The 67,265-nt window shown below is 39.2% G+C and overlaps 1 protein-coding gene across 1 annotated transcript; it reads right to left on the reverse strand.

Moving 5' to 3' along the window:
- Positions 1 to 9,636: 9,636 nt before the first annotated feature.
- On the reverse strand, positions 9,637 to 60,033 carry GPR50 (G protein-coupled receptor 50). The gene is made up of 3 exons (XM_044057278.1): positions 59,949 to 60,033; positions 58,730 to 58,804; positions 9,637 to 10,631 (listed from the first exon to the last, which is right to left on the reverse strand). The coding sequence occupies exons 1-3, from the start codon at positions 60,031 to 60,033 to the stop codon at positions 9,766 to 9,768; spliced, it is 1,026 nt and encodes a 341-aa protein (XP_043913213.1). The 3' UTR covers positions 9,637 to 9,765.
- Between the last annotated feature and the right edge of the window lie 7,232 nt (positions 60,034 to 67,265).

The raw sequence follows: 67,265 nt of genomic DNA on the forward strand, positions 1-67,265 counted from the left end.
GACCCTTTATAGTGCACCCCATTAGTACATATCCTGTTTAGAGCCCCCAGTTATACCACACACCTCCATTTCATCCCCACTGTGAAAACAGGATATAATCTATCATTATGGATGGTCAGTTTCCCTCTATTTCTCTTACCATCCTGATTGACATGGGTATCCTAAAGCAGTGTAACAACTGCCTCATGTACACTGACAACTCTATACTTCTAAATCACCCAAGTACAATTCATGAGAGATGCGTCTACACTAAGAATCTGGAATCCTTGCTCTCTAACACACAGAACAGTAACACTGAGCAGGTTGTCAGCTTCTACACAAACCAGGCTTTCAACACATAACATATCATACACAGAGGTACTCACCAGAAACCTACCTAAACACCAGAGCCCTTCCAAACACAAACATGCTATACTTAATACAGCACCTACAGCATTCAATATACACAAAAACACAAGCGCCAGTGTCTCACCAAATAAGTCCCTAAGGCAAAGCATATCTAAACCAAATGTTTTAGTCATACGTGACTCCATTGTGAGACACACAGATGTCCCACTCACCAGGCTAGTAAGGGAGAAGGTTACAGTCAGCTGTCTTTCGGGTGCCAGGATCCATCAGATCACACATGCACTCAAGTCTCTCAACAACAAGTACCATTATGACTCCATCACAGTTTGTGTGGTATGAATGACTTGAGATGTACCTCACTGGACTATATGAAGAGAGACATAATTGAGCTCTATGAATGTGTGTCCCAGGCAGGTATGTCCCTAGCCTTGAACAGCATTCTACCCTCACCTAGGATGAAACCACAATATAAACAAAAAATGATTGACTACAACAATTGGCGTAGTTTCTGGTGTCATTCTAAGGGGATCCAGTTCCTGCCAGCCTGGGATGCCTTGGTTGATAGACCACCTTGCTTTGCCAGAGATGGTCTTCACCTGTCATCTCTAGGCTTTCGGTTACTGGCTAAGGCACTTGCCACCCCCACAGTGCCGTTTTTAGGCAAGGTCTCACAAACATAATTTTTGACATGAAAATATCAGTCACAAATAAATTAAAGGTTATGCTGCTAAATGCTAGGAGTTTAAATCAGAAACTGCACTCTCTGGAAGCACTCCTCTGCCTGGAGGATGTTGACATCTGTGCATTCACAGAATCTTGGTTCAGGGCCACAGAGAGTACCCCAGTCTTCCAAGGCTACTTTTTCAGATCGTAAAATGAATGTGTGAGTACCAAAGGGGCTGGAGTATCTATCTTCATCAAAGATGAATACACTTCTAGAATGGTTAGACAGGAAGACTCCAAGGAGCTACTCCAAGTTCAACTAACTGTAGGTAAGACCCCACTTCAAGTCATCATTAGCGATAGGCCCCCTTCAAAGAACCAAGATACCCATGCTGCTTATTTGGACCTACCTGACTCAATCAAATTACAATCAAACACTCTAGTAATGGGCGATTTTAACTATTCCTGCATTGACTGGGAAATTTATACATGTACCGACATGCTCACAGAAAGGTTCCTGACTTTAACATTAATGCACTGGAATAAATAGTATGCAACCCCACAAGGGGCTCAAATATTCTTGGCCTGTTCCTCACCAACATGGATGACCTTTGCACCAACACAAGTACAGGACACTCACTGGTTAAATCTGATCACAAATCAGTCACATTTAAAGTAGCTATAACACCTGAACCCCTCTTAGGTGAAATCAGACTAAAATATTTCAGCAAAACTAATTATACTCTCCTAAGGGATTGCATAAAGAATTTCTAAGCTCCTGTTCTCACAGATGGCATTGACAACTGTACTAGGGTATCACAAATGCCCTCTACAAACATTTACACACATGTATTGACACAGCTGTACCTGATAGAATCAAAACAAGATCCTCAAGAAAAAACAAGCCTCCCTGGTGGTCATCTAGCATTAATAAGTTATACAACAAGAGGAAGAAGCTGCTGTCTAAGAATAAAAAAGAGAGAGGTCTCAGCACTGGAAGAACACCCTCCTCTGCTTTAACCAACAAATAAAACAACTTTTAAAATCCTCTAAGGGCAACTTCGAAAAAAAATTAGCAACCATAGCTAAGGATAACCATAAGACATTCTTTAGCTATATCCATAACCTAAAAGGTGGGACCAAGACATGTGCTGAACTAGCTGTGAATGGCATCACATACACTGATTTTGTGAAAATAGCTAACCTATTAGCTGACAGGTTTGGAGAAAATTTCACACTACATCCCCTCCTAACATTCCACAACGCATTCCCTTTACATCTGTCCCACCTTGCATCTCCAAAGGGAAAGTCATTAATTCTCTCTCCAAGGTCAAATCCACAGCCTCTATGGGACTGGATGGCATCCCAGGTTGCATTTTAAATGGTCTAAAACAAGAGTTAGCAATTCCATTAGGTACTCTCTTCAACCACAGTCTGAGTGCTGGTTTTGTCCCTGCTGAATGGAAAACAGCAGCCATTGTCCCTGGTACAGCAACAGACCCTGGGAACTACAGACCCATAAGCATAATCAACCTTATCTGTAAGGCTACAGAATGAATCAACATGTACCTTATAAATAAGAATATAGGTGATCTCCAAACCTTGATCAAACACATTTTGGTTTTGTCAGAGGCAGGTCATACCTGTTAAACCTGGTGGACTTCTTCAAAAATGTCACCAGAGGCACAGACAAAGGCAAATTTGTGCATACAATCTACCTTGACTTAGCCAAGGCCTTCGGCACAATCCCATATCTGGGTATCATTGATAAACTCTCCCAGTTAAATATCAACCCTTATGTCATCAGGTGGGTTGCTAACAGGCTCACCGACAAATCACACTCAATCAAAGTTAGGGACTTTACCTCAACCAGCAGACCTGTCACCAGTGAGGTTCCAAAGGGGTCAGTGATGGACCTCATATTGTTTGGAATACACTTCTCTGACATTTAGGCCAACACAGAGGGGCTGTGGCTGACTAAGTTTGCTAATGACTGCAAATTATGTGCAATCATTGAATCCCCAAATTATATTAATATACTTCAAGCGGGACTTATACAAGCCAATGATTGGTGCCAAAGCCATGGACACAAACTCAATGCTAAAAAATGCATTATCATCCTCTTCAGTAAAAACGATAGCCCTGCAGACTATCATATAAATAATCATATCATAAGTAACAACTCAGTAGTGACAGACTTGGGAATGCAAGTTGACTGTAGCCTAAACTTTGACCACCATGTGTCTACTGTGGTAAGTAAGGCATTATATGTCGCACAACTCATTAGCAAAGGCATTGCCTCAAGAGCGAAACAGGTCATAACACCCCTGTACTTGACATTCATCAAGCCATTAACTGAGTGCAATGCTCCCTTTGGTATGTACCTTATCAGGTACCTGTAGCAACTTAAGAGACCTCAGAGATTTCTAACCAAGAAAATTTAGGGTCTCCAGCAAATGTCATACATTGACAGACTGAAGTCACTGTCACTGCACTCAATAGCGTATAGACTACTTAGAAGAGACTTGTGCCTGGCCTACAGAGCAATCTCAGATCCAAACCTAATGGAAATGCTGCACATCCACAAATCAAATGGGACAAGGATCATCTGCTTCAGGTACCTTAACCTGGCCTTTGACATAAATAGGACCTGCTGGAGAGACAGATATGTCTCTCAGAGGTTGCCACTTCTCTGGAATAGGCTACCAATTTATGTCAAACAAAAAGCCCCTGTATGACCCTATTTAAGCATTGCCTGGATAAATGCATGGGAAACCATAAATTCCTGCCAGGTATTTTACCTATGACCCTCCTAGATATGGGCTTTCATTACCAACTAAGATCTTGAGTTTAGGCAAGATCCTTTATATAGGTTTTCTCTAGTATTATATTGAGCAGAAATGGCTAGGCTTATAAAGACCTTTGGGTCAATATCCCAGTAACCACCTATAAACCTAAATAAATAAAATATATAAAGTGTATGGTTTCCTCAATTGGTTATTAAATCATATTAAGATATTAGGATCGTCACCATTTCAAATGTCCAAAGTGGGACATTTATTTATAGAAATGTGAAATTTTGCAGGACAATGCAAAGGACAGAACGTCTCTTTTTTTCCAAAAAAGCAGCTTCATGCAGTATTTGAGTTGTTTATGTTATTTATTATAACATTTAGGTACTTCAGATACAAAATAACCATTTTATGTAACTATTAAAGAAAACATTAGGAAATATTTTTGTCCTAAAATCTCAGGACATTTGACATTTTTTATTTTTTTTTCACAGGACACAACTACCCAACGAGGGACTGTCCCTCGCAAAGAGGGACAGGTGATAACCCTATAAGATGTCTATAAAATGTGATTGTTCTCTTTTTTGTTTCCTTCTGTAAGTGTGAGGATGTTTGTTTTAGAGCAGATGTTTACCAATAGTTTGCAAAGGTTACATGTATGTTCTCAGTGCTTCACACCATGCCCATTATCATTAAACATGGTGGACAGGTATGTAGCATTGTCTTCTAACATTCAGCATTAACTGCTTCTGTGCATATGCTTTGGTACCTTGAATATGGTGATATTTCCTTGAATTTACTGGTTTACTATACTTTAAATCATTTATTTTATTCCATCAGTTTTTTTTATGGCATGCTTCCCTTGGACTTCCCCCAACTTCTTATATTTAACCATTTAGGAAACTGCATAGTGTGCTTCGTTTACTGTTTCTCATGCATAAAAATATGATGTCCTCTCAGATCTCAGCCCTTAGTCTGTGGTCTTATTTATGAAAATAACAAAAGGAACTGAGGTACAACATGTTCTAAACCATTGTTTAATTACTTACTGCAGAAGAAGTGGCCAGGCAGTAGTGAACATATATTCTAGAAACAGAAAACTGCTAAATGCTACACAGCTTTATACTCTGCAGTTCATGCTACAGAAATGACAGGGGGGTTAGGAGTTAGGAATAGTTTGTAAATTCTAAAATTTAACTTAGATATGATGTTGCTTCTAATATATTATTAGTGTTATTTAAGGACATTGTAGAACATTTCCTGAGATTATGAATGTACAATATTTTTTCATACTGCCAGCAGAACTGCAGTTGTGTTCACTTAAATGTTTTGACATTTTTCTTTCATGAATAGTAATTATCCCATGATTTAAAACCTGCAAAATGTCAAAGTAGATGTTTCAGTGGCAGAAAATCATTTTCAGATGGTCTTCTGTTTTTTTCACCCTGTCATAGACCCAGGAATACTATGAAGACACAAAACAAACTTGGAAAATAACAAAAAAAATATGAACATGACCTGGATACACTCCAAAAAAAATTATTTATTCACAAATAAAGTAAGCTCTTTCGTATAGGGTAGTACCTGCACTTCTTCAGACAAGACAATACTGAATGCAACACCTTATATACACTCTCCCAGAATGTAAATCTAATGAGCTCTATCGCATGGTCAATTAAACATTAATTACACTAAATAAAAGACCTAGCTTGGAATAATATAAGAAAATCATTAGAAAATACATTAAAAAATACATTTCAAAATACCTCAGTAGTGTATATTAGAAGTATATTGGAAAATAAACCACTAACACCTGGTAAAAATGTTAAATAACACTTATAAGACTGGAAAATGAATAAATAATAATAAATTAGATAAGAAATAGATAAAAAATGGATAAAATGATTGTTAAAAACATTCTTATGCACCGTAAAGATGTTAAAATTCATCTATTTGAATATAAATACCTTGTAAAAATGGTAACATTGATGGATGTCTTGCATTCAGTATTGTCTTGTCTGAAGAAGTGCAGGTACTATCCTGTACGAAAGAGCTTACTTTATTTGTGAATAAATAACTCCTTTTGGAGTGTATCCAGGTCATATCCATACTTTTTTGTTATAGTCCCAGGAATATTTACAATTGTATTACTCCTTTGTAGATAGTCTTTCCAACTTCCTACTGTATCAAATCTGGAATGGATGGATGGAAGTGATTTGGTAAAAATCCTTATATGTGCTTTTGCAAAGTCTAGGTTAATTTACTGAATACATCACAAAATGCAACTCCAAGTCTATATAAAGAAAATGTAGCAACGTTAAAATGTGATTAATCAGAAACACCCTCAAGTAAAACACACACACACACACACACACACACACACACACACACACACACACACACACACACACACACACACAGACACACACACACACACACACACACACACACACACACACACACACACACACACACACACACACACACACACACACACACACACACACACACACACACACACACACACACACTGTAACAAAAATTGCATTAACAAATGCTACAACATAGTCACATGGAGGGCACAATATTGCCATGAATCAATCGTAAAGGTAACCTTATACCTAACACTAACTGTAAACCTAACTTTAACCCAATCCCTAACCCAACTCATAAATCTATCCCAAAGCTTAAAGTACAGTAAAAGTTAAGCTTAACTTTAATCCTACAGACAGTAATACACTCATTCAATTGTCAGTCAAAATTATATTTATGAAAACCTAAATATGACTAAATGACCTTGATATATCAACTTTTGATTAAAATGCCTTCGTTCAACTGTTCTGCATCAGCTTATCTTAGAGAAAGCAACCATAATGCAAAAAGAACTAGCTTCAGTTATCCAAGCCATTGTGTGGTAGTAAAAATTATGATCCAGGCCAGAGGAGGGATAGTGCCATGACTTCAAAACAGGCAACTGAATTCATTCAAGTATTGGTTGGAGCATCTGTTAGAGCTGAAGTGGGGGAGCAGAGAATGACCAAGTTTAGCTGGCTTGTCTCTCCTACGGGGTGGGGATGGGGTGTGTGTGACATACTCAAAGGCAAACTGCACAGTGGAATCCGTAGGGTAGAACACATGGTGTTTGTCTACAAGAGGTGCAGGGCCAGTTTATCATTTTGCATGTAGGTGTGATGTGTATTCCAAAGCAACCATTGTATGGGAACCTACTGGATGCTAATGAGATGCACAAGGAGTTAGGCCTTAAAGTAAAAACCCTGATTGTCCATGTGAATGACAGTGCCATTCCACATAAATCCAATCCTCTCTGCAAGTGAATACATAAGCCATATGATTTTTACCTAGGGGAACAAACTGGTTGGTGCTGCTAGGATCCTGATGGTCAAAAAAGAGAAATGGAAAAAAATTATCATCCATGATAGACAAAATTTTGCAGCTTGCAAAACATTTTCTGTGTCAGATTCCTATGCCCTATGTAAAGCAGAATCAGAAGAAAACATAAAAAGCAACTTACATGCCCCAAGGGTTATAAACATTATGCCAATTATGAACATACAGCATAAATTCCAGTGAACGAGAAACTTAGAAAATACAGATATTGTCTGCTTTGTGTTTATTTTACAGTGAAATTGGTCTAGTACTTATGCATCATAAAACTCTCAGAGAAAAGTAAGTTCCATTGCTGTGGTACTACTATTCATCAAGCAAGATTTCGGCAAAATAGTTTGTTGATCAGCATGGAACAAGAAGGCATTTTAATGAAAAACCCAAATCACAAAATCAAGTGAGCTAGGCTCCATCTGGAGGAATGACATTCACAGATTCTCATTTAGGGGGAGAACTACTTCAGCATTATTGGTTACAAGTGACTACATTGTTCATGCATTTCAGAGAAATATAACTCAAGTGAGGCATTGATTCTGGAATACTATTATTTAATGGTTTGTACTTAAAGAATATTTATTTAAGGAATGCAGTCTTATTTAGTGGTAGAGCTAGGACTTTTCATCCTTAAGATTTAATGCTGACTCTACTATATGCCCATATGATTATGCTTTAAATTTTGCAGCCTGACTGTAAATAGTTGTCCCTTGAGATAAAAAGTACATAACATTCAGGACCTATAACAAGCCAAATGACTCTTGATCTGAATTAGAGAATTCTGTACTGAGCCACAAAACTGGTACTGGTGTACCATATGACGGACTGGCTTATTAACTGAGCAAACTCCTGCTTGTTGACTATCAAAAACTTGTTACTCAATTCAAGCTGGTTGCGCAAAGTGACCTAGGTACCCTGTCATCACACTTCAAAAACAAAAAAGAAGGAAAAATCGGGAACACTGAGCCACATAAATGGTTCAGCACTGAATCCTGAGATTCCTGGTACACTATTTCATTTATGCACACACAGAGCACAGAACATCATATTAAAGAGTTCCTGTGACTGCTATAATATCACAGACATATCAAGTATGTGCTTTTAATAATGAAAGCACTTACTTGGCTGTTTACTAAACTACTCAGTCCATTGTCCAAGCGTGACCTCACCCCAATATTAGTTCACCCAATATTAAGTTGCTAGGGGTAGTGGCATGTAGAACAAGAGAAGGTTATGTCAGTTCATATAACCATTATTTGCTAATAATATTATCTAAGTCTGACATGTAGAGCAGTATGCTGAACTCACTCTTAATGATTCTTTATGTCAGCATTTGGAATCAATAGTTATAAGTAATGGAACCTGGCAACATGCATGCAGTGAACTTCATAACTGTCTGAGATACTGTCTTGCAGTTAGTAATTTCTGTTCAGAGGTACTATGCCTTATAACACTTATAAAATTCAAGTACATTTTAAATTTGTACAACTCTGTTATTAAACACAGTTTTGCAGCATTTAAAAAACATCATGTTATCCCATTTAAATATTTTCTTAATTTGGGGTAAAAAAATGGAGACTGGGATTTTGAGATGAAATTAAAAACAGAAAATATTTTCTGGAAATAGTAAATCAAATACAAGGACCAAAATAGGTTAGTTAGAAGGATGGACACCCTGGGATTACAAACATGAAGTCTTGCAAAGTTATATCAGTATGTTGCACATTTACTTCATGCAAACATGAGCAGGTGTGTTTATAGACATCGACACACACACACACACACACACACACACACACACACACACACACATACACACACACATATAATTTTAGCACCTATAGGATGTCCATGAATATTTTATTAATTGTTTAAAAATGTGTTCTTTGTTGCTTTCAGATAAGTGCTATAAAAGTACAGTAATGTAAGAAAATAAATATTCTGAGTTCTTTATGCTTACATTTATCAAGTAAGTTTCTTTTACCTTTCTAGCAGTTTGGCACAATAATATTTAAGTTCTAGTGCTGACAGAAAAAAAAATATGTTTCTTGACAAAAAGTACTAATGGGAGCAGTTCATTGTCAATGGTTAGAAATGTACACTTGTCTACACACAGTCCTGCCCATGACCTTAAGTTAGTAGTAGTTTAAGAGTCATTTTGTTGTGTTATTTCAGTGTTTTGGACAACCTCTTTACCACATTTATTATGCAGTTAGTTTAATATAACTTTTATATGTACAGAAAAATGCATTACCACTAGGTTCATCATTCATAAATATCAAATAAAATTAAAGTAATCCATTCAGCTTTCTGACAGTGCATCAATTTAACAGTGAGTGGAATGTTAGTTTTCTGTTTCTGCTTTGAAAATTACTGATGTTGATAAAATGATAACTGCTAAATGCAGCTGTCAAAACAGTTAAATAGTTTGGTTTATCCATTGTCTTTTTCAGTAAAAAAATAATCATAAGGCAAGCAGGTGTAATAGCAATAATTCAAGATGTACTATAGGTTTTAGTGGTTCTGAATTGTAGTTCCTAGGAAATATTTAGTGAGTTCAGTTTTATAGGTAAACTTCGGCATGATTGTCGTTTGTCCCTGCAGGAGATTGTTTGCCTCTTGTGCCATCTGTCCCTCCTTTTGTACTGTCTGTGAATAAGAGTTTTGGTGTCCATAAGAGCTTAAGAATTCTTTTATACTCCTTTCGAAAATTTTGATTGAGAAGTCCATAAATAACAGCATTGAGACAGCTATTGAAGTAAGCCATAAAATAGCTCAGGATAAAGAGCCATTCTGGTACGTTTGGTGCCACTGCAACAGGGTTTATAGCTACTGCGAGACCAATAAAATTTAGTGGTGCCCAGCAGACTGCAAAAAGTACAAAAACTACAAACATAGTCAGAAAATTCTTGAAGTCAGTTGGTTTCTGCTTTTGCTTAAATTCTTGTCTTATGCGACTCTTAACTTGAATGACCAAAACCCATATCCTTAAATAACAAAATGACACTATACATAGTGGTACTATGAAGTGCACAACCACCACCACAATTGTGTAGGTTGAACTCACATCTTGTGTAAAAGTACACGAATACACACGGGGATCATACTGCAGTGAACCAACAAATACGTTTGGCACAATGGCAAGCACAGTCAATGTCCATGTAAGACAAAGGTAAAAGCAGGTTTTCTTTTGATTGTAGAGCCTGTCGTATTTTAGGCTATGGCAAATGTAGCAGTATCGGTTGATTGCAATTGCTGTGATGTTAAACACGGACCCAATGACACTTAGACCCATGAAAAACCCACTGACCTGGCAATGAATATATCCAAGCGTCCATTCATTGTTGAAAATAGCAACAAGGATTAGAGGATATGGATAGACTGCCACCACAAGGTCAGCAACAGACAAGCTGACAACAAAAATGTTACCTACAAGAGAAAGAAACAATCATGTTGTTTCTAATGACATGTCCAGAAAATTAAATGATAACTGAAATATAAGTTCAGCTGCATCAAAGTAACACATTTTCTTGGGCTACATTGAAATGCTTAGCTTTCATTCTAATAAGAAACTGTACACAAACCAACACTTTTATTAAGCATTATTTGACCATACTTTACATGTATGGGAATATGAGTTTTTCAACCTAAAATTACTGCTAACACAAAAAAGTAGAAGAAAAGAAGAGACAAAACGTATTAATACTGTACATTTTATGTTACTTATAATGTTTCTACGATCACTTGCTTCAGCAAATCAAGATTGAAAAACTGTTGGACAATTAAACCACGCCAAGGTAGCTGAATTGGAAGTGTGGATTTTATAAAATGTATGATTTGATTCCTGTGGTATGTTTCTATTTTAATAGTATATTCTTATCAGGCTTAAGGAAATGTGTATTACAAGTATGAAGCATTACTACTGAGGAAAACTGGCAAACAAATCAAACAAAGATGAGAAAGAGAGTGAGTGAAAGAGAGCAAAACAAGAAATATGGGTAGGCTGAAAACTATTTGGACTTGGGTGGGTCATTTCACAGATTGTGTGTAGCCTGCAGATTGTAATGACTGAGTATGTAAAACATCAGGACAGAAAAAGAATCCCTTCTATACATGCATAATTATTAAAGGTTTTCAAAATGGAACATTTTGTCAAGCAGTGGATAGGTATTAAGCAGTAGACTGCATGCTTATAGGGATAGAACCTTCATCAGTTATGTTAGGAACCACAGAAATAGCCAACAACTTTGTACTGAACTTACCTCTAATGGTACCTCCGCCTTTGACCACAAGGATATTAATACTGTTGCATACAAAGTTTGCCTCATCTTCATTCCAACCACCCTTCCATCTGTCCCCATTACCCAGCATACCTCCCATCCCAAAATAACTTTGGGACAAGTCCTCATAGCACTTTCCAAAATTAAAAAAAAAAGAAAAGAAAAATATCAGTCCCACATGACATGAGAGTATCCCTGGATATCTGCTGAGAATTACTACGTCTCATCTAGCAATACTTCCCTATCTACTCTTCAGCTTAACTCTGCCTCTACTAGCTTCATCCCCAAGACATGAAGAACAGCTGCATCTGCACCCAGATATAAAGATAGCCCTTCTACTGACCTTGGAAATTGCAGTCCTATTAGTCTCAGTATTATTTGAAATGCTACAGAATGTATTACAGCTGAACTAATAAACACTGATATGGGTCACCTTTTATCCTTGGAGCCATACTAGTTTGGCTTTTAACAGGCAGATCTTGTCTTCTCATCTTGGTTGAATCGGAAGGGTTACAGAGCCTACTGATAAGGATCATACAGTTCATGCTGTCTACCTATACCTTGCCAAGGTCTATAATACTATCCTATATTCTGGGATTGTTGACAAATTCTCCCAATTTAGCATTAACCTATGCTTAGTATGCTGTTAGATAACTGGCTTCCTGAAAAAAAACCCATGCCATTAAGGCCAGGGATATTTTCTGTAGACAGAAAGCCATTGTGAGTGGTGTCATACAGGGCTCCTTCCTTGGTCCCCTCCTTTTTGTTATACACTTTGGAAATAAAGTTGATATTATAGGACTATGATGTAATAAGCTTACCGATGACTGCAGACTGGGAACAGTTATCAAATCCCATTCTGATACATAAATGTATAAGCCAATTTATCCCCCCTTCCTAATTAGGTCCATCATTGAATACAATGCCCCTTCAACATGTACCTCACTAACCACATAAACCAACTCAAAAGAGTTCAATTTTTTTCCTCATCAAAAGGATCTCGTCTTGGTATCCTTAAACTACTCAGAGAGACTGAAATCCTTGCCCCTCTCCACTGCCTCACATAGACTCATGAGAAGTAATCTGTTATTAGCCTCCTGTACTATGACTGACTCAGCACTCTTTGGTCTCTTTCATATAAATAGGGCTGATGGTAAATCAACCCTTACTCTAGAGACTTAACCGTAGACTACCATATCAACAGCACCAGATCACATGACAGGTGCCTAATCCACTCTAGAGACTTAAACTTAGACTACCATATCAACAACACCAGATGACATGACAGGTGCCTAATCCACTCTAGAGACTTAAACGTAGACTACCATGTCAACAGCACCAGATGACATGACAGGTGCCTAATCCACTCTAGAGAATTAAACTTAGACTACCATATCAACAGCACCACGTGACATGACAGGTGCCTAATCCACTCTAGAGACTTAAACTTAGACTACCATATCAACAGCACCAGATGACATGACAGGTGCCTAATCCACTCTAGAGACTTAAACGTAGACTACCATATAAAAAGCACCAGATGACATGACAAGTGCCTAATCCACTCTAGAGACTTAAATGTAGACTACCATATCAACAGCACCAGATGACATGACAGGTGCCTAATCCACTCTAGAGACTTAAACTTAGACTACCATATCAACAGCACCAGATGACATGACAGGTGCCTAATCCACTCTAGAGACTTAAACTTAGACTACCATATCAACAGCACCAGATCACATGACAGGTGCCTAATCCACTCTAGAGACTTAAACTTAGACTACCATATCAACAGCACCAGATCACATGACAGGTGCCTAATCCACTCTAGAGACTTAAACTTAGACTACCATATCAACAGCACCAGATCACATGACAGGTGCCTAATCCACTCTAGAGACTTAAACTTAGACTACCATATCAACAGCACCAGATCACATGACAGGTGCCTAATCCACTCTAGAGACTTAAATGTAGACTACCATATCAACAGCACCAGGTGACATGACAGGTGCCTAATCCACTCTAGAGACTTAAACTTAGACTACCATATCAACAGCACCAGATCACATGACAGGTGCCTAATCCACTCTAGAGACTTAAACGTAGACTACCATATCAACAGCACCAGGTGACATGACAGGTGCCTAATCCACTCTAGAGACTTAAACTTAGACTACCATATCAACAGCACCAGATGGCATGACAGGTGCCTAATCCACTCTAGAGACTTAAACTTAGACTACCATATCAACAGCACCAGATCACATGACAGGTGCCTAATCCACTCTTGAGACTTAAACGTAGACTACCATATCAACAGCACCAGATGACATGACAGGTGCCTAATCCACTCTAGAGACTTAAACTTAGACTACCATATCAACAGCACCAGATGACACGACAGGTGCCTAATCCACTCTAGAGACTTAAACGTAGACTACCATATCAACAGCACCAGACGACATGACAGGTGCCTAATCCACTCTAGAGACTTAAACTTAGACTACCATATCAACAGCACCAGATGACATGGCAGGTGCCTAATCCACTCTAGAGACTTAAACTTAGACTACCATATCAACAGCACCAGATGACACGACAGGTGCCTAATCCACTCTAGAGACTTAAACGTAGACTACCATATCAACAGCACCAGATGACATGACAGGTGCCTAATCCACTCTAGAGACCTAAACGTAGACTACCATATCAACAGCACCAGATGACACGACAGGTGCCTAATCCACTCTAGAGACTTAAACTTAGACTACCATATCAACAGCACCAGATGACATGACAGGTGCCTAATCCACTCTAGAGACTTAAACGTAGACTACCATATCAACAGCACCAGATGACACGACAGGTGCCTAATCCACTCTAGAGACTTAAACGTAGACTACCATATCAACAGCACCAGATGACATGACAGGTGCCTAATCCACTCTAGAGACTTAAACGTAGACTACCATATCAACAGCACCAGATGACATGACAGGTGCCTAATCCACTCTAGAGACTTAAACGTAGACTACCATATCAACAGCACCAGATGACATGACAGGTGCCTAATCCACTCTAGAGACTTAAACTTAGACTACCATATCAACAGCACTAGATGACATGACAGGTGCCTAATCCAACATAGTCACCGTTTTTAGAAAAAGCTGCTCTAACATATTAAAAACAGCACTTCCAGGCAACCTCTAACTAGTCAGATGGACAGGATGGGTGAATGCAAACTTTCATCAGGGATATGTGGATAAAATCTGGTTCATAGGTGTCTCCCACCAGAACTGGGTGATGTGGCTGAGCTTCTTAATAGTCTCCTTGGCTGTCAGCTTAGTAAGAACATATGAAACTGTGATTCTAAATCACATGAAGTGACCAATTAGTGAAACTGACTGAAAATGTTCAGAAGGGTAGTATGGGGTTCAAATTCAGTTAAAAGAGCTACAGACAGATCACATGCAATGCAATTTAATTTAGAGAAAAAGAAAGAAAGAAATACAGATGAGACAGAAGGATCATTTAAAAGTTGTTAGCTAAATTGTTTGACTGTGAATCAGTGCCTAAAGAAAATAGTTCTATTTTCTTGACTAGAAAGATGATGCTAGATTTCCAGAGCAAACAGTATCCTTAATTAAATGTAATTTTGGTTTAGATGGATTAGAAAATCACAGTATTAACAGAGACAGATGGTATTCAAAGGAAACTAAGATTTGGACTGTAAAACACCCTTACACATCTATTCTGTAGCAGTCAAGCTTGTGAAATAAGAATGAAGGACTTGTTTTTCAATTGAGATTATAACAAGGGGAATTCACTGGAAGGTAGAAAGACAAATGTCTTTCACAAATTCTCAAAATAAAATATTAAGACAAGAACATTTTTTTCAAATTTTGATTATATTCTGTTGAAAAACAGCATTGCTTCTTAGTTCTTTCTTAATATGATTTATAATGTGTATACATTACTCTTGTTAGCTGTGTGCTCACAAAATACTTACAGGAATACAACAGTGGATCATTTTGAATAAAGTTTTTTTTTACTTTTCTTTTTACGTGCTAAATATGTAAGATCAAAGGTCAGTTTTATGTTGGCATCCTGTGTGTTGTTATTTAAAAAAAAACATTTTTAATTTCAGTGGATTCGATTTTAATAAACTGCAAAATTTAAATGTATTTCATGTACATGAAATGTATTGCATAAAAAAATCTACACATTTAGAAAGAATTACATGTGACAAGGAATTGTGTCACAATTTGTTTAAATTGTTAATCAGAAGAAAATATGCTGTATTAATAGCATTGATAAAAACAACTATTAGGAATTAAATATTGACATAAACTAATAAATTAATATAAAGTAATAAACAGTAAAGTACTGATATTACATTATCAATCCTTATAATGAATGTCAGAAATGCAAATTACAGGGACATTGTATGTACTGTCTATAAAATGTATAGATTTTACTGATGGAGATTAAAGCAAGGATAAAAATGCATATTATGTCTGGCTGGGGACATGGTGTGGATATACTTTTCAGATTCTTAGGGCAAGAATGCTAGACAAAGCCAAAATAATGGGGGGTCAAAAGCCCCCAAACAGGGAACATTTTTAAATATCTCTTTATAGACATTGAAAGTTGATATGTTAACAGGTTTTGCATTCATGTGAATTTTCTGAAGGGTATGAAGTCTGAAACTCAAATATATGACATTATTTAGTGACTCCAGTCCCAACTGATTTGCCAAAAAACTGCACATTTTATGAGGAACAGACCAAAAATAAGAGAGCAAAATCTGGATGTTCTTAAAAAAGCTGGAGAGGTGAGAGCTATGAATATGGATCAATTAAAGAATACAAAAGGAAAACAAGAGCCAGCAAAACAAGACCCAGAGAAATACTATTTATTTTATAATACATAAGGACAGCAAAGAAATTGCACAGACCGGTTTCGGCTGGTAATCTATACACAACCTTCTTCAGTGTAAAATAAGCATGCTCAAAGCTGTCATTTAAATAGGCTGCAAACAAATCTGATTGGTTCAAACTAAAACTTATCATTCAACCCGGGTGGAAAAAGACCACCCAACTTAACAATCCATTTTTTCTCTTTTGAATATAATAATGCATGCCAACCCGTTTTGTTAGATTTTTTACCCCGAATGATATCAATAATGGTTAACATAAAAGAAGCTGAAGGATGTGATAATTGATGTTTAAATAAAGCATTGTTAATTCTACCTTTTTTGATGTTGCTAATATGTTCCGAAATTCTCAATCTGAGTGGCCTTGAAGTTTGACCTATATAAAAGGCTCCACATGAACATGTAGCTAAGTAAATAAGCCAATCTGAACTACAATTGGCAAAAAAATTTTATCTCATATACAGTGGAAGAATTTCTGCTGGTGAATTCTTTGGTTTTAGATATTTTATTACAATTGATGCAATGTCCACAGGGATGACAACCCGTAAGAATGGATCCTGTTAAGGTGGTTTGGATTGGTTCAGGATTATCTGTATCATGTCCATGTTTGTAATGACTGAATGTGCTACCTAGATTTCTACCTTTCCGAAATTAAAAAAGACATCGATTGGGGATAATGGTAGATATGTCAGTGTCATATAATAACAAATTCCAGTGTCTTTGGATACTCTGAATAAGGTTGTCTGAATTTCTGCCATATGTAGTAGTAAACCTGAGGGGTTGATTGGGAGAACTGTGATCGGTCCTGTAAGTTAATAAGTTTTCCCTATCCATATGACCCACTTGGTGTATGGCATCGAAGACATGGCCCATCTTGTAATCCCTATTCCTGAATCGGTTGATGAGGTCTTTGTTTTGTTCCCTATAGGATGTATTATCAGAACAAATATGTTTTAGTCTGATAAATTGAGATTTGGGAATGTTTTTGCAGATGTGTGGAGGATGAAAACTCGACGCATGTAATATAGTGTTATATTCAGGGTGTTTCCTGAATACTTGAGTCCCTAGGGTATGATCAAATAATCTATTGATAGATACATCTAAAAACATGATGTTATTGTGATCATAATGTAAAGTAAAATGTATACCCCATCGATTGTTATTGAGATATGCTAAAAATTCAAATAGTCCTTCAAGATCGCCCTTCCATACTGCACAGCAATCATCAAGGTATCGTCGCCAAATATCAAGATGTTCAAGATATATGTTGTTACTGCTGTTGTATATCAAATCCTTCTCCAAATAAGCCATAAATAGATTGGCATAGATGGGCGCAAAGGAGGAGCCCATGGCGGTACCCTTGGTTTGCCAGTAGCAGACATCTTGGTAGAAAAAAACATTATTAGTCAGGACATAGGAGGCCATATCTAATAAAAATTCATTGAATTCACATGTATATAAACCTGAAATCTCCAACCTATATGATAAAGCTTCTAATCCACTGGAATGAGGAATGTTCTGGCAAACCAAGGGTACCGCCATGGGCTCCTCCTTTGCACCCATCTATGCCGATCTATTTATGGCTTATTTGGAGAAGGATTTGATATACAACAGCAGTAACAACATATATCTTGAACATCTTGATATTTGGCGACGATACCTTGATGATTGCTGGGCAGTATGGAAGGGCGATCTTGAAGGACTATTTGAATTTTTAGCATATCTCAATAACAATCGATGGGGTATACATTTTACTTTACATTATGATCACAATAACATCACGTTTTTAGATGTATCTATCAATAGATTATCTGATCATACCCTAGGGACTCAAGTATTCAGGAAACACCCTGAATATAACACTATATTACATGCCTCGAGTTTTCATCCTCCACACATCTGCAAAAACATTCCCAAATCTCAATTTATCAGACTAAAACGTATTTGTTCTGATAATACATCCTATAGGGAACAAAGCAAAGACCTCATCAACCGATTCAGGAATAGGGATTACAAGATGGGCCATGTCTTCGATGCCATACACCAAGTGGGTCATATGGATAGGGAAAACTTATTAACTTACAGGACCGATCACAGTTCTCCCAATCAACCCCTCAGGTTTACTACTACATATGGCAGAAATTCAGACAACCTTATTCAGAGTATCCAAAGACACTGGAATTTGTTATTATATGACACTGACATATCTACCATTATCCCCAATCGATGTCTTTTTTAATTTCGGAAAGGTAGAAATCTAGGTAGCACATTCAGTCATTACAAACATGGACATGATACAGATAATCCTGAACCAATCCAAACCACCTTAAAAGGATCCATTCTTACGGGTTGTCATCCCTGTGGACATTGCATCAATTGTAATAAAATATCTAAAACCAAAGAATTCACCAGCAGAAATTCTTCCACTGTATATGAGATAAAAGTTTTTGCCAATTGTAGTTCAGATTGGCTTATTTACTTAGCTACATGTTCATGTGGAGCCTTTTATATAGGTCAAACTTCAAGGCCACTCAGATTGAGAATTTCGGAACATATTAGCAACACCAAAAAAGGTAGAATTAACAATGCTCTATTTAAACATCAATTATCACATCCTTCAGCTTCTTTTATGTTTACCATTATTGATATAATTCGGGGTAAAAAATCTAACAAAACGGGTTGGCATGCATTATTAAATTCAAAAGAGAAAAAATGGATTGTTAAGTTGGGTGGTCTTTTTCCACCCGGGTTGAATGATAAGTTTTAGTTTGAACCAATCAGATTTGTTTGCAGCCTATTTAAATGACAGCCTTGAGCATGCTTATTTTACACTGAAGAAGGCTGTGTATAGATTACCAGCCGAAACCGGTCTGTGCAATTTCTTTGCTGTCCTTATGTATTATAAAATAAATAGTATTTCTCTGGGTCTTGTTTTGCTGGCTCTTGTTTTCCTTTTGTATCGTTGTTCCTTTGAGCCGTGCAATTGCTTCCGTGCAAACATTGTTTTGTATTGTTTCAATTAAAGAATAACAACTAGGTAAAATGTAATTACTTTGTAAACAATATTGACAGTGTAATTAATAACTGTTACATGAATATGTCTTACATTATTATATAACTATATCTCTTAAAAATATCTCAGATATCATTGAGATTTTAAGACAAAGTTATTTTCTGAAAGTTATTAAATAATTGATAGCATATATATATTTATTTTAATAGAGAACCTGTATTATGATAAGGAGTACAATTTTTCTCTACTTATGATTAAGGAAGTATATACAATAACTTTTTGGACTCCAATGAAGCCTGTTAGAAAATTCAGTTTATTTAGTTTATATTCATATAAACTTCTTGCAGAACACAAAAGAAAAAGATCTAGTAACTTATATAAAAATGGATGTCTCTAAATATACATATTAGTATATCAAACATAGTCAATTGATTCATAATCTTATAAAGATGTGATTTAAATCTATAAAAAAAATCTAGAGGACAGATACCTTATATTATCAAAACTAGAATTTTCTCAAAGCATGAATTTTACATGAATCTGTGAAATTTCTATTAAAGGTGCAAGGAGATACAAAAATTGCAAGCATAACTGAAAGAGAAAGCTGTTATGTGTAAAAAGTGTCAAGAAAAAATGACTGAAGCACCTTTGTTCAGTATTATAAAGGATTGTATTAAAGCAAATTGTGTAATTCAGAGATGGCTGACGAAATAAAACTGTATGCCCTTTAACTTAAGTGTTTATGTAAGAAACAATTTGCATTAAAGTGAAATCACAAAAATGTCCCTTATATAATCTGTGACATATGCAAATGTGTGTCAATACATCTGATGAACATATTAATTTGGGACAACACAAGAGTCCATGTTCTGTTACTTGTACAAAATACATTACAAAGAAATGGATGGGAAAACTACCCTAACTATAGAAATCATATTACTGTTTAAACTTAATTTCTAATTATGTGAATACAATTTTTACATAAAAACACAATCTTCGTTAATAGATGCCAATAATGCTAATTAATTGAAGCTACACATCCTGTTTTATTAGTCACATTAAAGCTTAAGTGACAATAATAAATACTAGAGAGGATTATTAATAATGCAACTAATCAATGTCAAACAAACTAAAAGTTAACTTTTTAGATACGTTACAAGTTAGACAAAAGTGACGGATATCTTCACCATTGCTCACATTTACAATGTAAACCTTGGTGTATTGTATAAAAAGAAATAACCTAGGTGTTAAATACATATAAAGGGACTAAGTTAATTAGTTATTCAGTAATTTGTTTAAATAAAATGGCATAAAAACAAAGCTTCTCTCATATTCTTTATTTTTTGTGAGCAACCACAGCAAACTATACCTAGTAGTTGCTTAACTCTACCTCCTATCACAGGGAAAACTGCCATACAGAAGACAATGCTGCTACCACAGTTGTAATATGGACTCCTAAATGTTGCTTCTGTCTGAAAATAGAATCTTACCTAATCTTATGCTACTTCAAACAATGTATGCAGATTTATAATATATTCTCCAAAGCTAAAATATCAGTGTACCACCCTAATAAAAGTCAAATGGCTACCCAGTCAATAATAAGCTATCTACTTAGTTGAGACCCTCCTATTTAAACTCATTCAGGAGACACCATAACTTTGTTAACATACTTATAATTAACACACTGCCATATTACAGGTAAAGGTCACTTTCAGGATCTACTCCAAGCCTGTATTGTTCACTACCCAATCTGAATTACACCAGTCATGCCTTTTAAATCCTTAAGCCCAAATTTTGAGATATCATCATTGGACAAATAAAATCCATACTCACAAAATTCTACCTTAAACTAAAATACATATATATATATATATATATATATATATATATATATATATATATAGATACACATACATATATCCTTAAATAGAATGTAAATGCTACCCAAGTAATGTAATTACATAAAAAATTGCACCCAACATACTTTATTAATCCTATTTCTAGTCACTCTCTTAATATCATCAGAGTGACTTACTCCTATAATAATTTGTCCTCTGTACTTAGTTCTTTCATTCACCTCACATATCTAATAAATACCCTCTTTACTCATTCCTATATACCTACTCTCCTCTTTCCCTGTTCTGTTATATCTTTCAATTTTCTCCCTTAAAATCTTTATGCAGCTACTTTTAACTGTTCTACAAGATAGCTGCCAGCCTCTAATAACAGCAGTCACATGTTGATAAGTAACTTCCTTTATATTTCTGTATCATTCCCTGCATTCTCATGTGATGTGCAATGTACATAAAGTGAAATGATGCTGTAAATACTGATATGTTACTTTAGTAGTTTAGGTTGTGTTGTGTTTTTGTGTTACTCAATATTTAATATTTTCTTTTGGTACTGAGTTATTAGTTTTTATTTTGTTTATGTATTATTTATTCATTAGTTATGGTGGGGTTTAGTAACATGGTAGAACATGCTGCTTCTTCCAGGGTTCCCATTGTTTGCAAGCCATGAACAATTCCACCTTAACTCTGGAGAAATTAATGTTTTAAGTGCTGCTTAATCATAGTTGCATGCCATGGCTTAATTTGGGTTCTGAACTGATATCCTTTAGAGGATTTCTGACTCAACACCAGCTTTATGGAACAGGATGGCACTTTCTCATGGATAGATGGGTATTTTTACTTTAGATTAGGTTAGAATAATTATAGTGTGGTACATTCTGAAATCTGGGGGAGGCATGGTAAGGTTATGGGAGGTTATGTTAGGTAAGCCTCTCCTTTCTCATGGATGCCATCGCAGGGTCCATGATTTACTGTACTGCCTGAGTATGGAATTGTTTAAAATTTTCATTGAACTGACTGTTTTTTCTCTCCATTACCAAGAGGAGGTACACCACTGCTATAATGTGTAACAAATGGGTAAAGGTGGTACACTTGCTAATGCATTTTACTTTGTCTCTGTGGAGATGGTTATGTGGTGATGGGCATTCCAGTCACTTTGGCGTTACCCAGCGAGGTCCCAGATGATGAAAGTAAGATGGTAGCGGATGTCTGAATCACTACGGTGATGAGCAATGAGGTCATACCTGTGAGAACACTAACTGGGCAACAGCTAATGGCTTGAAGGAAGTGGATTCTAAGGTAATGGATTCTGTTTGGGGAAGCTCTGGTTGGTGTAGTGGTGCACAATGGGGCTACAGGTAATTTCTATTTATTTATTGCTTTTTAAGGCATGTCAGTGCTGGTGGGGAGTTGGGTAGGTTGGGTGGAGTCACAACAATTACGGTACCAAATGGTAGTGGGTTCTGTGTTTGGTTGTCTAGTTGGTTGGTAATCACCCCAGTGCTATTACAAAGTTTTATGGTATGGTAATTGAGTAAATGAGTTTGGGTATGCTAGGTTATGAGTTTAGGGTTGTTACTTTATCATTGGAGAGGGATCATTGGTTTGCTTTTAGCCGTTTAGGTAACAGATTAATTTTGTCATTTATGTGATGGGGATTTGAGAGGTGATGGCTTGGATACAGTTTGGTTAGGCATGATTGGGTACATTAAATAGTACCAAAGTTAACATTGCATTCATTGGGTGGTAAATAGGGTTCAATGTGCCTTGATGGTATGCAATTGCCTCTATGTGGTCTTTAGTGGCAGTGGGCTAAGGTTTGGTTGGCCAGTTGGCTGGTAATGCCCTTGGAATCTTTGTGAGGCTTTCATTGGTTGTAAGGTAAGGATTTAGTTCATGGGCATTTGGTTATGCTAGGTTATGACGGTATGGTTACTACCTTAGCATAGGAGAAGTATTAGAGGTTTGTTTTTAGCTGTTTAGGTATCTGGCTATTTTTGGTGTTATGTGATGGGGTTTTAGGAGGTGATAACTCAGATCCAGCTTGGTTGGAAAGGAGAGGGTATAGCAAATGATATTTGGCGTAATGCTTTAATGGTGGTTATATTGATGGAAATTTGTCAGAGAGATGAGGAACAGCCTGGTCAGGCTGGTGAGTGGAAAAGAGGGGCAGGGTTGCCCTCTTCTGTTCCCCTCTGGTGTTGGTTCAAGTCAATTATTTGGGAAGGAAAGTGAATGGTTCCACTGCCTGATAAGCAAATAAGCAAGCAGAGATGCTTATTTGGTTGGAAGTGTGATGCAATAAATTAAAGGTGAGCAGTGTAACGCTGCCTTGTAAGTGTGAGGATAAGTGAACAAGTGGGAGATGCTGCTTATCAAGAGTGAATGGTTACGCTGCCCTTATGGTTATTTGTTTTATGTTTTCTCTCCATGGTTATTATCACCTGTGTCATGTTTTTGGTGAAATTAATAACTATTTGTTAACAATCATGTTTGTGGAAGTTTAATAAAGGTCATCAAATGTCATTCGCTGGGATGTGTTTATTGAAGTGGACCAGGACAAATGAGGTGTGGAACAGACCGTTTTGTCCTGGGACAGCTTCAAGCGGGGTTAGATAAATAGAGTAGCAGGAATTAAGAGGATAAGGGGGGGATAGGTTTAAATAGGATTTCGGGATGTTTGGGAGAAAATAAGGTAAGAGTAGGGAGGGGCTTAAAGGGTTTTATGCAAGTGTAACTGGGATAGTAGTCACATTTTAGCATGAACTTACTAGTCTGCCTCCCTTCCCTTTTTATTAGTGGGGATTTTGGTTATTTCAGTTGGGTAGGGCGGAGAAGAGGGACAGGCTTGCCCTCTTCTGTTCCTCCTCTGGTGTTGGTTCAAGTCAATTATTTGGGAAGGAAAGTGAATGGTTCCACTGCTTGCTAAGTAAATAAGCAAGCAGAGCTGCTTATTTGGTTGGAGGTGTGATGCAATAATTGAAGGTGAGCAGTGTAACGCTGCCTTGTAAGTGTGAGGATTAGTGAGCAAGTGGGGGACACTGCTTATCATGGGTGAGTGGTTATGCTGCCCTTATGGTTATTTGTTTTATGTTTTCTCTCCATGGTTATTATCACCTGTGTCATGTTTTGGTGAAATTAATAACTATTGGTTAACAATTATGTTTGTGGAAGTTGTGTGATGTGTTTATTGAAGGGGACCAGGACAAGTATTTTACTGGCCAGTTGTAATATTTCAGCTTAAGCAAGAGGTGGGGTACCAAACTGTTCAGTGTGCAATTCATGCCATAACAGTAATTTAACAGAAGAAGATTTTATTTTTATTTTATTTCATTCCAACACCAGTTAACTCACTAAGCATACTGGTCCAAGGACTCTTTTTAGGTACAGCTGGGGCCAAAAGGCATGCAATTAATGTCATACTCAAGACTGTATGCAATAACATATGATGAGTTACATTAGATGAATAAGGAATATACATATCAGTAGATAGTTTATCACAGTAAATACAACAGAAACAGGAGGTGTACATTTCTTTTAATTGTAAGTATAGTTCAACAATATTCACACAATATATCAAGCCTCACACAATATGATATGAATGTAATTGCTAAGTATTCAAGAATAGGGGCATAGGTAAGGCCATGGTGAGTAGAGAGTGGGGAGGTTAGTTGCTAATGAATTGAAAGTAAACTGATGTAGCTGGGTTAGGAAAGTAGGAGAAAGTTACTGAATACATTGTTATTATAAAAATATACAAGAATATTTATACTGTATTTAAGATTTGCATCAGCTTGAAGGATTCATGTTGACTCACCAAAGGTAGTTTTGGGGAATGTAAAAAATCGAAAAATATTTGCAAAACTGCCTTCAGAGAACATTGCAAAGTTTTGTTTTTGCTGGGGGGAAGTGCCACTGTACCCCATACCCAGCCAAACTTAGATATACCCACTCTAAGGCTGCACAATAGAGGAGAGAATTAGGTAAACTCCACTGCTGATGAATAAAATTTCAGCGAACTTATTTCGACCATTTTATGTTTAACAAAACTATCTATGGCAACCTAATATGCTCCCAACTTAAATTAGTTTATGAGTTGTTTACACTGCATGGAGTAAGAGAGGAAATGTACTACATACTTAGAGTGTGACATAACGCATATATACTTTTTATAGATATTTGTGGCACCTCTAGCCTGTGTTAGAGCTGAGAATATGCACTGCACTGCATAGTCTGAGATCCCTATATCACTGTGCACTCTGAACTATGTGTTTACCAAACTGGCCACATGCAACTGATAAGCATCTTGCTATTTAATTCATCTTGAATATACACTATACATGTACACAGTTTAAAAACTAAGCTAAAATAATAGCAAATGAAAAAAAACCCACAAACTAGAGTTAGTGATTTTTAATTTCACTTTTGAACAACAAAGTCCTAAATAGGAAATATACTGGATGGATTAGAGTTGGATTTTTATCAGCTTTGTGTTATTGTACACACTTTTGCGATTCTTTTGTTATTCTCACAGCTTGGACAGACAAGGTTTATTAGTATGGATGGAAACAGTTACCAGTTTTGAATAATAACAGGTTCCGTAAAAGGCATTTGTCATGCTCTTCATAATGTGCTCATCCCAAAGATCTGAAAACAGCCACGGTTGTGCTTCATTTGCACAGGTGGTTCATAGTGTGAATATGAGGTGTTAACTGTTCTTCAAGTGCAAGCAGATCCTGTCATGTGTTTTTATGCATATGAAGTACTGAAGTCGTTTAGTATGTAGACTGAAAATGCTCCCTGAAGGGGGGGTTAGAAGATGCAACTGACAATAACAATAGCATGATTGAATTGTAAGGCTCAGTTTGAACATCACCTGTGGCTAGACAATTACCAGTGCTCAGAATTATTTTAGGGTAGATATTGTCCCAATGTAGCAAACAAAGAGAAGATTACAAGTATTAGTACTAAGATAAAATGACACACGTATAAGCCACCAGTGCGACTTACAAAATCATATAAAAAGGAATTTGAGTTCCTTTTTGTACTGCAGTATTGTGGATATATCAAAGACAGAAAATCACTAAAGCTGTTTTAAAATATTAATATTTTCATATAGTGATTCTATCTGAAATAAGGAAGTGAAAGTTCATTAACTGATAGAAAAAATGCCATTTAGAATGATCCTGTTCACGTATGAGTTAATCATTGTCTATACATTATCCTGAGGATTCAGAAAGAACCCTAACTCTCACATTAAAGACTGCAAGTAAAGAGGCCCTGTTTCCATGATGTGGTACTACTGTATTAAAGACATATTAGTCTCAATGAGGAAAGTCCTCATTATTGACTAATTTGCATGTCTCTGAATTGCCAATAAATACCACAAGTGTTGATCAGCATTTCCTGTGGTAGTTAACACTAGCAACGAATTCATCTTGCTAGCCCAGACACTATCCCTCTTTCCCTGTCCTACACACATACACCACATACCTGCCCCTGTGTTGTCAGAACATCAAGACGTCACCTTTTTTCCTGCCTTGGTAAATGATAGAGGATTATAGTCATTTATTAAAGGCAGACATTGGAGTTTCACACTTTTTATCTTTCAGTAAAATGTATTCCAGTGCAAAAGCTATTATTCTACTGACGTTATAAGTTTGTAAGAGGAATAATTAAAATCCATCTCTGATTATATGTCTTTGTATCACTATTAGTTCTGTCTTTCTATAGATTTCTTGCACTACGAAGTTGAGAGAAATGTTTTATGTTCCCTGTCCCTCTCCCAAGTAACTCACAAACTCTTGTAAGCATTGGATAATGCCTGTGATCCCAATTATATGTTAAAACCACTTGTTATATTAACGTATCAGTTAGCATAGTTGGCTAATGCAGATGTTTCTTGCTGCAAAGGTACAGAGTGTGAAGTTGTCCCCCCCACTTTTGTAATTTATTTCCCCATTATATACAGTATATCCCTGGTCTCTACTGGCACTACACAGTACTAATATTCTCTGAGGGAAGTGGAAAGTTACAGGGTTGAAATTCTTCTTAGTGCCTTTTAGGCATGCTTTTTATAGTACCCTTGGTGTCTAGTGTGCCCGCAACTCACAATATGTTTAAGTGCCATTAAGTCATGAGTTGAAAATGCAATCTTGGGTAGGTAGTTGTCCCCCCATCACGAGTCTTCAGAGTGCTAAATGCTAAAGATTCTGTTTCTGTTTAGGTTTTCATTTTTGCAAAATGGTTTGTTCATGCGCTGACACAAATTTTTATGAACTTTAAATATATCTATTTGGTGTTAGATATAATATTCAGATACCTAACATTGAATACATTGTTGAAATAAAACAATTAAGCTCATTATACAAAACAGCATTAATTTACTAGGGCAGCCATGGTGGTGAAGTGGTTAACATTGTTGCCTCACAGCAAGAAGTCCTCTGGTTTGATCCTTGGCTGGGGTGCCTTCTGTGTGGAGTCTGCATGTCCTCCCTGTGATCGCATAGGTTTCCTCCGGGTGCTCCAGTTTCCTCCCATATCCCAAAGACATGCTGTAGGTGGATTGGACACTCTAAATTGGCCCTAGGCATGAGTGCGTGCATGTGTGTGCATTCAGTGGAAGCTTGGAAGCTGGGCTGGCAACTCAACACTGTAAAACTCTACTGCCAATCATGAGCAGACAGGTGATCGCTGTGGCGACCCCTAACTGGGAAAAGCTGAAAGAAGAAGATACAAAAAAACATTAATTTAATGGAGAGAGTCAATGTAATATATTGATCTAAATCTTAATAAAGGTTAATAACAAACTATTTTGAAGATTAAGTAAAGATACAAAACTTTTTGAAATTACAATAATAATCCTGCAGTTTAAGTTAAGTTTCTATGTGTATGGGTGTGTACATGTGTCTGTGTGTGTTTTTGGGGTTCATATTATAAGCTCAAAGGTCCTGTTCAGCGAATAAGAAAAGAGCAACACATATTTACCGAACTGTAAATACACCGAACACCATAAACCGCAAATTTTAAAATCACGAATCATCATACTCAGCCAACCCCACCACCCACGATATACTACCTACCCAAACAAAATAAATAAACCACATACATACACTATATCTAGTCACTTACCTTAACCTGCACCCTAACCCTAAGGTCTGTAACTATTGCACACTTACCCTACAGAGATATACCCAAACAAAATAAATAATCCACACACATACACTTAACAAACCCTTACTTCTAACCCTACATTAAACCTCATATAAATTACCTATCTATGCACTTACCTTCACCCGCACCCTAACCCTAAGGTCCGTAACTATTGCACACTTACCTTACAGAGCTATACCGCAGATGGGCCAACTATGACGAATCGACATTTCGAATTTTCCCATTTTGAACGTTCGCTGTTTTTGTTGTTGGCGCAATACATGTCGCTCTTTTCTTATTCACTGAGCAGGACCTTCGAGCTCCTAATATGAACCAGTGTTTTGGTATATATGTGTGTGTGTGTGTGTGTGTGTGTGTGTGTGTGTGTGTGTGTGTGTGTGTGTGTGTGTGTGTGTGTGTGTGTGTGTGTGTGTGTGTGTGTGTGTGTGTGTGTGTGTGTGTGTGTGTGTGTGTGTGTGTGTGTGTGTGTGTGTGTGTGTGTGTGTGTGTATATAATATATATAATATATAAATGTATATATATATATATATATATATATATATATATATGGGTCACCTTTAAAATCTCGAACTCGCGTTTGCCCGAAACGGAATGCGATGGGACGAGAATACCAAAAACGCAGATGACCGAAAAGGTGAGAACCCGACGGACTCGGTAAGTGTGCGATCGAGTGAGGGATTTAGTGTTAGGGAGCGGACAGGTAAGTGTGCGATAGTGAGGGACTGTGGGTTAGGGGTGGGTTAAGTGAGTTAGGGTTAGGGTGCAGGTAGGGTGTGTGCGATAGCGAGGGACTGTGGGTTTAGGGGTGGGTAAGTGAGTTAGGGTTAGGGTGCAGGTAGGGTGTGTGCGATGGTGAGGGACTGTGGGTTAGGGGTGGGTTAAGTGAGTTAGGGTTAGGGTGCAGGTAGGGTGTGTGTGCCATAGCGAGGGACTGTGGGTTTAGGGGTGGGTAAGTGAGTTAGGGTTAGGGTGCAGGTAGGGTAAGTGTGCGGTAGTGTCGGACCTTAGGGTTAGGGTTTGGGTTAGGGATAGTGCATATGTTATGTAGTGTACTGTGTTGTTTACGTGTAGTGTGTTGGTGTAATGGTTTTCGGTGTTTTGCGTTGTCGGCGTTTTATGTTGTCGGTCTTTTCGTTTCGGTCATTAGTGTGTCGGGCAAACGCGGTTTCGAGGTTTTAAAGGTGATCCATATATATATGTATATGTATATATATATATATATATATATATATATATATATATATATATATATGTATGTATATGTGTATATATATATATATATATATATATATATATATATACATACACATGCGTGTGTGTAAAGAATCCACTGCAACAGAAAATTAGTGAACATAAATAAACCTTACAGTTATTTATTTAGTCATATAAAAATTGTTCATGCTGATTGTTCTGTAATTGATTTTTGATGCCAGAAAAAAATTGTATTATATTTAAAAAAATGCTAAATCCTTGTTATGCATAATGTAACATGCTTACTTATGTATAAAATTTATATAATATAGGTTTGCAAACAACAGATATCAACATTTTAGATAGAGTTTTGATTCCAAGTGCAATGATCATGTGACTTAGTTTCTGTTTAAGTTGACTGTTATTAAATTTGATTCTTGATGCCTGAAGAATAAATTGTATTCTGTCTGAAAGTAAGTGCTTAGCAGTGAAATAAAATTTTAAGTTTTATAAAGTCTACAATTTGTATGGTGTCCCTGTGGTTTCATGCCACTGTACAGTGAGTTAATTGCAGATTTTAATTTTTCATTCTGTGTGTGGCTTTACATTCCATTTTGGTGCTTCTTTGGAGTTTCTGAACTGGATATATCAAGAATCATAAAAAAAACCCATTATAGATTAAAAAAAACAATAGAAGAAAAACATTTAGGTAACAAATGATGCTTTCATTCTGTCCATATTCAAGCACTTAGATCTATGAATGGGAAACAGAAAATGTACCCCAGGACTGCCCTGTGTATTTACTATTGGACAGAAGCAATTCCTTAATGTTTTATCCCATACATGGGTCCCCTCAAATTATCTATGGTTTGATTACAGTTATTCTCATTAGGGTTAGTATATAATTATTGACCAAGAGATGGTTAAGGCCAGTCTATAACTAAATGGGCGAGCACAGAAAGGGAAACTGTCTAGGCCCCCAATGGCAGCTAGCCTAGTACTTATTTATTTATTTTATTTTTATTTAACATTTGTTTACCAGGAAAGTCTGACTTGGAACTAACCAGTTTTCAGTGGAGGCCCGGGGAGAAATGCTCCAGATGTATGTCTTTGCAACGTGGGAGGAACCTCCCATAAATGCAGGGAGGGCATGCAGACTCCACACAGAAGGCAACCCAGCTGAGAATCAAACCAGAGAACCTCTTGCTGTGAGGCAACAAAGCAAACCGCTGCACCACTCTGCCGTTATGAACCTATCTTTTTCTTTTGGCTTTTCCCGGTTAGGGATCGCCACAGCAGATCACCTGTCCGCTCATGATTGGCAGTGGAGTTTTACAATGTTGAGTTGCCAGCCTGGCGCCCAACCTTCCACAGAAGGCACACACACACACACACACACACACACACACACACACACACACACACACACACACACACACACACACACACACACACACACACACCTAGGGCCAATTTATAGTGTCCAATCCACCTACAGCATGTCTTTGGGATGTGGGAGGAAACCCACGAGACCACAGGGAGGACATGCAGACTCCACATAGAAAGCACCCCAGCCAAGGATCGAATCAGAGAACCTCTTGCTGTGAGGCGGCAATGCTAACTGCTCCACCACCGTGGCCGCCTGCTGTTATGAACCTATAATAAGTGAAACTGGAAAACAGAGAGCAATTACTGAAATATTTGATTATGCAAAACATAAAATGATGAACAACTAGAATTTCATTACATATACTTAAATATACAAGATTTCCCAGTTCACAGACTTTGCAGAATATAGTTGTAATGTCTTTTACACCTTAGCATACTATCAGTTAAATGACTCAAAAGATAGCAGCCAGTTTTCTCAGAACCTAATGAGAGATTTCTTAAAAAATAAACTACCACCTGATAGGAACACAGAATGCCTTTTTTTTATTCTAAATACTAATTTAAACCAGTAGTTAATGAGGTATAAAAATTTGGGTTAATGAAGTGGACCTTGGAGAGAGCAACTAGTAGTTATAACAAAAGCAAGGATAGAAGGGTGGCTAACTTTAATTAGCGGAAGAGCCAATGAGATAAAGAACAAGTCAAGAACAGACTGGGATGACACAGAAACACAACAGGCATGCAGTCTTAATGCAAATAGGTTCATAGGTAGGTACTAGGCTATCTGCCCGCCGGCATTTATAAGGCTAGCCAGAGTGTGTCGGCTTTCTCCGCCCCATTGATTAATTAACTGAGCCTCTGTCAAGCAGAGCCAATGAAGTGATCCCGGGGTGTACTTTCTGTTACCCATCCACTCGTCAAGGTTTCTCTTGAAGAGTGTTAGTGAGGGGCTCTGCCTAATGTAGTTAGGAATTTTGTTCCAAAGCATGGGGAGTCTCTGTGACAAGAATCTATTCCTCCAGCATGTTCTATTTATTGTTGCGGTGAGGTTTAGCTCACTAGAGCATGTGGCTCGCAGTGACTTGGATTTCTTTAGGTGGAGCATGTCCATCAATTCTAAGTTGGACATGGCTTTGTAGGTCAGGCAGAGATCACCTCTGAGTAAGCGATATGCCACTGAGTACAGGCGGAGTTTTTTCAGTCGGGCTGCATAGGACATATGTTTGAGGCCAGTAATCCTCTTGGTGAGGTGCTTTTGTGGTCTTTCAAGCTCTTGGAAGTGTCTTGTGAGGTACATCCCAAATGGGGCATTGTACTCTACGATGGGTCTGATGAGTGATGAGTAGAGGGGCACTATAACCTCTTTATTTCTAGATGCGAACTCCTTAGTAATTAGATGGGCCACATAGAAGGATTTCCTAACTACTTTGGCAATATGATTGTCAAAGGAGAGATTACTATCTACCTGGGTCCCCAGAGCTCTTATTACCTCTTCTGTATTAAGGGGGCTGCAGCCTATGAGTAATTCATGGGTGTTTTGTTTTTCACAAATGGGATGACTATGCATTTTTTGGCATTTGGCTTGAGGCCATGACTTTGACACCAGGTGTCTGTCTCAGTAAGGCCATTTTGAAGGATGTCCGTGCCAGCTGGAGAGTCAATTATGACTCCCAGTTTGCAGTCATCAGCGAACTTGGTTAGCCATAGTCCTCCTGTGTTTGCCTGTACTTCTGAGAAATATATGCCGAACAGTAGGTGTCCCAGAACTGAGCCTTGCGGGACACCACTTGTGACTGGATTAGAGTCAGACCTGGAGCCCACTATTCTTACCATGTGAGTTCTGTCTGTAAGCTAGTTGGCAATCCATCTTGTAAGGTAGGGGTTTATGTTCAGGCTGGTGAGTTTTTCTATAATACCCAAGTGAGGAATGGTGTTGAACGCCTTGGTGAGATCAAAGTAGGCTGTGTGTACCACCTTTCCCTCGTCTATGGCCTTGGTAACTGTCTCGAAGAAGTCAACCAGGTTTAGTAGGCATGATCTGCCCTTAATAATGCCGAACTGGGTCGGGTCAAGTGTTTGGAGGTTCCCAATGTCTTTGTTAATGAGTTCCATGATGATGCGCTCCATAGCCTTGCAGACCAGGCTAGTCAGGCTTATGGGGTGATAGTTACCAAGGTCAGTTGTGGCCCCTCCTTTGTGGAGCGGAATAACCATTGCTGTGCACCATTCTATGGGCATGTAGCCTGTGGAGAGGCTGAGGTTGAACAGCGTGTTTAGGTGGGGGCTTAGTTCGTTCTGTAGTTCGTGCAAGACGCAGCCTGGGACACCATCTGGCCCCATTGATGCTGTGTTTTTGGCTTTTGAAAGGGCTGTTTTCACCTGTGCTTCAGTGATTTCTGGGACACTACAATTTTCCGGTATTGTTGTGGGCCCTTTTGAAGGTGAGAGGGAGGTGAAGTTTGCACTGAATCTATCTGCCAGTATGTTGGCAATATCAGTAGGTTCAGTATATTTTGTGCTATTTTCCACTATCTCAGAGCATATCTGTGAGTTGCCACTTAGATTCTTGACATAGCTAAAGAAGGCTTTGTGGTTATCTTTCGAATCCTTGGCTATTTTTCTTTCAAAGTTAGCCTTGGATGATTTTATGAGGGACCTTAGTTTCTTACTGATACTGATCAGGAATGTCTTTCCTTCTTGGGATTTGCTTTTTTTCTGAACTAGCTTCCTCCTTTTGTTGTATAACCTGTTTATGGCAGGGGTCCTTCTCTTAGGGGAGTGAGTCTTGGTTTTGCTAGGAATGACATGATCCATGCAACCTTGTAGGTGCTCATAGAGTGCAATTGTAAAGGATTCTGCATCTTGGGCAGTGTTATCCTTTAGCATGGGGGCTGTGAAACTTACCACCTCTGCCTTAAGTAAGGTGAAGTTTGCTTTAGAAACATTTTTCACTGTGGTTTCCTTGGTTGGGGGTGGTGGTGGCGTGTGAACATCCAGGGTGATTAGTTTATGGTCTGATCTAACCAGTGATGGGTTGACCTCCGGTACGGAACACCTGTCGCCCATATTGGTGATGACCAGGTCCAATATGTTGTGGCCTCCGGTAGGGGAGTTTACCAGCTGATCCAGGGCATTTGAGTTGATAAATTCCAGGAAGCGCTGAGCCTGGGAGTATGTACTCAAGTAGTTTCCCCAGTTAATGGTAAGGGTAATTGAAATCTCCCAAGATCAGGGTGTTCGGTAGGACCTTATGTTTTCCAGTGTCTCCAGAAAGGCGGAGTGGTGATCCTGGGTCATGGAGGGTGATCTGTAGCAGGCCACGATTTGCACTGCATATTTGCCCAATGTTAGTTGCACATGGATGATCTCAGAGGTATCATGCTGTGCCACTAACCTGGAGATGTGGGTATCCTTGATGAATATGGATACACCCCCTCCTTTTGTGTTTTGGTCCATGTTCTGTGGCCGAAATGTGTGGTATGAGTTGTAGCCCAGTAGTGCTGGAGTGCTCTCTGGAGCCTTGAACCAGGTTTCAGTTACTGCACAGATGATGACGTTCTCCATAGTTAGGAGTGCTTCAAGCGCATGCATTTTGAGATTTAAACTCCTGGCGTTGAGTAGCATAACCCTCAATTTTTTACTTGTGCTGTTTACGGAGGTGGGTTTGAATTTTGAGCCTTTCCTAAAAAAGGCACTATGGGGGCAGCAAGAGCCTTGGTCAGTATTCAAAAGCCAAGGGGTGACAGGTGCAAGCCATCTCTTGTGAAGCACCGTGGCTTGTCGAGCATGTCATCCCAGGCTGACAGACACTGGATCCCCTTTGAATGACATCAGAAGCTTAGCCAATTGTTGAAATTAATATTTTTTTCTTTTTATACTGGGGTATCATTCTTGGTGAAGGCAGGATGCTACTTAGAGTCAGGGTCATACCCGCCTGGGCTACATGATCAGAGAGCTCTTCCATGTCTCTTTTCATGTAGTCCAGGGAGGTACGGCTCAGGTCATTCACACCAACATGAACAATGACAGTCATATTTGTACTTGTTCTGGAGTGACCTGAGTGCTTGTGTTATGTGGCAGATTCTGGCTCCTGACAGGCAGCTAACAGTAACCTTCTCCTTGTCCAGCCTGGTGAGTGGGGCATCAGTGTGCCTGACTATTGAGTCACCTATTACTAGTGTGTTAGATATGTTATTTCGCCTTAAGGGCTGTGATTGTGCGGCACATTGATTTTGTGTTTTCTGTGTTGTCTGGTTTGTGACAGGAGGCGCAGGTTTTGTGGGTGTCTGCTTTGGAGCTCTCTGATGCTTTTCCAGGTTTTTATTTAGAGCCTCCGAGTATGATTTTGTGTATTTATGTGTATCTTTTGCCAGTGCTGGTTTAGTAGGTCTGTGTGAGGCTGGAGGTGTGGTGCAAGTGTTAACCTTCTCCTCATGACTGTCTGTTCCAGTCTTGGGTGGAGATACCTTAGCCTCCTGTTTGTCTGTATAATTGCATCTCTCACATATGTTAATGTTTTGTGGTAGGAGGAGAGGGCTGTCTGTGTACATGAGGCAGTTGTAACATTGCCTCAGGATACCCAGATTCACCAGTTGGACTGGACAGTACACCTGAAGTTGCCCTTTGGTCATGCCTGAATAGTAGGGTGAGCTACTTAGTCACTTGGTTGGTGAGGGGTGGATAAAGAGCCTTGCCTTGCTGGGTAGTCAAGTGTCGGGGTATATTAGTGCTTGCTATTAGGTCTGAGCAAGTGCTGGACTGTAGGATGCTTTCTGAGTGCTTAGGTTGAGAGTTAGACTAGTTTCAAGTGAAAAACTGAAGAGGAGACTTTGTGAATAATTTAACCCTAGCTAACCGGTGCTGCCCAGTGCACAAAACCATGCAATGCGTTTTTTAAACTACTAACTTCTGGGCTGGAACCACTCCTCCAGGGACAGATGGCTGCTCAAAGTTCCCCTCTCTCACAGGTGAACAGAGAAACTTCCCTCTATCCAAGTAAGGTATGGGCAACTCAGAAACTTGTAACACAGCCCTGAATTCAGCACTAGCCTGAAAACTGGACTATACTAGCTTAGAAAGGTGGGCAACAAGAAATTTATTTATTTATTATTTTTTGAAAAGATAAGGCATAAACAGTAAAAAGTAACTTAAAACAGCTTTAAACGACTGCAAGCGATCAGAAAAGGTTATCTTACTTTAGTGTGTAGCCTACAACAGTTAAACAATTTATTTAAACAATAAACAACTTTTTAAAAGTGCAGGCAGTCAAATAAGTACAATATGTGAAAAAAACAAGCTTTTAAATCACAATGTTTGTTTGTGTCTTTCGGCTTTTCCCAGTTAGGGGTCGCCACAGCGGAACTCTGGTCCACTAATGATTGGCAATAGAGTTTTACATGCTGGCTTGCCGGGCCTAACGCACAACCTTCAACGAAGGAATGCCCATTCACGCATGTCGCCACACAGAAGACGCTCTAACTGAGAATTGAACGGGCAACGTCTAACTGTGAGGCGACAACGCTACCGCAGCACCACCACCGCAGTCTAAGCTTTTAAATAAGTGCTGGAAAATCAGTGTTTAGGCGGAAAACAGTTAAGTACAGCAAGAAAATACAGAAAACTGATACTCAACCACTCCAAAGTCTCTCTTTTAAACTAGAAGGCTTATATCAGTTTAAGGCTTTCTAGTGCTTTCCAGTAGCTTAGTTACAGGAAGGATGGGAAACAAGCGCAGATGTGATCTTTTAAACCAGAAAGTTGAAAGAGATGGACAAACTGTCCAAATGGTCAATAAATTACAATTGCTGGGTCAAGAACCACTCCTCTAGTGGTAGACAGGCTACCTAGTGCTTACCACTCCAACTGATAAGCTAGAAGGCTTTCCTCCAATGTAGAAAGGCTTGTGGGGATCAAAAGCTTAACAACAGTCCTGGATACAGCAACTCTGTATCTGGACTAGGCTAGTTACAGGAAAGGTGGGAAACAAGCGCAGATGTGATCTTTTAAACCAGAAAGTTGAAAGAGATGGACAACTTCCTGAATGGTCAATAAATTACAATTCCTGGGCCAAGAACCACTCCTTTTGTGTTAGACAGGCTACCTAGTACTTACCACTCCCACTGATAAGCTAGAAGGCTGCACTCCAACACAAGGCTTGGGGGGCTCCAAAGCCTACAAAGAGTCCTGGATACAGCAAACCCATACCTGGACCAGACTAGCCACGAGAAAGGTGGTGATCAAGCACAAACACGGGCTTTAAAAACAGAAAGTTGAGAGAGATGGAAAAAAAATGCTCAAATGCCAATAAACTACAATTTCTGGGCCAAGAACCTCTCCTGTCATGGTAGACAGGCTACCTAGTGCTTACCACTCCCACTGATAAGCTAGAAGGCTTTCCCCCAACACAGAAAGGCTTGCGGGGCTCAGAAGCTTACCAACAGTCCTGGATACAGCAACTCTGTATCTGGACTAGACTAGTTACAGGAAAGGTGGGAAACAAGCGCAAGTGCGGCTTTTAAACCAGAATGTTGAAAGAGATGGAAAAAACTGCCCAAATGGCCAATAGCTACAATTTCTGGGCCAGGAACCACTCCTCTTGTGGTAGATAGGCTACCTAATGCTTACCACTCCCACTGATAAGCTAGAAGGCTTCCCTCCAGCATAGAAAGGCTTGGGGGGCTCAGAAGCTTACAAAGAGTCCTGGATACAGGAAAATCTGTACCTGGACTAGACTAGTTACAGAAAAGGTGGGGAACATGTGCAAACACAGGCTTTTAAGCCAGCAAGTTGAAAGAGAGGGAAAACTGCCTAAACGGCCAATAAACTATAATTTATGGGCCAAAACCCACTCTTCCCATGGTAGATAGGCTACCTGATGCTTACCACTCCCACTGATAAGCTAGAAGGCTTCCCTCCAACAAAGAAAGGCTTGAGGGGGGCTCAGAAGCTTACAAAAAGTCCTGGATACAGCAAATCTGTACCTGGACTAGACTAGTAACAGGAAAGGCAGGAAACAAGCACAAACACAGGCTTTTGAATCAGAAGGTTGAAAGAGATGGAAGAGCTTCCCAAACAGGCAATAAACTATAATTTCTGGGCCAGAAACCTCTTCTCCTGTGGTAGATAGGCTGCCTAGTGCTTACCACTCCCACTGATAAGCTAGAAGGCTTCCCTCCAACACAGAAAGGCTTGGGGGGCACAGGAGCTTACAGACAGACCTGGATACAGCAAGTCTGTATCTGGACTAGATAAGTTACAGGAAAGGCAGGAAATAAGCAAGGAATTTTTTTTTTTTTACAGAAAAGCAGCTAAAACAGCAGTAAATACAATTCACATGCAGTGCAGGCCAGCACACGTATATCAATATTACGACAAATACAGTTTAATTAAAGGCAATTAAATTAACAAATGACTAAAAAATAAGTGCAGAAGGCATTAAATTAGAAGGCTACTAACAAGCAGTAATAAGTGCAGAGTAAGAACAACTGAACAGATATCCCACAGAACAGCAACTAAGACAGTTACAGTAAGAGCAGCTGAATATACATATATATATATATATATATATATATATATATATATATATACATATATTTTTTTTTTTTTTTTTTTTGAGGGAGGGAACACAGCAGGATTAAGAGGCTACAGGGATTGTCCTTCTCAGATGCTCTCTTTGTACACAGTAGGAGTGCCTGAAATCAAAATATGATCTCACTGCACTCAGTTGACTGAAGGAGTATCCAAATACAAACTTACAAGAGGGGCGGGCAGTTTCAAAGCCACCAAGATTAACACCAAGACAAGAACAGGGAGGGTGGGTGGGAGAAGAGACACAAGAGACAGAAACAGAAACAATACAGCAGCACTATAAATAATAGGCAAGTGTATAAATACAACACTGCAATTTAAAGTGGCAAAATATGTACTTATCAGTTTGAAATAGATTCCAACTCTGCACAGCAAGTCTATCAGCTTTCCAACAGTTCACCGAACTCTATAATATTGAGTATCAGCAGTCCTTAACATTAAGGACAAACCACACATTACTAGATTACAGATAATCAATGAACAGGCCAGACATTTATAATCAAACTGCTGTTACAAATAACAGAAGAAAAGTAATGCTTTGTCATTTTTATCCTACCCTTTCAAAAGTTAAAAAAAAAATTAACTGAGAAACTAAAATCAATATGAAATAAAATTCTACTGCCAATGTACATACAAACTGGAGTCATTCAAAAAGATTACTACAGTAACATCTTCCTTCAGAATGAAAAGGAAATGTAAGATGAGAGAATAGATTTGTTAATCTCCACTAATTCACACATAATTAAGGAATAGGCCTGCAACTTATAGCCAATCCAGTATAAGAAATAATACAAGAAAAATAACCACTTTTTCATTGACCTATCCCTTTAAATGCTAAGAAAGACAAACTGACCTTAGCAACTAAAACCTATATGAAATCCAAATGTGCTGTCAATGTACTCAAAAGTTTTTCTTCTTCCAAAATAATACTATATTATATTATGTATAATAATTTATATGTTTAGAATGTTTGATTGCAAAAAAAAAACCCTCACACTGTTACCTCATGAATGTTGGTGACAGATGAATGAAATAAGTACCAAAGCCATACAATCAGTGAGATGATTCATAACTTTGTCTGATTTTTTAATGGAATTCCCATTAGTCTGTATACATAGTAGATATCTTGGCCAGCATTAATCATAGCCCCATATAAATAAGTACTTACTGTACTTTGCTTTCCTGAAAAAGACCAGTAAAATGGCAATGTACACTGCGGCGGTGGTGCTGCTGTAGCATTGTCGCCTCACAGTAAGACGTTGTCCTGTTCGATTCTCAGCTAGAGCGTCTTCTGTGTGGAGACATGCATGAATGGGCGTACCTTCGTTGAAGGTTGTGCATCAGAGCTGGCAACTCGGCACGTATAAATCTACTGCCAATCATTAGCGGACCGGAGTTCTGCTGTGGCGACCCCTAACCGGGAAAAGCCGAGAGACACAACAACAACGCTTCTGAAATAAGATCATTACAGTTACTTTAATACTTACTACATAGATAAACAGATAGACAGTCCGAAAGACAGATATAGCTTTCAGTCTTTAGTGTTTAGCAACCACAAAGACATACATATTTCAGAATACATTTAAAACCAGAAATTCTTCAAATATTGAAGCACAACATATCAACCACAGAAGGTCAAAACACAAGACATCAATAACTATGCATCAAACATCTTCTTACATCCACCACAACCCCTGCTAATTATATTTACAAACTTTGAGATCACACTACAGTGGGGAAGGGAAAAAGCAGTCCCTGCTGTACTGCAATCTCACACACCAATCCACTGTCTTTTTAGTGCTGCTAAAATGCTAGCAGCACACAGCATCAGTGTTTTGTGTTTCAATCTTCTGTGGTCAATATTTTGTGCTTTGATGTTCAAAGCACTTATGGTAATGAATGACACCTCATATTTCATGTGGGGACATGCAAGTCTACTACAAGTGGTTGCATGCTAGTAGCTCTTAATCAACTGCTCGCTGTTACTTGCTTGAAAAAGCAAGTGCCCTGACTCCCACTAGCCCAGTATCCCTCTAAAATACCCCTCCCACTCACTTGACTTAAGACTCCCTTCCCATTCCCTAAGTCTAAATTCCCATCTCAGCCATTAGCCTGATCTACACTACCACCCCCTCCCACTCCCTCTGCAGCTGCTTGCACGGACTCATATTTGACTCTGAGTGGGAGCAGCAGCCTACACAAGCTATGATCACTTGGGCCTCAAGCAAATGTAGACCCAGAGCACCTAACATCTTCAGACAATATACAGTATGATTTCCAAAATTAGGTAAAGAATGCTACTACAGTATTTAGAACGTTTAACGCTTCCAAACTGGAGTGTTTTAAATCTTATTGAAAATATAACTTATTAAATATCTTACTCCATTTTTTAACTGTTTAAAAAGGTCAGATTATTTATTTTCAATTTATTTTCAATTACATAGTGTTATGGCTTAGGGCTACATGTATGACTGTTTCCTTATCCTTTTAAAGCCAGGTTCCATGGAGCAGGGGGAAGGAGCCCTTACAACAACCCAGTTAAACTGGAGTTTGATTAGCAGCCCTGGCACAAGAGTAGACTGGCAGTGATGAAGAGGAGGGAACGGACATGGTCAACTTGCCTCTTCTCTGGGACTAGAGAGGAAAATGGGAGTTCAGGACCTCATGGGGAAGTGCATTTTCTTAAGTGCTTGATGGAAGGGGCAGTGTTACTTGCTGGCAATATCCCTTGTGGAAGTAAAGTATGTCCAGCACAGAAACCTCTCTGCATGTCCCCTTAGTCCCTAGAAATAGGGTTAAATATAAAAATTCACCACCCCTAACAGTTGCATAAATTACAACCCTTCCTGGTCAACCCTCTACCCTGGTAATGGGAAATTAATTGGATGATTGGCTAGGAAAGGGCTGATGTTTACATGGTGTTAAACTGCAAAAAATCGTTGATGCAAGTGAGCTTACCACATACTCATTCATTGTCAATTATGTATAGTGCAGACCAAACTTGGGCCAGAACCTCAGCACTCAATGCGCACAAATTAGAGAAGCTTATCCTAAAGAGGTTGCCAGTCATTGCAGAGCATACAAACCACACACACACACACACACACACACACACACACACACACACACACACACACACACACACACACACACACACACAAGTACTTCAGTGCCATGCCATGCACACCTACTGGCAATTTTAGAAGACTGCCAATTCACCTGCAGCACATATTTGCAATAGGAAAGAAAGCAAAGCACATGGCAAAAATCCATATGGTCACAAGGAGAACAAGCATAGTATGCACTGAGTGCACACTGACCGAAAATGAAGTGCTGCGAGACAATGATGTTAACCACTGTGCCATTGTATTAGCTAACTTTCTGTATATTATCTGTGCAAAAACTGAGGTTATAATAATGTGCACATAGGTTCATAGGTGTGTACTAGGCTAATGGCCCTGGAGCCTTTACAAGCCTAGCCCATAGGATTACCCTGGCATCATGCCACCGGAGCTTAGTTCCCAGTGCATCTGTCGAGTAAAGCCACTGGAGTGATCTCTGGGGTGAATTTTCTATTAGTACATAATTAAGTATGCTACAGAAACATATTTTAACAACTTTAATATCAGCCTTTTCACTTCAAAATGAGCACCTGTCCCTGAAAGCAACCATTTAATTAAGATTTATCTTGAAGAAGGCCAGTGATGTGCTCTGCTTGACATATATGGGAAGTCTATTCCATAGCAATGGCAGTCTCTGGGTTATGAACCTGTCCCTCCAGCATGTTCTGCTGATTGTGGTAATGAGGTTGAGGTCTCTGGAGGGTGTGGTGCAGAGGGATTTCTTTAAATGTAGCATTTCTAACAGAGCTGGGTCAGACATGGCTTTGTAAGTCAGGCAGAGATCGCCTCTAAGTAGTACATAATTAAGTATGCTACAGAAACATATTTTAATAACTTTAATATCAGCCTTTTCACTTCAAAATGAGCACGTGTCCCTGAAAGCAACCATTTAATTAAATGTGAAGTTGCCTGAGAACTGTTGAACAGCTACACAGATCCATTATTTTTTTTTTTCATCCATTCAGATGCTGTGTATAAGGAATGCAACACATATGCAAGAATGCCGATTTAAAGAAATGGGAGAATAGTTACATATGATACTCTGATAATAGTGAAAGTGAGATATTAACATAAAATAAGTTAAAGTCTGTACAGAAATGACAGTTATATATCATCAGAAAATAAGTATAGGAGTATAGAGCCTGTTTATTTTATTTTAATATCTATTTATTAATTTTTTTTGCTTTTAATTGAGATAGCCCAACTGATCATAGTCCTTTTGTAGCTGAGGCCATATGGAAAATAAAAGAAGTTCCAGTACATAATTACAGGCACTCCAGTAGTGTCAAACATGTTTACTAGATTTACAATACTCTATTACAGTATGTTGCATGAGTGTACAACAATGTACAGTTAAACACAGCACATGAAGTTGCAGAATATTATATATGGTTACATATGTTTACAGTCATCCTTTGCTGGCATCAGCTGATGGCATATATAAGTAGCAGAGGATGTGAAGGCAGAGAGAAGTGTGCTTTTCTGCAAAAATGCATATGCTATTATTTATAAAACTTGTAATATATGAAGGACTCCAAATATTCTCCAAAAACAAGAGAAAGTATAATAGGTTGTTGCCAGGTGCATGTACAACAACCGAAATAACAAAGAGGATTATAACTCTGTCTCCAGTCATGACCAACTTGTTATGTGGTCAAGAAATGAAAGCCAAGAAATTTTACCTTGAGAATGGAGTGAAGGGGAATCTTACCATCCATTTTTAAAACATATATCTAGTTAGTTAATACTTGAGAAATCTGATCATATTTTTTATAGTACATAAAGCTGTAGTGCCCCTGATGTACTGTCTGTAACACACTTGGCACTGTTACAAAGATAGCAGCCAAGAGTGTATCTGTGATCAACCCATCTTTACTTCTTTAAAAGTACAATCAAGGTTGCTGGCTATATGACAACCCACAAAATGGAATATTGACAAAGTCAGCATGGTAACCACATCATACCACTTGGTGCAGAGGAAAGGGCCAGTCAGTGAGTGTGTATATTGTAACTGGCTATAGGAATACTAATAATGTTTGCCCTACAGATTATTAAAACACAGATGACCACACAGTGGAAGAGGGTCTGGCTATTGCAAGGATGACAGTCAGTGTGTAACAACTTTGAAGTTCCAAGATTACACTCTGATATCAGGCCAAAAATAAACTTCCTGGGCATGAGACCTGATCATAACCACCTCTAGGCACTGTAAAGAGCAGGTCTTGCAGTAAGGACATTGCAGGCTGGTAAAGCACAGAAGCAGAAAGTAAAATATGTTTTTAAAAGATGTTCAGTCTGCCAGATAGAAAGTATGTCAGAACAAAATGTCTAACAGCTTTTAGGCCCTTCACTCTTCAGGGGAACACTTTGTTTCTGCCTGCTGTCTCATAGACAGTACCAGAGTTTTACCTGCTTTCAAAGGCTTTGAAAGCCAGTAAAACACTTTGTGCTCCTATACTTTCTGTAACTGGCAGTACATGAAGCAGATAACAGTCCAAGCACTGTAACAAATTAGGATTGTGATTCAGATCATAACCAGCTGCATCCTCCACATTTATTTTTTTATTTTATTTATTTACTTTTGATTATTTCGTAGTGTCCAACTGGGCTAGAAGTCTGTTTTCAATGGAGACCCAGGGAGAAAAGTACAAAGAAAAAAATATTTAGAGAGTAAAAAATACAATACAGATGAAACACAAGGCAGATACAATACAGAGGTAAAAATACAATAATCAGAAATCATAATGGATTTGACATAAATCACTCACACTTTTCTTTTTCTTTTTTTTTTTTTTGTGGAACAAAGAAAGAAAACAATAGAAGCCAGTTTAGGATGTAAGAGGCATAGGCAGAGAAGATTAATGAAAAGAGACAGTATATGACTGTTATGGATCTAAGATTCACAGTTCAGCTTTGCTGCTGAAGTGAATTACTTGGTGTCCAGTGTCTCAAACACATAATGCACTGGCTATTATCAAAGACTGGATCATACTCCTCTGTATTGTGAATAGGTGTGATGGGTAGAGGAAGTGCTTAAGTATTACAGGCAATAGTGGTGTGCTATTGCCTACAAAAAGTCCAGGTATTTGAATAATCGTTGTCTGCTGGAAATAATACTTTGCAGATCAGATGACATTCCCTGCTGCATCTGTTTAGTGCAGTTTTCTTTCTACATAGTAGCACCTCTCCCCTTTCACTGGTAGTATTCAATTCTCTCTAGATGATGGACAACAATTGCTGTAGAGAGGACATTGGACATTCAAGAAGGACATGCAGGCATTGGTGCCACCCCCCAACTGGTTGCATGTACTTGTGAGGTTGAGGTCCCCCAGGCTTGATGTATTCTAATTTTGTACAGGGAAGAAGGCTGCTGTGTTTCACTCCCTGGTGGAGATATCACTTGAGATAATGTTTCTGTTAAATGATCAACTCATATTCTCTGCAAATATATTGGTCCCTTATTGTAATTATCTTTCTTACATCTGTAATAATCAGCTTCTATTACTGGTGAATCTAACATGTTACATGTACTATATCAAACATAAACTTCTGTTGCTGCAGGAATCCTTGGATTATTTAATTGCTTCCAGTTTTAGTAGAAGTCTGTATGTGTTAATGTGAGATTGTTGGGAATAAGTCTGTCTGCAGATGAGTTTTAGTTCAGTGCATGTGATTGACTCAAGGACATGTGTGTGCTAGAATGGGGATATTTTGTCAGCCAATTGCATATATGAGTGTGTGTGTGTGTGTGTGTGTGTGTGTGTGTGTGTGTGTGTGTGTGTGTGAGTGTGACTCAGTGCAAGATCAACAAGTCAGTGTATCGATGTGAGCGTGAGATCACTGGTCAATGGCGATAAGGAAGTTTATCCCCTCAGTGATCGTTCAACAAAAAATAATATTTTGATAGTGTTTATCAGAAGCTGATAGAATGTGTCACTGATGAATAGAAGTTGATGATCCAGCATAAACATAGTACACACAATTAAACACATACTGTTTATCACTAAAAATCTACTTGTATCTGGAGGCATACACCCAAACTCTGGACCACAAAACTCTACTCTCTGCTAGGCAAATCTCTGACCTATTGATTCTGAATGTCAACCTCAGAAGTATCTCTAACAAACTTTCTGACCTACATGCATTTATAGCTCACTACTCCCCTGACATACTAACCATTACCGAGATGTGGCTAAAAAATCTAGTACCCAAAATGAAGAAATTCTCCCACCAGGATATAATATTCTAAGACTGGATAGAGTGGGCAAAAAGGGAGGTGGTGTTGCTATCCTCTACAAAAATACAATCAACATCAAACCTCTACAAACCCCCATACCTAAATTTCAAGATGCCGAAACCTTAGGTTCAACCCTACGCATATATGACACAAAAACTATCATTATTCTCTGCCGTTATATTCCCCCAGGTAATAACTCTCCCATCAATGAAGAAATGTTACAATGGCCGACAGATAATCTCCCCCAAGAAACCATCTTACTAGGTGACCTGAACACTGATTAGTCATCCTGTATCCTTAACAACCTCACTAACCATATTAATCTTTACAGTTTTACCCAACTTATCCAATAACCCACTAGAATCGACAACCCGCTCCAGTCTATTCTAGATCGGATACTAGTTAACTGCCCCAAACAAAACTATCAGACAGGATGTCTTCCTGATGGTCTTAGTGACCATCTCCCCACCTTCCTCCTGCGGAAATGTACTAACACAGCCAAACCCATTGTTTTTAGACAAGTCAGTGATGACCATAAACTAAATATACAAGAACTAAACAGTATTCTAAAATCTAGTAACTGGAAACCACTACAAACCCTAAATCTAGACCAAGCCTTTGACTACTTCAGCAATATCCTCATCAATATCCTTGATAGACTTGCACCAATTAGGAAAATAAGAGCCAAGTCAAACTATGCACCATGGCTAACTAGGGAAACTAGAGCCCTTCTAAAGTCAAGGGATTAGGCTTGGGGAATTTGGAAGAAATAGAATACTAGCCTAGCCAAACAAAGTTAACTACAACTTAGAAATCAGGCCAAGAGACAAACTAAACTTGATAGGCAACATTACTTCCTCAATATCCAAAACAAACATTCAAAAGATCCCCAAAAGTTTTGGCATGCCATTAACTCTCTCCTAAAAATCAGGCAAAACTACCACTTCCACTCCTAACTCCACGAATGACAACAAAGACATTCCCTTCCAATTCAATCACCACTTCACAGAATCCATCTTAACACTATCCTCCCAACTATCCAAAAACAGCCCTACATATAACCCAACCAAATGCCCTGACAACATCCTGTCCTTTATGCTCTCACCCGTTCCCACCTCAACAATTAAAAAACACCTCCTAAAACTGAAACCTACCACCCTTGCTGCCGACAATCTACCAGCCAACTTCCTAAAAATAGCTGCTGAATCCTTATCCTACCCTACTTCTATTCCTATCAATCGCTCCATACAAGAAGCATATGTCCCACAGCTAAGGAAGGTATCATACATTATTCCACTACATAAAGGCGTAAACTCTTATGAATACTCAAATTATCGTCCCATTGCCATTCTACCCCCTTATCTAAAATACCAGAGAAATGTATACATTCTCCGGTAACACAATTCCTAAACTCACACCATCTCCTCTCCCTCACATAGCATGGCTTCCGACAACACCAAAGCACAACCACCGCTCTGCTCTCTTTCACCAATCTGATCAACCAACATAGAAATAATAATAACTTTGTATCTGCAATATTTCTAGACCTCTCCAAAGCATTTGACATGGTTTCACATTCCTTACTACTAGACACCCTGACATCCCTATCCTTTGCCCCTTCCACTATAGCCTGGTTTAAAAGCTATCTGTCAAATAGGCAACAATCTGTCCAATGGCAAAGTGTACTATCCCCTTTACTCCCAACTACCATAAGTGTACCACAAGGCTCCATGTAAGGCCCACTTCTTTTCTCCATATTTACCAATAATCTCCATACCACCACACAGCATGCTTCACTTATACAATATGCTGAAGATTCAACCTTTATCTGTTCAGCTCCATCACTTCCCACCTTACAACAACTCATCCAGGAATCCTTTAGCTCTGTGGCAAGTTGGATTACTCAGATCCAACTTATCCTAAACCCTAATAAAACTAAATTACTACTTTTCACCTCCAACAAAACCATTTACACCCCTCTATCCTTCATTATTTACTCCAAAAATGGCACTATTATCTCTCCCTCTGACCATACCAACCTCCTAGGCGTTGAAATTAATAAAAATCTACACTTCAACATCCACATTTCACAAACTATTAAAAAAGTCTATAAAAAATGGGAACACTATATAGGCACAGGAAATCTCTCTCGAAACAAGCACAGATTACCCTAGCCCAAACTCACCTCTTGTCTACCCTAATGTATGCTGCTCCAAAACTTACCCAGCTTAGAAAACTTGACCTTGCCAGACTTGAATCATGTTATAATAAAATCGCCAAGATTGCAAACAGCTCCACCTTTAGGACCCACCATTGCCAGGCTCTAAGGGAACTGCAATGGCTAGAACTTCCCCAGCTACTAACCTATCACCAGTTAGTCATTGCCTACAATGTGGTAACACATCCAGAAAAAAACCTGCACTAGGCCAACTTCTCACCCACTATAATACAAATTGTCCTCTCCGACCTTCCAACAAACGCCTCCTCTGTATCTTTAGGGCTAACAATACTGCAAGAAAAGCACTGTTCTCCCACTCTATAGCTAGAACCTGGAATAATCTCCCTCCTGCTCTGATTTCTGCCCCTCCCTCTTCTCACTTTAAAAACTCACTTAGAACACACTTAAAGAACAAGTGTCTATGCCCATGTATTACATAAGTCCTCAAATTATTCCACTTATATACCTCACTTCCTAATATACCTACTGTAATATATATTATAGTCTAGGTCTTCTCCTAATGCTGATTGAATTTGTATACTTATTCTGTTATTAACCATGTGTAACTATTTTTTCCTGTATGTATAGGTCTTGTTATGTCTTCTGCTGTATACAGTATTTTAACATATTGTTTGACAATTCTCTGTATACTGTATTTTAACATATTGTGTAAAATTTTACTTACTGCGGAGCTTTTCTCCCCGGGCCTCTGCTGAAAATGGACCTGTGTTCAGTTAGACCATCCCGGTTAACAAATGTAAAATAAAATAAAATAAATGTTAATTTCCCTGAAAGTTTCTCTTGTGGGGCTAGCATAAACATTACTCTTATGCTTTCTCCAAGTACAACACTCTTTTTGCTGGTCCATTATCCATTCCATTAATGCATTAAATAAAATTTCATCATTATTTCTCTCATTTGTGCTTTCTCTTCTAGCTTGCGTTTCGTAGCTACCTTCTGTCTTGAAAGCCTATTATACTTATGATGGCTATATTTAACTTTGAAGTTAGAACTGTACAAGTCAGTGCCATAAATGATTTGGGGACAATACAGACATCATGTCGAACATCTGAGCTCAAAGTACTAAAAATGGTAACCTTTGTCTAATTACATGGTGTTTCATTATTTTGCCATCTGCCATGCATTTGGGTGAAATTTCTGAGAAAATCATTTTAAGTTTTGGTCGGATGAACTACAAGTATTTTTTTATAAAATATTTTTGACAGATCTGATTTTGTAGTTAACCAGAATGTATCCTTTCTGAAGATAATTTAAGAATTGCATTGCACAGTCTGAGAAGCAGAAATCATATAGGTGATTATTTGGCTCAAAATATTGAAAATCAGCAATATGCTCAGGACCAGTGATGAAGAACTTGCTTTAAGATAAAAAAAAAAAAAAACTGCAGAATTTTATTCCACAAGATGATTTTGTAGTCAGCATACCGAGTCACTCATTAATACTGATGTTCGTATGTGACAAGGCTATTTATAGCTGAAAAAGGAGTACTCCTTACAGGCATCATGTAGAATATTTGACTCCAACATACAGAAAATTGGTAGAGTTACAAGTGCATGTCTGGCAAATAAAACATATCTTTGTACACTTGTATAGATCAAATTAAAGGGGTTGATCTATTAAGAGAATATTTGTCAGTATATACAGATTTGAGTAACGATAAGGTCAACACAGTTTGTTGTTTGATGGAGGTAGTTCTTGATAACAATTTTTTTAAATTTGAAGGTATACAGTACAAGCAAACCACAGGTATAGCAATAGGTTCATGAGTGGCACCGAGTTTTGCCAACTTAGTGATGGCTATGTGGGAGTTGCTTTTTTAGAGACACATCCACTGTCTAGACATCTCCTTTTCTATAGACGTTACATTGATGATTTATTTATTCTATGGAAAGGTGACTACAGTTCTTTTAACAACTTTGTTGAACATTTAAATCATTCCACTGATTTCTTGAAAGTCACTGTGGGTTGTTTTGGTGAGACTTTAGACTTTCTAGATCTACATTTGAGCTACAATGTTGAAACTGGTCAATTTGAAAGTAGTATCTATAGAAAGTCAAGTTTCACAAACCAATACCTACATTTTGAGAGTTTGCACCCTACCTTTATGAAGCGTGGGGTTGTGAAGGGGCAGTTTATTAGGCTGAGTCAGCTCACTACTTGTGAAAACATTTTTTTGAATGAGGCAAACAAGTTAAAGTGTTTTTTTGTTGACAGGGGTTATAAAAATTTATGGCTTAACAATATATTACAAGAAGTCTTGTCCTTGAGAGGTAACAAAGCTATTCCAATACTGTATAAATCATCTAACGCTGATATGATTTCTAATATTGACAAAGCCGATCCTATTTTTAGGTTGGCCTTCCCTATTCCTATCACTAAAGAAATGGCCTTTATTAAGAAAATCATTACTGAGAACTGGAAAGTCATTTTGGGGAATAAGGATCTGAGTTCATCAATAGGAAAGGTACCCTTATTTACATACAAAAAAACGAAGAATTTAAAAATGATTTTGGAAAAAGGACCATCCAGTGTTACTGATAGATTAACTGATGGTACTTTTCCTTGCCAAAATTGTAAACAATGTAGACACATTTCTGGTACTAGTTCAGTTTTTTTCAAACATTTGAGAAAAGAATTTTTCATTAGGGGGCACTACACTTGTAAGACTAAAAACGTGGTGTATGTCGCCCTATGTAATTCTTGTGAACATTTCTACATTGGTAAAACTATTAGAACATTAAACAAACGTATTTATGAGCACCTGTTAGCAATTAAAAATAAGGATTCAACAAACGCCCTATCGAAGCACGCAAGTGTTTGTGTGGATTTCAAGAAATTCACCTTTTCAGTATTAGAAAAGGTTAAAGATGTAGGTTTTTGTGGGAATTATAAAGTAGAACTGGAATGTAAGGAAGCTATGTGGCAGATTTTGTTAAATGCAGACAAATATCCTGGGTTGAATGAAGCAGTCAACATTAAGTGCTTTTTACAAGCACAAAGACCATGTTAAGGAACCAATATGTTTTTACATATATTATGTTTATACATATTTTGACAATAGGTATCAATTTATTTATTTGATTTATTTTTTAATTTCATTATATACACATATATTAATTTATATATATATGATGTTTATAAAATGTTTTAACAATTTTATAATGAAATAACAAGTTGATATTAATTTTGGTATTTGTATATATGTCTTTAAGTACACATGGAAAGTTTGACACTTCTGATTGGCTTTTGTGGGTCATGAGAGGAAGTATTGGGATTATTTAAACCTTTTGTAACATGAGTGTATATTTTCTGAAGAAGTTCACAGGTAATAAAGGTGGACGAAACGCGTAAAGATTATTTGACTTTTGACTTTGAGACCCTTTGTTTTTCACAGTGGTAGTGTGTTTGTGTACGAGTTCTAAAATAAAACATATGGTTTTACCATTGGCAAATATTGGCAATTCTTGACTTGATTCCAGAATGGCTTATCAATGGGATCCATATAATAATATTTATCAGTATCATTTTACAGTTTGATCTCAAACCAGTAGTGACTAGTGACTTCAAAGCTGGGGGGGGGGGGGGGCTTCAGCAAGCAGCTGAATGGGTGGGAACTCTTTTACAGAAAGTCAGTGTCCATGGCCTGTGATTAAACAACAGATTGAGCCATTCAGTTTCATCTACAGACTACGTCAGTATGTACCTGCTCATTATAGCCACTTTTTTAATATATCTACTCCTCAGACATTTAACTGCAATTAAAAGGTTAGTTTTAAGTGACATGGCAAAGAAAAAAGACTCCACGAGGACCCTGTCGAACACTACTCCATCTGCACCTCCCAAGCATCTCTCCCGCTCTCTCTCTCTCTCTCTTTCTCTCTCTGCTGTTCTCCCACTCATTCTGGCCCCACATTATTTATATAAATTACTTCTTTTTTCCTTGTTTTTTTTTCACACTTTGTCTCATCATGCTGTTAAACACAGCCTAACACTCTAAGATTCTACTGTAATAAGTTTGGCAGAAATGTCCGAAATAAACCAGGAGTCTTGGGGCACTAGGCTTCTAGAAGTCATAAGTTTCCATAAGTTCTGTGATGCATCTTTCACCCTTTTCTCTTACAACTTTTTGTTCTAATGATGACCTGTACAAAACAATCATGAATACAAAAGGGGGAAATTAAGTTGTGTCTGAAGCTTTTTGTCAAAGCCAAAAATATAATAGTTCTCCAATAAATTTAGAACAGAAATTCTTACAAGGATATAGAAATCTTATCTGGGAATAAGACCTGCCTTCCTACCCCTCCAAAAAAAGTTCAAGTACCTTCTGTGCACCCCTGTGGTATTACATTGGAATGAAAGTAACAACACAAATGCCCAGAAGCATGCATTAAATAGTTGAGAGTCTGGGTAAAGAAGTCAATCTACATTGATAAAACCTTCAAAGAGACAAGAAGTACATGCAGACTCAACACAGAAGGCATCACAGCCAAACAACTCAGCCAGAGAATCAAGCAGAGTTAGATGGTAATATTACTCAGTGCAAAACTCTGCCAATGCTTAGTTGTTATCACACATATCCTGCCCAGACTACCACAGACAGGCACTTATCAAATACAGTGCTGATACTTGAAAATGATGAAATGTGAAAATTATGGCCAACCTGTTACTTTTAGATCTGCTGCAACCCCTTAACCATACATATAGTCATTTTTATCAGAGACAATCTCTGTACTCGTCAATTACAGTCACTTTATTGACTATACATCTCAAAAATCTAACTGCCTTGAAATTAGATCCAATAAAGTATTCCACCAGGCTTCATAAAAATGCACACTTGCTCTAAAAATCCAGAATAATGATTGCTTAAGTTGAACAAATGACAACAGTCTCAATCACCTTCTTCCAAAGAGAGCCCCTGCAGCTAGCGATTAAAGCAGACATTATTGAATGTATACACCTCAGACATCAGAATGTAATAAATAAAAAAATAATAATTGGCTACAGTAATTTACCTTCTACCTCTACAGACAGATGTACCCTTCAATTATAGCCACTTGAATGGCTGTGATTATAGATGTTTGCAATCAAATACATGGTTAAATACATAAATAACACACATACATTTATCTTCTAACTCAAGAATCATGGAGAAAACTGAAAAATAATGGTGTACAAAGGACCATGGTCAGGAACAGCTACTGCCTTTATATACAGAAAGTTGCTAGCATAGGGGGGTTGCCAGGATGCTGACAAGATAGCAGCAGAATTCTCCTGCTCTGCTAGTTTATTTCTGACAGGAAATATTACATTTTAACTTATCAGTCTTATTGAAGTAGATTTATAAACCATACATTGCTCTTCAAGATAGCATCACAAAATTTTGTTGATATATAAAGATTTTCCTGTCAACATTTCTATCTGAAAAATGTCTTCACGTACAGCCTGGAAATTAATCATCTGAAAGCAAACCCAAAAGATTCTTTCTTCGAAAGAGAACTTCAGTTGGTTCTTACCAATATTCAGGAATTATCTTTAAAGATGGACAAAATGGACACAAAACTTGACAATTTTGAAGAAAAATGCTCTAAACAAATGGACCAAATCCATGAAACATTACAGCTGCAGAAAGTACAAATATCTGCCATCAAGCACTCTTTAAATGATGCAGAAGGGAAACTAAATAAAGATGAACATAATATTGAATTTTTATTAAAACAAAATACCATGAACTAAAGAAAATAGATGACCTAGAGAATAGGTCTTGCAGAAACAATATTAGAATATTTGGTTTACCAGAAAAAAAAATACAGGGAAACAACATGGCAAATTTTATGACTTTCTGGCTACCCCAAATTTTAGATCTACCTGAAGCAATGTCCTTTGGTATTGAGAGAACGCATAGGTCTCTGGTCTCAACATCTTCTTCAAAAAAATAATACCACTCTGAGAGCTATCATTGTAAGACTTTTTCCTCATAGGATAAAGAATTAATTCTTAAAACTGCTTGGTCTCCAATTAAAATAGATGACAGAATTATTCGGTTTGACAATGACTATTCCACTTCTGTCATCTATAAATGAAAGTGATTTCTTCCACTAATAAGAGAACTGAAGAAGAAGCAAATTGAGGTTCATTTATAGTTTCCAGCCAGACTACAAATCTTTCATCCTGGTGAAACTAAGATCTTTGAGGACCTAGATGCGGGTTTAACATATTTGAAAATAAATAACATTTTTGAACAAACAGATGATATGGATTGCAAGAGTGTTTTCCTAAAGAGTCAAGCAGAAAGATCAGGGTGGAAGACAAGTGAAAAGAAGAAGAAATTAAAGGATAAATGACTTAAGCATTATTTATTTTTAATATGTAAAGCATTTTCATCTTTTTTTCCTTCCTTTTTGTTATCTTCATATTACAGATGATTTTACAATATTGGACATCTTACTAGGAATAAAAGGAGACTCAGATGTCTTTGAAACAAGGTACATTATCTTATTCATTTCTTTACAATTTCATTTGTTATAAAGTCATCTTCTCTACTCCTTTCTATACCTACTATATTTCATAATGTGATTTATAAAGTAATCTTTATTATAATTTAGATTAATATAACAATAGAGCTATAACTAATATTACTTTTATTTCTCTATTAACATTCTGGTTGTTGTTATCCCATTATAATCCAGGCCTCCTTTTCTTGTAATTATTAAATGTTTAACATATTATATAGTTATCTTCAGCTTGTCAATATAAAAGTAATAATATATATTACAGTTTTGTAGGACATATTTCTCTGAGTAACTACTGTTGAACTCATATTACATCTTTTATTTGTATACTCTCCATTCTTGACCTGCATTCCAGATCTTTGTTTTTCTGGTGAGACTAGTTTATTATTTTAATATATGGATTTTTGTATTCGTACTTAATAGCGTGTTTCTTTGTGTGGTGTGTATGTGTTTGAGCTATTGGGGAATGAATAGCTGTTTGGGATGTGCTTTATAGTGCTTGAGTGTCTTGTTTTCTTTTCTTTTTCTCTTTGAACGTGCAGTGAGTCTTGGTAGTTGACATGCCTGCTTTGTAGGCTGTTCGGTTTGTGGATGGCCACTTAATGTGTTGGTCATGGTGTTTCCTTTCCCCTTGTCTTTTAGCTGCATGCTCTCTTGTTTGTTTTCATTCCCATTGGTGGTTTGTAGTGTGGGAATGGCTTGGTATTGTAATTGTTTGTGGTCGTGATTTGTTTTTGGTTCTTGCCTTTGCTTTGGCATGGAGAGTGGGCCCACTGGTTTAATTTGTTTTAGTCTTCTTTGAACTGTTAGATAAGTGGTGATAGCCAGTGTCATTGTAGTCAAGCTTGTAACTGCTGTTAAGTGGTGATATCCAGTGTCGTTGTAGTCAAGCTTGTAACTGCTGTTAAGTGGTGATATCCAGTGTCGTTGTAGTCAAGCTTGTAACTGCTGTTAAGTGGTGATATCCAGTGTCGTTGTAGTCAAGCTTGTAACTGCTGTTGACAGCTGATTTTTTTAACTTGCTTCTTACGTTTACTTGATTTGATCTTCTCACTGAGACCACACAATCTAATCTGTAAACAGCAATATGTATTTGTGATGCCACCTAGGCCAGAAAACGTTGACCGAATGAGTTGGTACATGAGTAGTTTTCCCAGTTGATGGTGGGGTAGTTGAAATCGTCCATAATTAAGGTATTGGGTTGTACCTTAATATTTTCCAGTATTTTAAGTAATGAAGAGTGGGAATCCTGGGGCATGGTGGGGGATATGTAACAAGCTACAATGTGGAAAGCAGTCTTTCTCCGTGTTCATTGCACTTGGATAATTTTGGATGAATTATGTTGAGCAACAAGCCTGGAGGTGTGGATATCCTTAATGAATATGGACACGCCTCCACCTATAGTTTTTCAGTCCAGGTCAGGTGGCCGAAAGGTGTGGTATGAATTTTAGCCCGGTAATGCAGGGGTGCTCTCTGGAGCCTTGAACCAGGTCTCTGTCACTGCACAGATGTTGATGTTCTCCATTTTAAGGAGTGCCTCGAGTGAGTGCATTTTGAGGTTTAGACTTTCAACATTGAGTAGCATTACCCTCAGAGTTTGCTTGCTTGTATCTGTTACGGTGGTGAATTTAGCATTTGAACCTTGCCTAAAAAAGCCACTATAGGGTTGGCAAGAGTCTTAGCCAGTATCTGGAATCCCAGGGGTGACAGGTGCAGGCCATCTCTGGCAAAGCATCATGGTCTGTCGACCATGTCATCCCAGGCAGACAGATACTGAATTCCCTTAGAATGACAAAAGAAGCTTAGCCACTTGTTGAAGTCAATCATTCTGTCCTTGTACTATGGTATCATTCTGCGTGATGGTAGGATGCTACTCAGGGCTAGAGTCATACCTGCCTGGGCTACAAGATCCGAGAGCTTCTCCGTGTCTCTATTCATGTAGTCCAGGGAGGTACATCTCAGGTCATTCACACCAACATGGACAATGACAGAGTCATATTTGTACTTGTTGTGGAGTGACCTGAGTGGGTGCATTATTTGGTGGATCCTGACATCCAACAAGCAGCTGACAGTAACTTTCTCCTTGTTTAGCCTGGTGAGTGGGAGATCAGTGTGCCTGACTATAGCGTACCCTATGACTAGTGTATTGGATATGTTGTTTTGCCTTATGGGCTTAGGTTGAGTGGCACACTTATTTTGTGGGTTATGTGTCATTTGGGTAGGGCTGGGGGGTAGTGGTTGTCTGCGTTTCAGCTTGGGAGATCTCTGTTGCTTGGGCAGATTTTTATTGAGAGCCTCCGTGACTGTGGGTGTGTGCTTTGTGTTTCTATGTGTGGGTTTTGGTGGGCTGGGTTTTGAAGGACTATGTGTTGAGTGTGGTATGGTGCAGGTGTTAACCTTCTCTTGACTGCCTAGTCCAGTCTTAGCTGGAGAGAGCTTGGCTTCCAGTTTGGCTGTATAAGTGCAACTCTCACAGGTTGTAGTGTAGGGTGGTAAGAGGAGAGGGTTGTTGGTGTACATGAGGCAATTGCTACATTGCCCTAAGATGCCCCGATTCATCAGGTGGACAGGAGAAAACACCAGGAGCTGAACCATGGACATCCCTGGATAGGTGCTTATTAATTTAAGTAATAAGAACTGTTTTCATCTTGACAAGTGAGGAAAGTCGAGTGCTGTAGTTTATTTAGTTCAAAATTGCAGACAATTTGTTGAAGGCAAAATTAAAGTTGTGCACCCAAGCTAAGAAACACTATTCCTAAGTTAATAGATATTCTCTTTCTCCTGGTACAACAGGAAATGTCTGGAAGAGGTCTTTCATCTAAAATATATAAAGTGATTTAAAAAAGAATTAGAATGTAACAAAGAAAGATATTGGAATTATTTTAAACCCACGAACAATAAATCTTTTAACCATGAGGATAAAAAACTTATTTTGTCATCATCAAAATATACTACTAGTTCTGTTAAATGGAGAAATTTTCATGGAAGTTTTTACATAGGTCTTTCTTTACACCACATAGAGCAGAACTAATATACAAAAGTTAGATCATATGTTGGAGATTAAGTTAGACCTTATAGCAGACTGGCAACATATGCTTTTTGATTGTATTATACTTAAGCCATATTGTCCCGGCCCCAAACCACACTGGACATGCAAAGCCATTTGACGACCTTTATTATATATTATCATACATGAACTTCAAACATATAAGCAATATCAATTGCCATCAGCCACAACGATCCTCAGGGCAGCATAACAACTCACCCTGCTCGAACACCTCAGGGCAGCGTACCTGCTCACCCTGAAACTTATTCCGCCAGGGCAGCGTACCTGCTCACCCCCCCCCCCACAAATAATAGGCAGTGTACCTGCTCACCTTCCACCACACAAAACCATTGCCCAAATCAAACCACATCCTTAGAGGGGGAACAGAAGAGGACAATCCTGTCCCTCTTCTCTGCCACCAGCCTGATCCCAGGCTGTTTCCCCTCCTAAACCTTAACCTGCAGCATCTCTTGTAGAAAGAGCTTGAGATGCAAATTAAACAAATCCAAACCAATTTCATTTAGATGAACTCCATTTGTATGATACCAACCTACCTCTCCTTGCCCAAAGTCCCCATGTTCAATGATATGTATCCCCGATTTTCTTAGCTGCCCCTCCAATGTTTGGTTAACAAACCTCCTGGCCCTTTCAATAGCTTTATAACTGCACGTCTGCCTCCAAAACAATCGAGGAATCAACTGCGACCACACAATTTGCATACCCAGGTACCAATCCTGTAGTCTCCACAAATCCTGCAAAATAGTCTCCGCTAAACACTTCTCTTAGTCAAAATACCCAAGTCATTACCTCCCAAATGAATTATTATTATATCAGGTCACCCTATCCGCAATTTAGCCTTCTGAAATTCAAACATTAACCTATCCCAATGCATACCCCTAACCCCATGCCAAAACACAGAACATCCTAAATAAGATAAACCCAAGTTACTTTCATCCTCCCTGATTAAGGCACTCTTCTCTGCCCAGTGGATATACGAATGGCCAAAAATGAGTATACGCTTCCCTAAAAGAAAAAGAAAAATTGTTAATAACCACAAACAGTAGTATCTAAGATAAAAAGGCATTTGAGGACCACCTGTCCGCCCTCTTAATAACCTCAATTGAACTACCTTGTCTAGCCAAATCCGAAGCCCTCCCAATTCTAAAAGAATGAGCTGCAAACTTCTCAGCCGGAAATCCCATGCAACCCAAAATCCTCCTAATTAAACTAATAAACCTACTACTGGAAACTACCCTGCCATCCTTTGAACAAAACACCATCCCCTCTGAACACACCAACCTCCTACTCCTAAATTCTGTAATCCAAGTTACTGGGCAAAGATGAAGGTTCCTGTCCACTTTGAGCACTACCGTACATCCCCTACCCAACTGATCCGTCTTGCTTTTCTGTATTACAATGTTGACATCCCTCTCAGTCACTATAACATCGATTCCAATATCCTGAAAGCGTCAAAATATAACCACATGCATAGAGTGCCCCACATGAAATAATCCAGCGACCTACCATGTAATAATCCTAAACCCTGTAACAAAATCTTCAATGTTCCCCTTGTAATTGGCAACTGTGTATCCCTTCACTCCACCATCACCCCCTCCAACCCTCTCAACATATGTCCTAATGTCCAGGACTTCGTAAAATCTTGCAACACCCCCCCCCAACTTAGCAAAATTGCTAATAGCCGCCAGATCCACTTTAACTGTCTGCAAAGCCTTACCTTTCTCCCAAGCACTAGCCACATTTCTTAACAATAATTCCTCTGACCATACCCTTACCTCTTCCAGCAATCACAAAACAAATTGATTAAAATCAATAAGAGCCCTACTGCCTGCCTTCTTTGTAGAAGAATCCCAGGAATGCTGCACCAGATGCCTGACTATCCTGTCCCAAGCTTCCACATCTCCTCCAGCAATGTTTCCAGCACCTCGACTGCCCCCGGAGCCAACCCTCGAATCTTGCAAAACTGAAAGCAGGACAAACTATCAGCAATATCATTCTTAACACCAGGCACATGTACTGCTGTAAAAGAAAAATTTATTAACAGGCTCTGCAATATCAACTTCTGCAATATCCTCAACAGCAATTCTGCCCTAGCTGTCTTCTTTTGTAACACCTTCATCACAGCTATATTATCCAAATGAAAAACTACCCACTTGTTCCTCAACTGCTCCTTCCACACCACTGAAGCTGCCCATATCGGCATCAGTTCTAAAAATGCGACATCTTGCCTCCATTCCTCATTGCAATCTGGAGGCCATTGCGCTGCAAACCATCTTCCACCAAAGTAATCCCCCATGCTAATACCGCCCACTGCATCCGTAAACAACTAAAGTTCTTCCTGACTCACCCAATCCGATTGCCAAAAAGAAAATCCCATTAAATTGTTGCACAAAACCATCCCATAACTTAAAATCCTCCCCCACTAGCCTGGTCACCCTAACCCAATGATGTTTGCTCCTACCCCCTTTTAGCATATATGCTAACGGCCTGCAAAACGTCCAACCCAGATGTACCGCTTGACAGGCAAAGTTCAGAAGACCCAACAGTTCCATGACTGAACCAACCCGAATCATATTCTTGTCCAACACCCCCCCCGTATCGCTGACTGCAGCCTCTCTATCTTATCCTGAGGTAGACGAAACAATCCCCGTTCCACATCTACCATTAACCCCAGGAACTCCAATGCTCTTGCTGGGCCTTCCATCTTGTGCTGTGCCAAAGGTACACCCAGTTCCTCACACATACTGGTAAATTCTGGCAACCCCTGTTGAGCCCCTACCCTCCCTTCCCCGACTAACAAGAAATCATCCAAATAATGCACCGCCTTCTGCGTTCCCACCCTCTGATTCCAAATCCAGTGTAAAAGGGTACTAAATTTCTCAAACGTCGCACATGCCACGGAACAACCCATCAACATGGCAGTGTCAAAATAGTACTTATCACCTACCTTCATCCCCAACAACAGCCAATCCTCCCTCCTAATGGGCAACAAATGGAAAGCTGATTCAATGTCAACCTTAACCAACCATGACTCCCAAAATTCCCTGATCACCTGCACTGCATCGTCCAAAGAGGCGTAATGCACCCTAACTTCTTCATCCCCAATAAAATCATTCACTGACCTCCCTTCTGGAAATGAAAGATGATGAATCAATCTAATCTCCTCGGGCATTTCTTTGGCATTAAACCCAATGGCGACACCTTGTAGCTAACAAAAGGCAGCGTATCAAATGGACCCCACAAACGCCCTGTCTTACACTCCTTACCTACCAAGTCTTCCAAAATGTCCTCTTTCCCTTGCACTGAACGGAGGTTCTTACAACTCCCCCCCCCACCCCACCATGGACTTAATATGAAATCCCCATTGAAACCCTTGAATGACCTCAGTCTTAAGAACAAAATTAGGACACTGGCAAAGTATATCCTCCAATACCTCCACCTTAATGGGGAAAGGCACCCCTCCCCCTATTGCCTCTAAAGGATCCCATTCCCCTAATTGCCCCTACCTCAAGCTGTCTGTAATCCTTGAAAGGAAAGAAAATCTCCCTCTCGGCCCATACCAGTGTTGTTCCATGCAACAAATCCCTGCTGTCCACAGTAAGCTACAGAATGATTTCCTCCACATCTTGAGCAAGTGTGTGCAAATCTGCACTCAATCCATGAACAAGTACCATTGTTAAATGACCAAAACACCCCATCTGCCTCACCCACGCTCATCCTCCTATTAAACCCACCAAACCTGCCCATCATTGTAGCCAGCCATATATCAGGATGATGCACCTCCCACCGCAGAGACTGGTGAACTGCTTTCCGTTTACAGTACTACTCATCATACCACAACCATGCATTCCCTGGCCTCAAACATTGTGCCTCCTGAATGGTGAGAAAATACCCCAAAAGGGGCAAAGCCAATGCTCCATCCTTCTGCAGCTGCACTGCCATGTAATAAATAAAGCCAACGACCCAGTTGTCCCAAGTCCGGGACCTAAGCTTACCTGTCCTTTTCCTACCCAGCAGTGCTAATGCTGCCAACAAATCCTTACTAGTGTCTGACTCTGCTTCCACTAACCTCTAGACCCCTTCTACATCTAGCAGCTCAAACACATCCACGTAATCACCTTTCCAGATTTTTTTTTTCACCATCCTCGAAATGTGCGGGGTTAAAATAACCCCTCTATTGCCCTGTGCCAGTGCCTGAGTAGCTAGCCAGTCCACTGGCCACAGCCCAAACTCTGATCCTACCTCTGACCCAGTTAAGCTGTCCTTAGAGCCCAGGTCCACTCCAACCATCTGTCCACCTGGCTGCCTGTACCAACCCCCTTTGCAATCTGTCTGACACTGTTTCTCCCCTTTTCATATCCCCATCCAACAAGGCTTCATCAACCACCTGCACCTCACCATCCTCATCATTTAGTTCCCCAACCATTGGTAAATTAATATCATTACCTGCACCTTCACCCTGCGACGTACTGGGAACAGGAGCCACCACTGTAACCGTCTGTTTCTCCACCTGATGCCTTTTCCCCTAGCCTGGAGTCATCACAGGGCGCCATCTCTTTCTGGCTGAAGTGTGCTCTGGCTCGTCTCGGACCTCATCACATCCTGGAATAATTCTTCCGCTTGGGCTACAATAGCCTGCCATTGTTGTCACAATTCTGGTAACTTGGTCATCTGTAAAAAAGAACACAATGTTAATGCTGTTCCACAAACCTGACTACCCTATTCCCCCAACCCCTATAATGTTGTCTTGCCCTGTGCCCCCCACTCTCTACCAACTCCCCTACTTACCTATACTCTGCAGCCTAGTACCACCCCTTGCATAGCTTACCTGCTAGTCATACACTCTCATCAGTAGCTAATGCACTTATACTTCCTTCAAAAATAAAATATCCCCTGTCTAGCATACTCTTCACCCTTCTGCTGCACACCCATTCAGCCACACACTTCCCTACAGCTACCATCCCCTGCCTATCACAACCAGGTGTGTATGGAGAAGAGGAGGGGGAAGGCATGCCCGAAGGCAGGAAGAGAGGAGGAAGGTTAGGAGTGTAGTAGTGAGGGTAGGAACTTTGAATGTTGGCAGTATGACTGGTATAGGGAGAGAGCTAGCTGATATGATGGAGAGAAGGAAGGTTGACATATATATTGTGCGTGCAAGAGACCAGATGGAAGGGAAGTAAGGCCAGGTGTATAGGAGGCAGGTTCAAATTGTTATATCATGGTGAGGATGGCAGGAGAAATGGGGTAGGGGTTATCCTAAAGGAACAGTATGCCAAGAGTGTTTTGGAGGTGAAGAGAGTGTCTGATAGAGTGATGTTTATAAAGCTTGAAATTGATGGAGTAATGATGAATGTTGGTAGTGCATATGCTCCACAAGTTGGGTGTGCGTTGGATGAGAAAGAAAAATTTTGGAGTGAGTTGGGTGAAGTGATGGTGAGTGTACTCAAAGGTGAGAGACTAGTGATTGGAACGGACTTCAATGGGCATGTTGGTGAAGTGAACAGTGGGGATGAGGAAGTGATGGGTAGGTATGGTGTTAAGTAGAGGAATGCAGAAGGTCAGATGACTGTGGATTTTGCAAAAAGGATGGGACATGGCTGTGGTGAATACGTATTTTAAGAAGAGGGAGGAGCATAGGGTGATGTACAAGAGTGGAAGAAGATGCACACAGGTGGATTATATCCTATGTCGGAGGGCCAGTCTGAAGGAGATTGGAGACTGTAAAGTGGTGACAGCGGAAAGTGTAGCTAAGCAGCATAGAAAAGTGGTCTGTAGGATGACGTTGGTGATCAATAAGAAGAGGAGGAGTGTGAAAGCTGTGCCAAGGATTAAATGGTGGAAGTTAAAAAAGGGTGATTGTGAGGTGGAGTTCAGGGAAGAGTTAAGACAGGCACTGGGGAGGCTGTGAAGAGTTACCGAATAGGTGGGTAACTACAACAGAGCTAGTAAGGGAGACTGCTAGAAAGGTGCTTGGTGTGACATCTGGACAGAGGAAGGAGGACAAGGAGACCTGGTGGTGGAATGAGGAAGTACAGGAGAGAATACCGAGGAAGAGGCTGGTGAAGAAGAAGTGGGATTGTCAAAGAGATGAAGAAAGTAGACATGAGTATAAGGAGATGAGGCACATGGCAAAGAGAGTGGTGGCGAAGGATAAGGATAAGGCATATGAAGAGTTGTATGAGAGATTGGACACTAAATAGGGAGAAAAGGACCTGTACTAATTGGCTAGACAGAGGGACAGAGCTGGGAAAGATGGTGATAAAGGATAGTGAGGGAAACGTACTCACAAGTGAGGAGAGTGTGTTGAGTAGATGGAAAGAGTACTCTGAAGGGATGATGAATAAAGAGAATGAGAGAGAGAGAAGGTTGGATGATGTGGGGATAGTGAATCAGGAAGTGAAACAGATTAGCAAGGAGGAAGTAAGGACAGCTATGAAGAGGATGAAGAATGGAAAGGCTGTTGGCCCAGATGACATACCAGTGGAAGCATGGAGGTACTTAGGAGAAATGGCAGTGGAATTTTTAACCAGATTGTTTAATGAAATTTTGGAAAGTCAGGGGATGCCTGAGGAGGGGAGAAAAAGTGTTTTGGTGCCTATCTTTAAGAATAAGGGTGATGTGCAGAGCTGCAGTAACTACAGAGGGATAAAACTGATCAGTCACAGCTTGAAGTTATGGGAAAGAGTAGTGGAAGCTAGGTTAAGAAGGGAGGTGATGATTAGTGATCAGCAGTATGGTTTCATGCCAGGAAAGAGCACTACAGATGCAATGTTTGCTCTGAGTGTGTTGTTGCAGAAATACAGAGAGGGTCAGAAGGAGTTGTATCGTGTCTTTGTGGACTTAGAGAAAGCATATGATAGGGTGCCTAGACAGGAGTTGTGGTATTGTATGAGGAAGTCAGGAGTGGTAGAAAAGTATGTAAGAGTGGTACAGGATATGTAAGATGGTAGTGTGACATTGGTGAGTACTGCGGTGGGAGTGACAGATATGTTTAAAGTGGAGGTGGGATTACATCAAGGATCAGCTCTGAGCCCTTTCTTATTTGCAGTGGTGATGGACAGGTTGACACATGAGATCAGACAGAAGGCCCCGTGGACTATGATGTTTGCAGATGACATTGTGATATGTAGTGAGAGTAGGGACCAGGTTGATGAGACCCTGGAGAGGGGGAGATATGCTTTAGAGAGGAAAGGAATGAAGGTCAGCAGGGCTAAAACAGAATATATGTGTGTATATGAGAAGGAGGGTAGAGGAATAGTGAGGATGCAGGGAGTAGAGTTGGTAAAGGTAGATGACTTTAAGTACTTGGGATTAACAGTTCAGAGTAATGGTGAGTGTGGAAGAGAGGTGAAGAAGAGAGTACAGGCAGGGTTGAATGGGTGGAGAAGAGTGTCAGGAGTGATTTGTGACAGACAGGTACCAGTAAGAGTGAAAGGGAAGGTCTACAAGAGGGTAATGAGACCAGCTATGTTATATGGGTTGAAGACGGTGGCATTGACAAAAAGGCAGGAGTTAGAGCTGGATGTGGCAGAGTTAAAGATGTTAAGATTTGCACTGGGTGTGACTAGGATGGACAGGATTAGGAATCAGTATACTAGAGGGTCAGCTCAGGTTGGACAGTTTGGAGACAAAGCAAGAGAGGCAAGATTGCGTTGGTTTGTACTTGTGCTGAGGAGGGATGCTGGGTTTATCAGGAAAAGGATGCTAAGGATGGAGCTGCCAGGTAAGAGGGAAAACAGGAAGGCCTAAAATAAGGTTTATGGATGTGATGAGAGAGGACATGCAGGTGGTTGGTGTGAAAGAGCATGATGCAGAGGACAGGAAGAAATGGAAACAGATGATCCACTGTGGCGACCCCTAATGGGAACAGCCGAAAGAAGATGATGATGATATATAATGATAATATCCTATCCTCTACCCCCTACATTCAAGCCACACAGATACCAGCACCATTCAACCCCAGAAGCCTGCTACGCTTACCTCTTTCTTCTGGACCGCAAATCCTTATTCCACGAGAGGTAAAGGCCAAAATCTGCATTGTGCATGAGCAAACTGGCACCGAACAGCCAAAAACAAAAGGAGAAACCAAGAAACCACCAGGGAAAGTGAAAGGGAATCCCCACCACTACTGACGTAGAAGGAAGCCAGTGAGGACAACCCCACAAAAGGGACAGCTGCTGTTAACCATGCACGAGAGGGGAAAGGAAGAAAAGAAATAGTGGGACTGGAGAAAAGGCCGCAGAAGCCCACAAACCCACCAGGGAGCATCCAAGGATCAGACGAACACTGAGGCAGGACCAGAATACAACGCTGGACACCCCACTGCCTACCTCGACCACCAGGGAAAAAGCCAAGACCAGAGAAAGCCACCAAAGCCCACAAACCCACCAGGGAGCATCCGCAGATGCCACGGACACCAAAAAGGACTGGATTACAATGCTGGACCCCCTCACAGCCTACCATGACCACCAGGGAACACGCCGAAGACCAGGGAAAGCCACAGAATCACACAAACCTACCAGGGACCACTAGGGATACACCAAACTCGATGACCTAGACAGGACAATAGGGCTGGACGCCCACAGCTGACCATGACCACCAGGGAACACACTGGAGAATGGAGAAAGGTCACACAAGCCCACAAACCCACCAGGGAGAATTAGAGGGACACTGAACCCGATATACCAGACTAGATTACAGTGCTGGACCCCCCACAGCTTACTGCGACCACCAGGGAACACTTTTTTATTTGTTTGTTTTTTTTTTTTTTTGTTTACCGGCCAACCCACATGCTACTATCTGACTGCATGGCCCAACCGGGAAGGAGGAATGATGAGCCTGGCCTACCCACATGGCTACACCCAACCGCATGGCAAAAGCCTAACCCACTGCAACCAGCCCTACCACCCAACTGGAGCCACCACTGGACCACCAGTAAGCACTCAACAACTGCAAAACAACATGAGACACCACAGGACACCAGGAAGCACCTGCCACAACACCCTGCCTACCAGACCCAGAGAATCACACCAATACCCAGGTAAGCCAAGCACCACACTCATACAGACAGTACCAACCAACCATTCACCCACACACACTCTCCTCTCAGTAACCTTTTATGCCAGCAAGCCCAACCTATATTCCCAAACTCCATCCCCAGTTTAAAAATTTCTAACAAAGAACACCAAAGGGAGAAGAGGGAACTAACTCAGTTAAACTAATCCCTTCTCTCCCCACCATCCAAGGCCTACCTGCATCCACAATACCTACAGGTCATCTGGACATAAGCTAGCTGTTACTGCACCAACTCACGCCAAATGTAACTACTTCCCTTAGCTCCCTACACTTAAACCCATCCTGAGTCCCACCCTTCCTTACCTCACTTCCTTAACTACTCCAATCCCCCTTCACTTTCTACATTGCCATGATTCTAGTGATTAGCCAATCCCTTAATCCCTAGTCTAGC

This window comes from Protopterus annectens, chromosome 15.part0 (assembly GCF_019279795.1).
Source record: "Protopterus annectens isolate FY-2018-M chromosome 15.part0, PAN1.0, whole genome shotgun sequence".
Taxonomy (NCBI): domain Eukaryota; kingdom Metazoa; phylum Chordata; order Ceratodontiformes; family Protopteridae; genus Protopterus; species Protopterus annectens.

What these genes read in the sequence shown, in the direction of transcription:
- GPR50 (XM_044057278.1), bottom strand. Translation starts at nt 60,033, where the DNA reads ATGGAGGCAAGATGTCGCATTTTTAGAACTGATGCCGATATGGGCAGC. An exon ending in AGCAGTTGAGGAACAAGTGG is followed by an intron (nt 58,805 to 59,948) that starts GTAGTTTTTCAT and finishes TTTTTCTTTTAG; the next exon opens with GGAAGCGTATACTCATTTTT. An exon ending in CTTAATCAGGGAGGATGAAA is followed by an intron (nt 10,632 to 58,729) that starts GTAACTTGGGTT and finishes TTTCTCTTGTAG; the next exon opens with GTAACATTTTTGTTGTCAGC.